The 69,638-nt window shown below is 35.7% G+C and overlaps 8 protein-coding genes, 2 long non-coding RNA genes and 1 pseudogene across 18 annotated transcripts; 7 read left to right on the plus strand and 4 right to left on the minus strand.

Moving 5' to 3' along the window:
* Positions 1 to 1,938: 1,938 nt before the first annotated feature.
* Positions 1,939 to 3,383, plus strand: LOC130725968 (uncharacterized). The gene is made up of 3 exons (XR_009014657.1): positions 1,939 to 1,976; positions 2,643 to 2,761; positions 3,109 to 3,383. It is a non-coding gene; the product is annotated as an uncharacterized LOC130725968 (long non-coding RNA).
* Positions 3,384 to 8,522: 5,139 nt separating this feature from the next.
* LOC130749808 (uncharacterized) lies at positions 8,523 to 10,011 on the minus strand. Its single transcript, XM_057603177.1, has 3 exons — positions 10,000 to 10,011; positions 8,775 to 9,311; positions 8,523 to 8,702 (listed from the first exon to the last, which is right to left on the minus strand). Exons 1-3 carry the CDS (start codon positions 10,009 to 10,011, stop codon positions 8,523 to 8,525), a joined length of 729 nt encoding a protein of 242 aa, XP_057459160.1.
* A 1,280-nt stretch (positions 10,012 to 11,291) lies between these two features.
* LOC130725988 (glutamate receptor 2.7-like) lies at positions 11,292 to 18,379 on the minus strand. The gene is made up of 5 exons (XM_057577188.1): positions 18,004 to 18,379; positions 13,599 to 14,941; positions 13,124 to 13,436; positions 12,464 to 12,873; positions 11,292 to 12,066 (listed from the first exon to the last, which is right to left on the minus strand). The coding sequence occupies exons 1-5, from the start codon at positions 18,287 to 18,289 to the stop codon at positions 11,524 to 11,526; spliced, it is 2,895 nt and encodes a 964-aa protein (XP_057433171.1). The 5' UTR covers positions 18,290 to 18,379; the 3' UTR covers positions 11,292 to 11,523.
* Positions 18,380 to 20,017: 1,638 nt separating this feature from the next.
* LOC130726039 (uncharacterized) lies at positions 20,018 to 25,640 on the plus strand. 2 transcript variants are annotated; one of them, XM_057577259.1, is made up of 8 exons: positions 20,018 to 20,098; positions 20,234 to 20,781; positions 21,230 to 21,567; positions 21,661 to 21,808; positions 22,388 to 22,728; positions 22,800 to 22,950; positions 23,988 to 24,331; positions 24,542 to 25,640. In XM_057577259.1, the coding sequence occupies exons 2-8, from the start codon at positions 20,292 to 20,294 to the stop codon at positions 25,388 to 25,390; spliced, it is 2,661 nt and encodes an 886-aa protein (XP_057433242.1). In that variant the 5' UTR covers positions 20,018 to 20,098; positions 20,234 to 20,291; the 3' UTR covers positions 25,391 to 25,640. The 2 variants fall into 2 exon arrangements, with proteins under 2 accessions (XP_057433242.1, XP_057433235.1); XM_057577252.1 differs by having other exon boundaries at positions 20,041 to 20,781.
* Positions 25,641 to 31,413: 5,773 nt separating this feature from the next.
* Positions 31,414 to 37,168, plus strand: LOC130726052 (probable protein phosphatase 2C 60). 2 transcript variants are annotated; one of them, XM_057577271.1, is made up of 11 exons: positions 31,414 to 31,624; positions 32,109 to 32,231; positions 32,909 to 32,972; positions 33,908 to 34,016; positions 34,522 to 34,675; positions 34,914 to 35,039; positions 35,306 to 35,429; positions 35,830 to 35,906; positions 36,107 to 36,159; positions 36,463 to 36,517; positions 36,861 to 37,168. In XM_057577271.1, exons 2-11 carry the CDS (start codon positions 32,115 to 32,117, stop codon positions 37,050 to 37,052), a joined length of 1,071 nt encoding a protein of 356 aa, XP_057433254.1. In that variant the 5' UTR covers positions 31,414 to 31,624; positions 32,109 to 32,114; the 3' UTR covers positions 37,053 to 37,168. The 2 variants fall into 2 exon arrangements, with proteins under 2 accessions (XP_057433254.1, XP_057433262.1); XM_057577279.1 differs by having other exon boundaries at positions 32,113 to 32,231.
* Positions 37,068 to 43,657, minus strand: LOC130725996 (pentatricopeptide repeat-containing protein At4g31850, chloroplastic). 7 transcript variants are annotated; one of them, XM_057577233.1, is made up of 6 exons: positions 43,465 to 43,657; positions 39,935 to 43,321; positions 39,770 to 39,836; positions 39,451 to 39,681; positions 38,629 to 39,160; positions 37,068 to 38,225 (listed from the first exon to the last, which is right to left on the minus strand). In XM_057577233.1, the coding sequence occupies exon 2, from the start codon at positions 43,306 to 43,308 to the stop codon at positions 40,009 to 40,011; it is 3,300 nt and encodes a 1,099-aa protein (XP_057433216.1). In that variant the 5' UTR covers positions 43,309 to 43,321; positions 43,465 to 43,657; the 3' UTR covers positions 37,068 to 38,225; positions 38,629 to 39,160; positions 39,451 to 39,681; positions 39,770 to 39,836; positions 39,935 to 40,008. The 7 variants fall into 7 exon arrangements, with proteins under 7 accessions (XP_057433216.1, XP_057433224.1, XP_057433191.1 ...); XM_057577241.1 differs by having other exon boundaries at positions 39,935 to 43,324; XM_057577208.1 differs by having other exon boundaries at positions 38,629 to 38,917; positions 39,935 to 43,657.
* A 1,908-nt stretch (positions 43,658 to 45,565) lies between these two features.
* Positions 45,566 to 47,308, plus strand: LOC130726074 (uncharacterized). The gene is made up of 5 exons (XM_057577296.1): positions 45,566 to 45,890; positions 45,984 to 46,039; positions 46,123 to 46,177; positions 46,630 to 46,710; positions 46,810 to 47,308. The coding sequence occupies exons 1-5, from the start codon at positions 45,686 to 45,688 to the stop codon at positions 47,052 to 47,054; spliced, it is 642 nt and encodes a 213-aa protein (XP_057433279.1). The 5' UTR covers positions 45,566 to 45,685; the 3' UTR covers positions 47,055 to 47,308.
* Positions 47,309 to 51,752: 4,444 nt separating this feature from the next.
* LOC130749815 (uncharacterized) lies at positions 51,753 to 52,283 on the plus strand. The gene is made up of 2 exons (XM_057603188.1): positions 51,753 to 52,004; positions 52,083 to 52,283. The coding sequence occupies exons 1-2, from the start codon at positions 51,753 to 51,755 to the stop codon at positions 52,281 to 52,283; spliced, it is 453 nt and encodes a 150-aa protein (XP_057459171.1).
* A 3,377-nt stretch (positions 52,284 to 55,660) lies between these two features.
* LOC130732156 (uncharacterized) lies at positions 55,661 to 56,782 on the minus strand. The gene is made up of 2 exons (XM_057584265.1): positions 56,602 to 56,782; positions 55,661 to 56,394 (listed from the first exon to the last, which is right to left on the minus strand). Exons 1-2 carry the CDS (start codon positions 56,676 to 56,678, stop codon positions 55,809 to 55,811), a joined length of 663 nt encoding a protein of 220 aa, XP_057440248.1. The 5' UTR covers positions 56,679 to 56,782; the 3' UTR covers positions 55,661 to 55,808.
* Positions 56,783 to 57,833: 1,051 nt separating this feature from the next.
* On the plus strand, positions 57,834 to 59,626 carry LOC130732157 (uncharacterized). Its single transcript, XR_009016955.1, has 2 exons — positions 57,834 to 57,971; positions 59,349 to 59,626. It is a non-coding gene; the product is annotated as an uncharacterized LOC130732157 (long non-coding RNA).
* A 1,793-nt stretch (positions 59,627 to 61,419) lies between these two features.
* Positions 61,420 to 62,236, plus strand: LOC130749827 (seed lectin-like; annotated as a pseudogene).
* The last annotated feature ends 7,402 nt before the right edge of the window (positions 62,237 to 69,638 follow it).

Below are 69,638 nucleotides of genomic sequence, written 5' to 3' on the forward strand. Positions count from 1 at the left end.
CAACTGAGAAGGGAATCAAATGAAAGATGGAGGAAAAGTTTGAAGGAATTGGAAAATTTGTTGCCAGCGATCTTAACCATAGCAACGCTTTACTCGCCAAACTTCCACGGCCAAAACAAAACGTGCCCGCCAGAATTCCGCCGCCAGCGACGTTCTCCCGCCGCCGAACTCCATCGCCAACAACACTTGCTCGCCGCCTAACCTCAAAACGTGCTCGCCAAGCCAACGTGATCGCTAGAATTCCAACGCCTCATAAAAAAAACGTCTCGGGATTGGCTCTGCTCTTCATGTATTGTGCTCTGGACAGATTCCTCGCCTTCGTTCTTTTCTTCGTCATTACCAATCTGCTCTCCCTCGCCTACATGCTTCCTCGATCTGAAGCTTCACCTCTGTTGACGCTCTTCATTGTCGGTCTGAACCGTGTTGCTCCGATCTGCCATCGCTGGATGCGCCTTGAAGAATCTCGATCTGTCATTCTCTCGTGAACGCACCTTGTTCTTTCCCCTCCGCCTTGCCACCGATCTGAAACTCCTCCTTTTATCGCTGCTTGGGCGACGTGTCGCCCTTTTCCAACTTCGCGCGCTTTCTTTTGAAAGCGTCGTCCTCCTCATCAAGAATATAAGTGCTGGCGCGAGCACGCATCTCCTCCATCGAACGCGCCGGCTTACGTGTCAATTTGCTGTTCAACCCTCCCGGTAGCAAACCGTTTTTAAATGCTAAAGCACAAGCTCGAGGCTCCTCGTCCTCAACCTTGACCGCCGCTGCGCTGTACCTTGCCATGTACCCTTTCAGTGATTCTCCTTCTTGCTGGCGAATATTATATAGGTCGTTGATCGTCACCGGCTGATTCTTATTCGCCGAGAATTGCACTAGAAACTTGGATGAGAAGTCTCTGAAATTTGAAATCGATCCGCGCGGCAAAGTTGTGAACCACGCCATCGCCGTCGATTTGAACGTCGATGGAAACATCCTGCACTTCACCGCATCTGACGCCGCAATTATCACCATCTTCGTATTAAAATACAGAAGATGATCCTTCGGATCGGAATCTCCGCTGTAAGAATCCAGAACTAACGTTTTCATGTTATCCAGAATCGCCACACTCTCGACATCTTCCGAGAACGGACGGAACTCAGCCACGGAATCTGCTTCTCTGCTTCCATCACCTCGCTGCTCGCGGCGGTAGAAATCTAACTGAGCCTGTAGATGCTCATTCCGCTGCTGGATGTTGCCAATGCTGCGCACCAAATGGCGCCATTGCTCCTGCGTCACCGCCGGTTGTTGTTCCGGAGCAGGTGAATTCTCTGGTGAGCGCTCCAGAGATCCCACCTGTGAAGGCGATGGAGGAGGTGGTGGTACAGGAGGTGATGGAGGAGGAGAAGGCGATTGTACTCCTGTCGTTCGTACCGGAGAATCCAGGACCACACGATGAGGCCGCCGAGGCGGCGAAATCCGCTGTCGCATTGGTGAATGATGTTGCCTCCTGCGTCGAGTCTCCATCCAAACCAGAAACGATGCAAACTCGATCGGAAAACCAATCACTAATCACAGAATCAAAATCAGAAAACCAGAGAATTGCCTAATCACAATCAGAGGTAACTTCATGCACAATCAATCCACGTGGTCGTGGGTTCGTTTCCCACAGACGGCGCCAAATGTTCCGGGAATGGACATTCAAGAGAGGTATAGTACCCAGAGGTAGAGGGATTGTGCTAAGAGAGAATCAGAATGAGAGAGAGTGTGCTGAATTTCGAGTGTTATTTCATCCAATGAGCCAAAAGTCCCCTACACTTGATAACTACCTCCTATTTATAGAGCTTGGGTACTACCTATTGGGCCAATTGGGCCTCCGAGGTCAAGGCCCATCTGAAGGCCAGGGCCCCGCCTCAAGGCGGGATACATGCTGGGCGTTGCCCCTCTAGGGGCTCGCCCAGTCCAAAGACGTTCAAGGGAGAAATGTTCTGACAAATTTCTGGGTATGATAGGTTTCTAAGGCTTCTTTTGATCACTATATTTGTCTTAAATTATTCTTATCAAATCTCATGTGGATGTGAATACCACTGATAATTACATATTGAGGATGTTCTGCATTGGATTTTCCAAGAGGAGAACTTACATATTGTGTACTGACCTTTAAATTGAAATATGCTTAGTGCAAAATGTAATGGGTTTGGTTTGATGTTTGTTTCAGTTTTCATTTACCTTGAGATAAATTTAAAGTCATTCTTCCCTTTCTTAAGCAAAAATCTCTTCTATTTTTTGACTTCTCTACCTGTGAAGGTCGTGATAATTTTGATTGTAACAGTTCTAGCTAATGTCCTTGGTTTCTATACTAATGGTTAAAACACTGCATGTAAAATATGTTAGTGGAGACAATTGCATTACAGTGAACAATCTATCCTGAGGATGTATATGAAAGAGCTTGACCAATTGTGTAGCCTTGATGATGAGTATGTGTCATTGGCTACGGACCATCTAAATGATGATGACGATGATGTAAATCTATGTTGTGGTCAGTAATACTACTATTATCATTGCTGCTAAGAAAGATCCGAATAAGGTCTGTTGTTGTCTCTGCTACAACATAGAAATTATACTCTTGCAATAGCCTAATTCTCAGTGTTTTTGCTTTGTTTATGCAGTCATGGAAAAGGTCAAGTGTTTCCAAAGTCTGACAAAAATCAGCGTTGAACCACAATGTGGAGCATATCCTACAGCACATATAGAGCCTACACCATCAGTTGAAGTTTCTTCGCAATAGGTAAAAGTGTTACGCTTTCATTATCTTTAAATAATTAGCATGTTGATGCAATAGGTGTAAATAATTAGAAAACGAAAGTGTTAAGTTCAAATAATTAGAAAATGAAAGGTGAATTCATTTAAAAAACTGTAAACAAGCTAATCTAAGCTTGTTTGCCACAACCACAAAGTGTGAAGTATGCCCTTACTGTGCAATTAGGGAAACTCTCATCTCCTTACTCTTATTTTTCTTTTTTCTTTTTTCTTTTTAAATTTTCAAAGCAATTGTTCCTTATAATAAAACAATCTATTAATCTGGCATTTTCATTTTTTTTTTCTTCATTTTGTATCATTACTTTTTTGATTCAGTGTCAACCTTTGGAGCCGTGCTTGACATGATAACAGACAGGTCATTCTCTCTTTACTCTATGTATGCATGCAAGCCAAAGGAATGTGCTGATTATTGCTGTTTTAACTTCTTTATATTGTTTCACAAGTGTACAAGTATGATATTTCTCCTTTCCAGCGGTTCATCAGTTGTTATAATTTTTAACTTCTTGGATTGAGAGTTGTGTATGAGTTATTTTGGATTGAAAGTTGTCCATGGGTTTGTTTCTTTATTTGAACTGTTTTGTTGTTTTGGATATTGCAACTTTAAGTTTCTCTCTATGGATGTTTAGATTATGAGGTTAAAAATGTCCCAAGAATAAACTCTAGTAGCCAAGGGAGATTTAAAGCGGTAAATAATCTCTTGCATTTAAGGGAGGTTGAAAACTCCTGTTAAAAAAAGCTTGCGGATAAGGGAGGTTTAAAACCGCCGCTAAAAACCGCCGCTAAATGCATCTGCAGGTACCAGGATTTGCTGAAAAACGCCGCTAATAATTTGTGGCGAGTGTAACTTCGGGATTTTTCAAAACCCCGCTAAGTAACTCGCGGGGGTTGAAAACCCCCACTAAATACAAAAAAAACCCCACTAAATAACGTTTTTTTTTGTAGTGCTTCACCATCTTTGAATGCATGGAATATGAAACTCGAGTCTAGCAAGGTAGCTAATAAGCAATTAATACTTGAAATTGATCATGTTAAAGTATCTCAAATGAATATTAATTTATATACAATCGTCGAAGTTGTGGGTTTGAAAAGTATACACACGCAAACTCACACATTAAAATATTGTTTCTTTTTAAATCCCACAATAAAATATTGTTATTTTTTTAGTTTGTGTATTAGATGTCTCAGATTAGTTAGAAATATGGTCAAATAAGTATTTATAAGGAGTAGAGAAACCCTCAACTTTTAAACTAGCTTTTGGGTTAAGTTAGACCTCTCTAATTCTAATATGATACGTACCAGAGCTTATCCTAGATCTATTAGAAACCTCCTATATTTGGGTCACTCATTGATGTTTATTCCACGCTCCAAAAGTCCAGCTCTTAGCGTGAAAGATATGACTAAATAAATGTTTATAAGGGTAGAGCAAAACATTCTCGAGAATGTGAGGCGAAAAATGTAACATTCTCAAATTTGGTACAAGTTTTAAATTTTTTATTTCGGAAATGAATTCTCATGTATGTAAATTAAACATGACTTTGTAAATTTTATTCTCATCTCAAATAAGAGAAATCTTACATTCACATGAGAATGTGAGTTAATATTTATTATAGATATTTTCACTAACCCTTCCTTCCACAATATATTTTCTATTTTAATATTTTTAATTAGATAATTTTTAAAAACATTCAGAGGAATAATATTTATTTATGTTACAATTCATAGGAATAATATATGGGAGTTGTTATTCGGACCCCCTCGACATCTATTAGTACCCTGTTAAATTCGTAAAATCTAAAAAGGCCCTTTATAAAAAAAATTCGCTCACACTTTGAAAGTGCGACCAAAATGCACTTTGAAAGTGCGTCATCACGCACTTTAAAGTGCGTGTTGGTCGCACTTTCAAAGTGCATGTGAGCGGAACGCACACATTTCTTTCTTTTTTTTCGTGTTTAATTTTTGAAAGGAATATGAGACTGTCACTTCTTGCTTAAGGTAATAGGATCATTCGGAGCTCAAATATACAGTCAGAATCTCCAAATTCCTACACCTTCTAGTAGTCGCTTTACAATCAAGAGCGGTGCGATTTGGAAAATTGGGCAATTTTTTGTCTAGGATGCGAAGTCGACCAACTACAAAGTTGAAGAGAAAAATAAGGGTATTGGACCTTAGCACCTTCTTTGAAGGTCCTAAGGTTTATGTAATTTAGCCAAATTCCTTCATCTGGTATTTTATTTTGAATTTCAAATTTTTTTTATTCAACCATAAATCTCCAAATATTCTATCTTGATTTACTGTGGCAGCCTCAAATTTGCAGCAATCCGCGTTCGTTTACTTCGCACTGTAGAAGTGCGTTAGCTACGCACTTTTAGAGTGCGTGCACTTTTAAAGTGTGTGAGTGACGCACTTCTAAAGTGCGTTTAGTTGCAGAAATAAATTAAAAACGACAGAAACAACTCCCCTAAAGTTGGAAAATTTCAAAAACAACAGAAGATGGAGGTTGTGGTGGTGGTGGCAGCGGTTGTGGGTGGAAGAAAAAAGAAAGAGGTAAGGAGAGGGGAGAGAGAATGTGAGGATGGGGGGTGAGGACTTTTTTATATTTTTTTCATTAAGGGTATTTTAGTATTTTTATATTTTATACTTTAAAGGGCGTCCAAATAGATGTGGGGGGTAGGGGTCTGAATAACAACTCTCATAATATATAGAAACCAACAATTTATCATTTTATGCGGGAATGTTTTTGTTGGTAATTAAATTCCTTGAGAACATTATTCTTGGGAATATTTTGTAAAATTTATAACAAACGTCACCTTATCCATCAATCATGTATCACCTTAACGAGGCATTCCTTGAGAACATTATTCTTGAGAAGACACCGATTTGATGGGTCAAGGAGGGGTTCTGCGTGATGCTTATGGGAAGTGGTTGCTGGGATTTACGGGTAACATGCTTCACGACTGCGCTTTTGTTGCAGAAGAAATGGCACTGCGTGATAGGCTTCAGTTGGCACGAGGAAGCTGGTTTGTGAGACAGATTGCAGAGTTCTAGTTGACACCTTGAGGGAACCCGGTCTCATTGCACATCATGCTCAAGCGGGGCTTTTGCATGGGATCCGTGAGCTTTTGGATCGGCGGTGGCGAGTGGAGCTGTCTTGGGTGCACCGTGATGAAAATGTCAATGCAGATTGGCTAGCTAAGAGGGGTAGTCATCATCAGAATCCAAGATTCATTTTGGTGCACTCTCCTCCTCCAGAGCTGGAAGTTATCCTTTTGAAGGATACGTTTAGCATTAGTTTAGTTTTATCTCTTGTTCTTTTCTGATGTATAAAAAAAAAAACGAGGCATTCCTCCTAAGGATTTCAACCTCTCAAATGGGGATTTTTGGTTCTTGACTTTGAGGGTGGTCTTTGTTTCATGAGAACTTTGTACTCATCTTGCTTTTTCATATCAATAATATAATTTTTGCTGTAAAAAAAATGTATTTCGTAACAGAAACATCTTTGATTATTTTTAAAATATTGAAATAAAAACAATTCTTTTAATATAATTATTTTAATCTGAAAATCTAAAATTTTGAAAATTTTAAGGTGTAAATATATGAGGAATGTTGTGGATACATCCTCTAATTAATTCATTTTTTAATTACTGATTAGATATGTTGCATGAATTTTTAAGGACAATTAATAGACATACGTAGTTTTTAACCTATATTAATATTTGTGGCAGTTAAAATTAAATTATTATTAATGTGTATGTTTATTGAATGTCGGTAAAAATTATATGTTTATCTAACAGTTCTGCTTTCTTATTTATTAATTAAAATTCATGTGTGACACATGGTATGTGACTTAACTAATTTTATAGTATAAGAAAACATTTGCTTATAGGTTTAATTTCATATCTGTATAAGGGCAATCTTTTTATGAGTTGGTGGAAGTATGGATTTCTGTTTTGCAGGTTTATGGTTGTGTACTCTTTCTCCTTTCTAGGTTTTTTCCATTGAGTTTTTCCTATGAAGGTTTTAACGAGGCACGTTCATAAACTTGATGCCATACTTTGCCTGTTTTTTTTTTTTGACTTACTCATGAGATGGGTGTTCTCATGAATTGTTTCTTTCAATATATTATTTCTGTTAAAAAAAAACATTTGCTTATAAAAAAATATAAGAGAACATTTTCTATTAAAGACTTAAGTGCTACCTGTTTAACTATTTTTTAGTACGGGAAAAAAAATTTCTTGGAGAGGCAGCTCCATGACCATCGAGGATAATTGTGTTGCATAAACCAAAGCACAAATTTAATGTTTAATTATAGATTTAAAAATTGGCTTAATTGCAACTTTGGTCCCCGACGTTTATCAATGTCACGATTTTGGTCCCCCACCTAATTTAATTACATGGATGGTCCCCGACGTTGTAGGTCGTGTGCAACGTTAGTCCTACCGCTTATTTCTTAATGGAGGAGACTTACGTGGACGTCTTGTTGGAGAGAAAAAGGAGGTATGAGGAGAGAGGGAAGCACGTGAGTATCACGTGAACTCACGTGAACCTTATATGAACCCATTATACCCAAATCTGAAACCCTAGGGGATCTAAATCGTGTTACCTTCTTCGTTCTAGGGAGGTCAGGGATTTGGGTATAATGGGTTCAGATAAGGGTCACGTGATACTCACGTGCTTCCCTCTCTCCTCATACCTCCTTTCTCTCTCCAATTGGACGTCCACGTAAGCCTCCTCCATTAAGAAATAAACGGTATGACTAACGTTGCACACGACCTACAACGTTGGGGACCATCCATGTAATTAAATTAGGTGGGGGACCAAAATCGTGGTATTGGTAAACGTCGGGGATCAAAGTTGCAATTAAGCCTTAAAAATTTAAACCCACGTTCACTAGATATCGATTCCGTTTTACACACAAAAATTCAGAAAACTATTTGGCCGAAAATATATTATAAGTCAAAGCATATTTATTTCTACTTCAGCACGTATTGAGTTCATGAAATCGATCAAGAAGTTTGGAGTGGAATATTTGACAATATTGATTCTCTTGTTTATGAGATTAAAAAATATGCTTTGCTTGGGCGGCAATGATTTCCATAGTCCTATAGGAGTAGAAACAGTAGTATAAGAGTAGCCATATATATGTTCTAGTTCTTTCACTTTCATTTACTTTTTGACTTGACCAATTCAAACTAACTCCAATTATAAAATAAGCAAGTCCCTTTAGTATATCATCATCATAGAGACAAAAAATTCATAACTTATTCACATACATACATACATCTTTCTCAGTATTATTTTCATACTCTAGGTTTTTTTTTTATAAGCCATGAAAAATATATTGAATAGAAGTAAAGGGGTACTTCAACCCAATACAAGTAGAAAGAAAAAAAATTACATAAGCAATAAGCAGTAGAAATACAGTAGATTAACCCCCAAACAACTTCTAGACTAAACCCGCTACCCATAGGAGAAAGATAGAAGAAATTTGCCTCGTTAAAACCTTTCTAGGAAAAACCCCATTGGGAAAACCTAGACAAGGAAAAAGAGTACAAAGATCTAATATCCAAGACTAATCTCCAAGGGGCCTAAAAATACAAAGTCATATGATCATACAACCAGCCCAAATTACCATAAACCAGTGATGATCAAAAAACCCCACTCTAACTAAACTTGCCAAATACAAAAGCAATCAAGCAAGCCCCTCTGTATGAATAATCTTCGTATGCCACTCAGCTAAGGAAATCATGACACATTGCAGCAAAATTCCAAATGGTAGTATAAAAACAAATAGCTCCACAAAGAATGAAAGAAGTTCCACGCCAAAGTACTGAGAGGATCACCAAGCTAGCTGCCCCCACGAAGAGTAAATTAACAATACCAGTAACATCCCTCCTTGCAATAAACATGACCTGAAAGAAGAGTTGAACACAGAAAACAACAGACCGAAAAAAAAAACCCAATTATAGCATCTCCAAACATACTCTTGGGTTTTCAATCCACTCATAAACTGACACCCCAAATGATGAATTGTTCGCCTTGAGCCACAACCAGGTTCTGAATTGAATACTGTCTAGGATTCTTGCGGTGTCTACTGAAACCCCTCTAAAAACCACACCATTTCTTAAATTCCAAATGACACCAACAGTGGCTACCCAAATAAGTGAGGCAGCCTTACTTCCTCTACCATTAATACCCGGAATCACATGATGTAGAAAGTGTTGACTTACAGAATTAGTGAGAACCATTGACATGCCCAACCACTTATAAACTTGCATCCAAATCCTCCAAGATATATTGCAAGACAGAAATAAATGAGCAATAGATTCCTCACTGTCAGCACACAAGACACAGGCTGTATTCAATCCTCCTGGTAAAGCGTTACGCCTTGCTAGCTCCACCTTGGTTGGAATCCTGTTATTCAAAATCTTCCATGAAAGAGCCAGCGCATTGGAAGGAGCTTTTGTTGCCCACAGTTTGGTAAACACCCTTTCGTCCACTGCTAAGGATTCGACCCTGCCCTGCAAAAATTCATATGCAGAACATACAGAATAAATTCCAGAACCATCCTTAGTCCAACACCACTCATCACATCTCACAGTTGCAGGAGAAAAGCACGAAATCAGCTGCAAAAGTTCATTAACACTTTCTAATTGTCTCAGCCAATTAAACTCCCAAAGCCAAACACCTTCCCTCCACCTCCCCAATTTTCATACTCTACGTACTATGCTTGAAAGCGCAAAAAGTGGCAAGTTGCGGTTCTTCCGAAGGTGGTGTCTCAGGTAATATATATCCTTGTTGCAATATAAAGTTGGTGTTTCAATTCATTACAGGTAAAATTTGGAGATTATATGCCATTTTTCTTAGTCTACCAAATATTTATTCAAAATTACTCGGCTTTTGTCTTTATACTCTTGTTTCAGATCAGAGGAAAATAAATATTAAATTTTTGTCGGTCAATGAATTACTTGAGCAGTTGATATAACTCGATAAAGTCAAGTTCTTCATGTCCTGTGGTCTTAAACACAGTCCCTGCTAAACATATACATAAATAGGAATTCAGAATAAAAATATATAATAGTCTATGATAAATCCAAACCCAAAATACAAGGTTAGATCAATAGAAATTGACGAGTTCTTTTGACATATTCTAAAAACGTGAATGCTTTTTTATTTTATTTTAAATGCATTTTAGTCCTTTTACATTACCTTTAATTCCATTACTTTTAATTGCTCACACTTTTATCTTTGGATGATTTTAATTCTCTTACTTTCAATTGCTCAAATTTAACCCTTGTATTTTTTTTTAATATTGCAAACAAATACCTCTATTATCAATAGTCTAGTATATTTTTTAAGCCTTTTTTTTTATGAAACTATCAAGGCTAATACATGTCGCAGTTGTTGTATTAAATAATTTAAAAATAATTACATTTGAAAATTGAAAAAGTGTCTTGAACAATTCCTACTATGATAATATCCCTGTAATTCCTGCTTGTGTATAAATTAGTGTGAGCCTGAAAGTTTTGTAATCAAACTCCTTCGTCAGCGTCTACATTGTATAGATCTACAATAATTTTTTGTTTGTTTATCTCTTCTGAGTATTTAGTAGTTTTGACTTTTGAAAAGGGTGTGGAAATTTCTACATAATATTTATTATCTAGGAGTCTAGGATTAGCTGATGTATTAATGTAGTAAGAAGTATTTCATGAAAGGGTGGGGATGTTTTGGGCACATTCGCACTACAAAGGAACTTCAAAGGCAATATCTAACGAAGACAAAGTAATCTCTTCCAATGTTCATGGTAATTTTCCTTTCATCTTCCAATCCAAGATGGATGGGAAAATTAGGTTAACAAGGGATGTAATTGTCAAGTAACCAATTATCTCAAAAGCTTAAGTTGTTGGGTAAGAGCTAAATAAATCGTTTTATATTATATTCCAACACGTCCTCTCACGCAAGAGCCCTTTAGGCTTGAAGCATGGATAAATGCACATCCCCACCTACCATGTGCTTAAATTCCACTTTTTTTTTAAAGCGAGGGAGTAAGGATCAAATTCTAGACCGTTAAGTCATAGAGACAATAATACCATGTCAAGCAACTAATTATCTCAAAAACTTAAGTTGTTGGGTAAGGACTAAATGAATAATTTTATATTATAGTCAAACAATATTAATGTTGGAAAACAAAAAGTCCCGCATTAACAAGCTTTGGAAAGTCTCCAAAAGTTAGCTCAAGTGGTAAGAGTTAGATGATATAAGAATTTGAGATGGTGAAGGGTCCAGGGTTCGAACCCTAAGATGACTAATTTACTAACAATTACTAACAACTAACATTTGCCTATAAAATAATTAAAAAAAAAAAAGCTTTGAAAACACATGACTTCCACTTAAGTTAGGTTATGTCCACCACAGGAAATAGGTTTTATACATAACTTGATCGAAGAATTGATTTTGAGACCGAAATAGAACCTCTAAACTTTGATTTTGAAAGTGTACAATTCAAAAAGATTAATCTCATACCTGTAATAAATATATTCTGTTTGTAAAATGAATAGATTTTCAATATCCTTACTTGAATAATTCAAATATGAAAGCTTTACAATCTTCTACCACAACTGAGTAGAACTATCATTAGCTTGATGTTACAGACTTACAGTTATAGATGTCTATGTCTCTTTGGAGTTAATGTTATATCTGTTTATATATAGAGGCAGCTTCTGGAGTAATCATTTACACGACATTCATTTCTCTGTCTTGACAATTAGCATCACCCTGTTGTACAGTATCACCATAATCTGGACTTAAGTCTCCATGAAAGGCAAAGTTTGATTCAGATTGACTAGATGGACTAGGTGGGCAATGTGTACTTGGGGAGGTCTCAACTGCACCTATGTTATGAATAGGACTACTAGTTTCACTTTTCTTGAATGTGTGACATTCCAAGTCTCTTTGGTCAAATATCCTAACCAAGATACCAATACGTCTCCATATTGAAGTACTAGGATCATAGTGTAACCAGATATGTCTGTGCTGATATAGGAATGTCACTGCAAAGATTAGGAGTGCTAATAGAGACGCAATCCCTGCAACAAGAAACAAACCCCAGAAGCTTTCAAGGCCAAGACTGTAAACCGAGGAAATTTCTGTAGTGGAATCTAGACAAGTGCTTTTCTTGAACCATGCATTCTCAATTGTTTTCATTTTGTCACCCTGAGTGACATTCAAGATTGCTCTTGAAATGTCGGCTACAAGAGGGGAGCCTTTTGGGAACACCTGCAAATTCACCCCCACAACAGTTAGCACATGTTTGGATCAACGTTGTCACAATTTATTCTAGATAAAATTGATCTTTGGTAAAATTGATTATGTTAAAAGCGAGCTGAATGTAAGGATTTATGTTGAGATACATTTATGAAAAATGTGACTTTTGTTAGGTAATGTTGTGAAATCCAGTTCAAAATCTCATGAAGTTTAAATACATCTCTGCAGCTTCTATGGAGAATTGATTTTGGGACTAAAGTCAATTCTTCAAGAATACTCTCAAACATCTATAATGTCATCCAATATGCATTGATTATGAGGTTCTCCAACTGGAAACCAAACACACACTTTACTCAATAGGGGAAAACATAACATGAGGGATGAAACAGAAAGAAACCACCCAACTCACATAGCCAAAGCCTCCAGTTTTAAATCTTGGTTCAACTGTGGTATATTTGGAGCAGCAACTTTTTCCAAGAAAGTACTTAACGTAGGGAACTTCATCAAACGCAGCAGAAATGCCACCATTTGCACTTCCTTTTATGAAAAGCTCATTGCATTCTTCTGGGGATTTATAAGTTTTGAGCTGGTCATCTTGGAATCCCAAACCCTTTAAGATTCCATAAACAAATGAACCTTCCAAATAGCCAACATTCATCCTATTCTTTAGTAGTTGATGGACATCAGTAATAGTTGGGCGTAGTTGTTCAACTGTTAAGAGGGAAGTGAGGCTTGCAGTGTAACTTTGAACCAGAATTAGAACCACAAAAACCCACACAGTCACCACAAATCTAGCCAAGTTGCTCACCACTTTCTCCCCTGTGAAAAATGAGAATGTTAAGTATTACACTATCTTATATTTCCAACCACCCCCTCACGTAAAAAGGCATTGGGCTTACAGACAGGTCAATGGGCAACATAGTTACTATGTACTAAAATTCAACTTTTTTTTAGAATAATGTGGATAACAAGGGTTGAACTCTAAATCATTTGGCTGTAGAGACTCTAACAACACTTCATGACAGGCACTAACACCTATACATGATGGTAATTGATGAGAGATACTTACGATGGGAAAACACCATTATTGAGAAGGAAAACCATAAGCTTGTGCCGATCTGGTAGGAGGGAGGCCCCCTGAAACTATTGTTTATTCGGTGTTCAAGGACCCAAACCACAAACCCTATGAATACGAATGAACAAGCAGTTGTTACCCAAAGATCCCACGTCAGAGGCTTCAGAAAGGCCCAAGCATTCTTCTTTCTGTTATCTTTCACTGGAACAACCATTGTCACACCAGATTCTGTATATGGCATTGTGAAATCGACATAGTTGGACCGGTTTGCAATGATCGTGGTATCCCCCACCACTGCATCATAATTCTATCAAACAGAAACCACTTTAATTTTATAATCATTTCAATTCATTGGAGAGTAAGAAATGCATATCATGGATGCATAAGAAAATTCCTAAATTCATTTTATCATTTCGAAAACAGATAAGAAGGTTACTAAGAAAAAGGTATATAAGAGAAGGAAAATTACCCCATAATAAACTTGGCTGATCAACTCATCATATGTTCCTGCCATCTCACCATCCGACTTTTCAAATGGAATAAATTCATAAGGTAAGGCAAAAGGCAATGCTTCTAGCACGGCTTTGAACACATCAATGCAGAAGCCAGTTACTACTGTTGAATTGGTACTTGTGTCATGTTTTATTTTCACAAATTCAGTGTAACTATCTCCCGTTTTCACTGGAACTCCTATCCTCAACTTCCTCCCACTGGTAGGAATTTCCCAACCTTTTGGAACAGAGTAAGTATCCCCTGGCCATATAATAGTACCAAGATTTCTCTTAGAAGTAGAATATATGCTTGGTAATGCTCCCTTTGTGTCCATGTTTCTTGCTATCCCCTTCTGGGGTGTCCAAAATCCCACCCTCCTTTCCCCCTCACCAATCACATTAACTATCTCAAGTGTTGATGCTTGTAGTTCTCCACCAACAACATTGAAATCACCACTGAGACCTCTGAATCTAGTGTTCGACAGAGCCTCACGTAGCTTCTCACCACTTCGCGCGACACCAATCTCTTCAAGATCGTGCAGATTTCTTGAAGTGTTGCTATAGCCAAAGTTGGCGGCACCAACCTTCTCAACAGCCATAGCCAATGCTGTGGCAGCATCATATGCCCACATTCCAAAAACATTCAAATTCGCATCAACAAGTGTTGGATTATCCAAAAGGAACCGTCTTTTCCACCGAGCTTTAAAACCATCAAGCTCCTTGGTCTTTGGGACATATGTTCGAACACCTAGCACTCCTTCCATAGATTCTACCACAGAAGAGTTCAGAGAGTTTAACAAATTTGCAATGCCATCAGTCACAATCCAAACATAGCCTTGTTCCATCATTCCAATGCTCTTCGCAATGGCAAAGAGGCGAGAGCCAAGGCGCGGTGACATGTGAACAACAAAGACTCTAGTTGGCATGGTCCTCAACTTGTAGAGCTCTTGAGTGATGACTTCATCAGTGGCTGAAGGAGAAATGGCACTGCAATAGGGAACTCTGATATAGGCTTGTTGCAGAGAAATGGTTAAGGCAGGGATGAGTCCTTCACCAAAGCTGTTGTCAACATAAATGGGCACCACTTGTTTCCAACCAAAAGCTTGAACCATGGAGGTTATGGCATTCACTTGAGCTGTGTCTTTCTGTGCAATTTGGAAAAAATAAGGACTTTTGAGCAATACTAAAGAGGGGCTTGTTGCTGAGAAGGTTATGATGGTAACGTGAGCTTTGTCTCCTAAACGGATCATGAAATTTGCTTCCATTGTTGTTACAGGACCAAGGATAGCTTGCACTTGCTCATTTTGTATGAGCTCCAAAGCTGTTGTTTGTCATAAAAACATCAAGATCAATTGACTATAGTCTTCTTGGAATCATGACAGAGGGAAAATTAATTGCAGTCGTTATGCTTATTATTGGAATAAAACTTACATGCAGTTTATTACATAAGAGGAGTGCTAGCAACATTCTCTCATACACTCTCCTCTTATTCATTTCTTGATGTTCGTGTGACAATGATTTTCCTTAATAAATTAAGAAAATTGCGAAAAAAAATTGCTAGTTCGTGTGGCAATGATTTTTTTTACTGCAAGTGCGCGCGGTATGCATTTTTTCACCATTTCTTAATTGCTAGTTGGATTTTTGATTAGGCAACAACATGAAAAGTACCAAACAACACTTAGTTTCATCCTTTTTATTGTTTGAATTTTTTTATTAATAGTAATTAATAATACTATATGGATTTTATTTTTATTTTCATTTTTAAGAATTTGTATGAAAAATAGTAAAGTAAAAAATAGCTTAACTATTTCTTACACGAAATTTTATAAAAATGATATAAATTTAAAAATAAATCACCAATTTTGCAATTAATTACCTATAAAAAAGTATTTTAAAATGTAAACAAATGATGGATTAATATCTTTAAACTATAAACAAATGATTTACTCCAAAACTTTTGGATGCAAGTAGATTAAAATCTTGTCACTTTCCCTTTCTCCACAACAAATGTACATAATAAAAGATAACAATATATATATATATATATATAGTAGTACTTTTTGTATATTAATCAACAATATTGTATTTAAATAATAAAAACAATGATTGAAAAATATAGAAATAAGTTTTGTCAAAGAAAGGAGGTGACCTTATCTGCTTGTGGACCTGGGCAACAATAATATAAAAGGGTGGTCCTTATAAAAGATAAAATCACTTTAATTTTCTTTTTTATCATGTAAGGGACTTTGTTTTCTTTATATTAAAACATATTGATTTTTTGCCATTTTTATTTATATCTATTCAAATTTCAAAAAAAAATTATATCTATTCACATTTGTCGAATTTTATTTACGATTCTTGAATTTCTTAATTCAAGACATTTCATTCTGTCTTCTCAAAAACACTATCTTTTTCATATTTTTTTCTCATACTTTTTTATGCATCGGAAAGATAAATTGTACCTCCAAGATTGATTTTTAGACCTCCCCCACCCAACTTATATGTCTCATTAGTATCTTTCTCATATTGTAATACATTTAGTTATATTATTAAATATTTCTTTAATCAATACTAATTATATTTTTAATAATCAAATTAAATCAATAACGTTCAAAAAAATAATTAATCAATAACATATTTATAATTAATTATTTTTACCAATTAGCTTGTTAAAATTCATAAATTAGCTTAAAAAAATTTGTTCCCCAATGGGACCGCCAACTATGACTAATTTTCCAAAGTTCAGAGGTTTAATTAAATGAACACAAATCTCTCAACAAAATATTCTCTATGCATATTGTTGGAAAATAGAACTTAGACTATATACTTGAGAAGCTTGGCTATAGTAAGCATGTGTATACCCTTTGTGTTAGTTCCGTCATTTTTTATGATCTTTCAAGTTTGATTTGAATAAAGATCCTTATTCTATTTTCAAGAAAAGAAAGTCAAAGCTTAATTACATGCATATATATCACGTAATTTGACTATGAACAAAAGTACAAAATGGCATAAGGGAAAAAGAGTGGAGGACAGTAGTGCCAGTAGTGCAGTCAGCTAAGAAGTAAAGAACAACAATATCTCTTCCTTTCACCATTTTGCTACACGTTAAAGAAAGGTAGTTGGGAGAGATAACTGGACATTGATGGCTCTATGCATGGGAAACTTCTGGGGTACTGCTGCTGACATCTTATTCAACGGGTAATAGTGCTGTTTTACATCATTTTTGTTGTTTACATTTTTTTTATTGGGCTAATATAAAGCATTTAATTATTTCGATATGTATCACCTAACTTAATTTCAATGTGATCTAAGTTTAGTAATTAGAAGATAAAAGGTTTTAAAGCACTTTTCGACTCTCACAAATTCCTATTGTGCGAATGAAGTCTTTAAACTTGAAAAATAGCATCTTTAGTACCCAACGTTACGCTCCGTCAACATTTTTTTGTTCTTCTGTCAATTTCTAACATTTTTGTCTGATGTGATACATTTTAAATGACATAGAAGCTTATTAGGATCACTCTTAGTCCCCCCAAATTCCTATTATGCAGACGAAGTCTTTAAACTTTAAATATACCGGAAACTTCATCATTTTCATCTCTTTCTTCAAACATTATTCATCATCATCTATTTCATTACTATCCAGAAAAAACTCATAATATAGTTCCAATGAGAAATATTGGAAAGAAAACTCTCTAATGGATTCCTTCTCCCTTCCCTTTATCTGCTCACCATTCACGTGCCTCTAAAAAAATCCAGAAATTGCATGTGGGTGGTTTACTTTCATGAGATTACAAATCTGGACTAAAAAGCACAAATCTGGTTTTGATAAAGCCTTGATTTTTTAATGTTATAATGATTTTGGCCTTTTGGGTATGTGAAGGAGGGAGGGGATAATGATTTTTGGTTGTTTTGATTTTCTAGGCTTGAGTATGAACATTGTTTTTGAATTCTTAGACTTTTTTATGGAAATGAATGAATGAATGAAGATGAAGATGAAGAACTTGACGAAGATGAAGAATATTTCTGGATTTTTTATTTTTTAATTAACCTTTTGACTTAATTGCATTTTTTGTTTCTAAATTCTTTGGATGGAAAATAGAAGATGGACCAAGAATATCGACCGGGGTCTAAGAATTTTGTTTTTAAAGTTTAAGACTCTTGCTTGGACAATAGAAATTAGTGGGAACCAAAAATGTTTTTAGGCCTAGATGAAATTAAAACTCAAAGGTTTGAACTATTCTTCCATCAAGATTCCAGTCCCATTATTGTCCTATTAATGAGTTCTTGTTGACTTCCCAAAAACCTTATAACTTATTCACAGAAACAGGGTATTCACAAACAGTACTAGCTATACATAGGGAGTACAGAGGAAGAGGAAGGAACCTTGTGCAGCAGCAGTAACAACATCCCCATGAGAATCCCTGAAGCTGAATTGGATCCTAGTGTTGTAATGAGAATGAGAATGATAGAAATCTGAGAGGGACATGTTGATGCAACTCAACCCCATCTTCCCAACCATTCCTGTAAGATCAATTACACCTCCAACTTTCACCACTGTAGTCTCGTTTCTTTGTGCCATGCCCATGTTCATGATGAAACTTAGAGACCAAGAATAAAAGATTATCAGAAAGTAAACAAATTTAGTGGGATGTTGATGATTCTTCACCATCTTTGAATATAAAACTGGAGTCTAGCTAGGTAGCTACGCAATGCTTGATGATATTCATGTAATCATGTTAGATCGAAAGTATTTCAGAAGAATCTTGGAGCATCATATATATATAATGGTCGATGTTGTTGTGGGTTTGAAAAGTATACACACGCAAACGAACACATTAAAATATTGTTTTTTTTCAATCACACAATAAAATATTGTTATTTTTCTAGTTTGTAGACTAAAATATTTGCTTGTCAATAAAGTTTCTGTGCTCAGTTAGAACTTCACGGGTGCTTTTCTGTTATTGTAAAATATTGAAAAAATTAATTAAGGTGTAAATATAAGGGAAATGTTGTGGATACATCCTCTAATTAACACATTTTCTTATGAGTGATATATACGTGGGAATGCACTTTTTAAGGGGAATATAATGTCGGTCAAAATTTAAGTTTATCTAATATTTTCCGTTTTATTCTTAATTATGAAACTCACGTATAATTTGTGAAATTGTATGTGTCACTTAGCTAATTTAAGGACCCGTTTGGTGGACAGGATAGGATAGGATAGGATAGGACAGGATAATAATCATATCCTGTTGTTATCTGTTGTTTGTTGTGCCAGCAGGATAGGATAACACTATCCTGTCTCCTATCCTATCCTGTCAATCATGTGTAAAAGTTATCCTGAGGGGGGAGCTAGGATAGAACAGGATAGGATACCAGTTATATATTTTCTTTCAGTATCCTAACTCCAAATTAATTTATTTTAATATTATATTATTTATAATTTATAATAATATTAATTAATAAATATAAAAATATTAATTTAACTAAAATAAATAATAAATAAAATTATTATTCATAAATAGTAAAATAGACTACTCACTTACAAATATTGATTTATTAATAATAATAGACTAATTTAATATTTTCATTCATATTATTTAAAAATTATTTATCTACTTATATAATAATTTAAAAATAAAGTATTTTTGAAATAATAATATTTTTAATTTAGTTAATTTTTATTGTTTATCATGTGTCACAACTAAGTGGAAACCATTGATTACAAATATTGATTTTTAATAGTAATAGATTAATTTTCTATTTTCATCTCCTATTATTTAAAACTATTTATCTACTTATATAATAATTTATAATTTAAATATAAAGTGCTTTTGAAATAATAATATTCTTAATTTAGTTAACTTTTTTTGTTAATTATCACGTGTCACAACTAAGTGAAAACCAATTGATTAACTGCATAATTTTATTTAAAATATAGGCTATCTTCAAAACAATAAAATAAGCTAATTAATAAAATTTAAATTAATTTTATATATTTTAAAATATAGACTTATTCATGTAAATGTAAAGAAATTAAATTTAATAGAATGATCAATTCTAAATGTATTTTTTATTCAAATATAAAATCTGATACATTTTTCCTTATCATATCCTATCCTTATCATGTGCACCTCAAACACAGGATATGATAAGAGTTTATCCTGCTCTTATCCTATCATGTTGCTATCATGTTCACATATCATATCCTATCCTGACCCCAAACGGGCCCTTAACATTCACCTCACCTAGTTGCGAGGGCAATTTACAACAATTTTTTTTTGTAAAAAGTAAAACTTATGGTTTTAAGTTGAAATTGGGCTAAAGACAGCCTGTTTGAATATAGAGAGGCCCAATTATTCAGCATGTATAGGCAAACAAACAGGGAAAGAGGGTTATATGATATCCCTTATTCCGGATTAGGGTTAATCTTCAACATTGCGCAGAGTCATCACCAGTCACCCCATTACAGCAATCGGTAAAAAGCTTCAAACTTTTTTCACCCCTTTACTTCCAAACGTGAAAAACCTCCAAACTTTCTTCACCATTGTGCTTTAGAACATGAATTGAATTGTCTTGTTTGGTAATGAATTCACATGTTCCTGTCACACAGACAGAGCAAAACAGCATACAACATTGGTGTTAACTGTTAAGATTCTTGTCAAGGCACAATGAGTAACCAAAATGGTTCAAGCAATGACCGGTCAAGGATGCATTGGACTCCATTGATGGAGCGTTACTTCATTGATCTAATGTTGGAGCATTTGCAGAGAGGAAACATGGTTGGCCACACTTTCAACAAGGATGCTTGGACAGACATGCTCACCATGTTCAATGCCAAGTTTGGTTCACAGTGTGATAAGGATGTCTTGAAAGCTCGTTATACTAATCTGTGGAAGCAGTTCAATGATGTCAAGAACATTCTATCTCACTTTGGTTTTTCTTGGGATGCTGTGCATCAAAGGGTTGTGGCTGATGATTTTGTTTGGGAGGATTATATCAAGGCTCACCCTGATGCACGGTGCTTTAGGACTAAACCAGTGCTTAACTTTGATGATTTGTGCATGATATATGCTCACACCTTTGCTGGTGGAAGATATAGTTTATCAAGCCATGATGTAAGCCTTGATGATCAAATGCCAGGACTGCATTTGCCCTCAGGTGAGTGTTACTTTCAGACCTTCAATGTTCCCATATAACATGCATTACAGTAGAAACTAAATTACGGTCTTGTTTGGAAGAGCTTATTTTAACTTATTTTGTAGTATAAATGCTTATGCAAGTGTTTAAATAACTCATGAGTCATGACCTCTATATAAGCTGTTTTGATCTTATTCTCATAGCTACTCAGTTTAGCTTATGCATGCTTCTCAACATACCTACAGGCTAGAACATATTTGAGCTTATTTCAATAAGCTTATCAAATTAGCTTATGAATAAGAGCTTATCCGGTAAGCACTTATTGCCATTAGTGCTTAATTATGTTGTTTACCCAATTTCACCCATATAGTTTTCCTTAATTGACAATTGTTTTGGTGGTTATTGCAACTCATGCAATAAACTTATGGTAATGGGAGCTTATCTTAATTATGTATTCTGCAACTTGTAGGTGATGGAACAGGAAGCTCTGCTGTATCAAGTAATGAGCTGCTCAAGACAGATTGGACTGCTTCAATGGACCAATTTTTCGTTGAGCTTTTGCTTGATCAGTTGGGCAGGGGCAATCAAGTCAATAATTCATTCAATAAAAAGGCTTGGACAGATATGCTAGCCATGTTCAATGCTAAATTTGGATCTCAACATGGTAAAAGGATTTTAAAGAATCGATTCAAGAAACTGCTGAAATGTTACCGTGACATGACAAAACTTCTAAAACAAGGCTTTTTGTGGAATGAACAACAGCAGATGCTTGTCGCTGATGATGATGTCTGGGATGCTTATATCAAGGTATATGCCCAAGAAGGCTGGTATGTGAGAGGGGGGGTGTGTAGAGGAGTATATACATGCTTCCTGGCGCTGACTGTCTTAAAATTCTTGTAGGCACATCCACATGCACGTACATATAGATTGAAAACATTGCCAAACTATCATGATTTAGAATTATTATTCAGAAATGTGTGTGGAGATGAGATCAGTAATTTGCATCAGGAGAAAAATCATGAAGCTGTCATATCCGAAACAAAGAGGGGTGAGTAGCAACTAAAAGCATTCTCTTAGCTAATTCAAGTCATTGCGTTACTATCTTGCATTTATTTAAAGAAAATTAACAACTTGGTCCATAATGGTAATGAAAAACTCATGGAAAATCAACTGGTGCACTTGTCTGAAGTTGTAGCTGAATGCAGAAACATTGAAGAAATAGAACTTTCTAAGTTAGTTAGTCGGTAAATACTTCTTATATCTTCCAATGTCCTTCTTATTAATGTTCATGGATATTTTCTTGTATGAAAAGACTAAAAATGTGCTTGTTACTTGAGAATTTAAAATAATCAACTCTGAAGGGGAATTTGGGATCCTTTTGCTCATGCAATTGTAATTTCATGAACATCTGCATATTATATTGCAAAATATCTTGCAGTCCAAAATCAAAAGGGTTCAAATAGGTGGACATGATAAGTTCTCATGCACTTCAAAAATTACTATTGTGATATTTAGGTTTATTTGATACTAGGAATAAATCAACACCCTATGTTATAATTCATACTTGAGTCCTTGAGGTCTTGGGACAACTGAGTAGTTACCTCGATGATTGTGTATCTTTCCTAAGGTGAACAAAAACGAAGGCGGAACCCAAGTGGTACTGATCGTACTAGAACATGTTGGACACCCCCGATGGATGCTTGCCTCATTGACTTGTTATTAGAGCAGGTCAAAAGGGGAAATAGACTTGGGCAAACATTCATTACCCGGGCTTGGAATGGCATGACTGTGTCTTTCAATGAACAATTCAAATCTCAATATGACAAAGATGTTCTGAAGAATCGTTACAAACATTTGAAGAAACAGTTCAATGAGGTGGACAATCTTCTTCAGCAGGATGGGTTCTCATGGGATGATACAAAAGAAATGGTTAATGCAGAGGATCATGTTTGGGATGCTTATACAAAGGTGACATTTTTTTTTACTCTGATTAGGCTTCTTAGATGTTCTATGGTTAAGTTAACATGCAATTTCTGCAGGCACACCCTGAAACTCGATCACTTAGAGTTAAAACCTTACCAGGATATCACAAATTGTGTGTTATATTTGGAGAGGAATGTTCTGATTCTAGACATTTCAGTTTATCACATGATGCAGATCCCAGTAACGAATTATTAGTGTTGATAACAGGTATGTTTTCTGTACAGTTACAATAATAAAGCGCTATCTTGGACATGGACTGGTAGATTGAGAAATGTTGTATGGTTGTTGTTATATTATTACTTCTTACATTCAAAACTGTCCATTAGCTACACCTACACCTTCTTAAGAGTAGAAAGTTAATTTTACTACCGATAATTTTATTTGGGTCCCAAGCAAGTTCTCTGTTTACCGATTTATCCCAACTTACTATAGTAACTATGAAAAAGCCAAAATTCCGTACTACTAATATCACAAAGTTCAATGTCATTTCACAAATTACACCTAACTATTGAAGCAGCAATTGATAACCCATAGTGTCTTCTTTAACATGTATTGACGACCAAATACTCTCCCCTTCCTTGAATCTTTTTCTTTGTTCCTGGCTATATTAGATTGTTTACAATTAGGTAGCTTTTGAAGCAAAAATAGAATGGAATGGAACTGAAAGATTTTGTTCTGTTCTTGTCGGTTCCTCCCCATCTTGTGGAATCAAGGCATATTAATATTTTTAACCTCATCATGTTTTGTACAATTCTTAAATACCAAATATAATATAAAATCCGTAATCTGTCCCATTCTAACGCATTGAACAAATTCACCCTTAATTTTTTCTAGAAATTTTAGCCATGCTTGACATGTAATGTTCTACCTCCATTCCTATTTATCTTTTCAGAGTGACAAGAAAACACACAAATCAATCTCAATCAATAAATACCTTCAATTTGTTTGAGTTATTTATAGACTTTCTATTTGACCCTTTGAGCTTTGGACTACTCATATAGTAACTCAATACTGGAGAGTTTGTTGTGTTTAAGCATTACATGGCATAAGGATATTTAATGTTTTCTTGAACTACTATATTGTCAGATAAACATGGGCAAATTTTTTCTTCTCTAACTAGACAATAAATAGGAATGGAGGTAGTATCGTGTATTGGTATTAGGGGTAATCGTATTGGGAGTCTTTTTCAGACAAGCTTTTACTTTCTGTATTCTTATGGATATTTGGTTATTTACAATTTAAAGGTGAACAGAAGAATGCCACAGGTCCCAATGTTTATGATGCTGATTCTACAATAGAATGGATGGAATCAATGGAAATCTGTTTTGTTGACCTTATGATTGAGCAACTAAACAGAGGAAAGAGGATTGGAGAGTTTTTCAATGAGTATGCATGGACCCAGGTGACTGAAGCATTCAACGCTAGATTGGGACTCCAATGTGATAAGCAATTTCTCGTAGATCAGTATTTCTGCTTGATGAAAAAGCATAATGACATCAGCAAAATTCTCAGTCACAGTGGATTTACATGGGATGAAACTCTACAAACGGTAACTGCTGAGAATGATACCTGGGATGCATATATTAAGGTCTTGTTCTCTATCCAATTCTCCCTTGTTTTTGTTTGCTATCATCATTCTGCAGTTGCATGATTGCATCTGTTGTAGACTTCTTTTAGTGCTCTAACACTCTGTTCTCTTAATCAGAGGTGTTTGCTCGCTTATCTGGAATAGTTTGTGACCACTATCTATTTCTTCACAATCTTCTGATTGCAACTTGCTGCTGAATGATATTTGCAGGATCACCCAGATGCCGTATCATATAAAAACAGGTTTTTGTATCTTTTCAATGATTTGTGCAAGATTTTCGGAAACAAAGTGATGCAAGTACCAGATGCAGGAGAGATTGCTCAGGATCAGCACCAGTTGATCGAAGCCAACGATGTCACCGTTGAGATCGATATGGACGGAACATGTGAAGATCTGGCTGAGATTAGCAATTTTGATATATCCGATGAGGACTTAGACTGGCCAAGGGAATTGAACATGGATGGATCACCTGAAAATTTGGTTGAGAGTGGCAGCCCTAAAATTTCATTCCAAGATAAGAAAAAGCCAAGTGTGAACAATATGTTTGGAATGTCTGGAATTTTGGATGGGACTATTAAAAATGAAATATCAAACCTAGATACAGAAAGACCTAAGGAAATGGGAATGGATATAACAACATCTGGTGATTTTGCTGTGATTGGGAACACTCAAATAACATCTCAAGATAAGAAAAGGCCAAGCATAAACGGAACAAGTGGTGATTTGGTGATGAGTGGCAACACAACAATAACACCTTGTGTTAAGAAAAGGCCTAGTTTAATGCCATCAGAATCCAGGCCTGCCAAAAAGGAGCTGAGAATCAAAGAAGCTTTGTCTAAGATGGCAAGTGCTGTGAAGGCACTGGTGAATAAGAAAGAAAAGAACAACAACAAATCGTTTGAAAATGCATTGAGTGCACTTCAAGCTATGCCAGACATAGATGATGAGCTTGTAATGGAGGCGTGTGATCTTTTGGAAGATGAGAGAAAGACCGAGATATTTTTAGCTTTGAATGTCTCGTTGAGAAAGAAGTGGTTGCTCAGAAAGCTTCGGTGGTAACAGCCGCATGTCTTCCCTGTATAGTATTGTATATTAAAGCTTAGCCTGAGCATGTTTGGAAAATTAACTGCAGCCTGTGAACATGTAGAATCGATTTAAGTTTTGAAAAACTACTCTTTGTAGCTTATAGATATAGAATAGATTCTGAGTTTGGAAAGTGAAATCCAAACATGCACTGTGTTTTGGTTTTTGTCATTTAACTTTCTGTTACAATTCTTGAACTAAATTGAACTTTTCATTGTCCAGATTATCCTTCTTCTTCTCTAGCAAAATCACAGACATAATCCATAGTGAACTGCCTGTGTACAGTAACAGAAAGCCCGAGTTACTGCACCTTCTTAATTATTCTCTTGGCTTATAAAAAAAACCTTCTTAATTATTCACCAGGAAGCTTATTTACTAGAAAATGCACTAAATAACTCTAAATAAGTGCTCTTGGATTTTGATTTTCATTTAAACCGTACAAAGTCCTATATATTCATTGGGATGGCTTCGCCACTCCTAATGGTTCTATTTGAATTAAGCAAGATTAGCCCCAATTGACAATTCTTGCAAAATGAGATTAGTATTTGTATAGCTAGTACTAAAACTTATAAAGCTGTGTATCATTTTCTTATATACTCTAGGCTTAAAGGGTGAGGCTTGTTGTCTGAATATTTAATTAGCTGTTTTTTCAATCTATTGGGTCGAGTGGTTCAACGCTTTTTCCCTAAAATGAGTGGTTGAAGGTTCATTTCCCAACTTTTTGTGAATGGAAAAAACTTCTTGGTCAACTTTCTACCGCTTAGTGTGCTATCAGTGAGGTAAGAGATTAGTCTCATGACGACATGTTGTGGGATACTTTGGTAGACTGACATAGTGGTTCAGTACTTCGTCCTTAAAGTAAGTAGTTGAACCTTGATGGTTTGGTCCCAACTCTTTGGTAAGTTTTTTACTGCTTAGTGCGCTAATAATAAGGTGAGATATTCGTCTAGTTGTGGGAAGCCGTGGTAAAAAAAAGGTGATTGTTCAACAAAAATAAATTTGTTTTATTGCTGACAATTTTTCCAGCTTATGGTTATGTGTAAATTTTTTACATGTTATTAGCATTTTTTTTTAAAATATGTTACTAGCATTGAAAGGGCAATGCCTTTTTTTTTTATGTTTAATATATGTACCTTCCACATAGGCAATAACTCAATACATTACTCAAGGGTCAGATATATTCCAAATATATACCAATCATCTGTTCATATTCATGTAAACATCACCCAAAATGATAAAATATTTATAGAAAAATGATAAAAAAAGTCGTTATTAAATAATAGTAAATGTAAATATAGAGTGTCATTTTTATAAAATATAAAATAAATGAGTAAAGCATTGGTTCCTTCAAAATCACAAGTATGTCTGGTGGGCTTTCAAGAAAAAAAATCTGTGTATTGCACCAAGAGTGGCAGATTCCAACTCTTACCCACCTTGTGATTTATAATTATGATCAACTAACTAGAATTTAGAAGGGTGGTTTTTCAACGACAGCATCTGCATTATTGAGAATTAAGGTAGGATTATCTCAAACTCTTCGTAGGAGAGAGTATATATTGTGACATATAGTATGAGAAAATGTGCAAATAGAAAATAATGAAATCTTCTAAGGCTACTATATAATACGTGATGGGATACCATATCATATAATATGACTAATACACCCAATGTTAGGTGACCCATCCGTATATTATACGATGGTTGAACATGGGCATATATAGGAGACATGTTAACATGTTTCAGTAATAAACACACCCAGATAGAGCCTGTTTTATTCAAAAGAATTGATGAAGAGTCTTGAGTTGGAAGCTCAAAGATTTTTCATAAAGATTCCGCGTGACACACTTCCCCTTAAGATTTGGTTCAATGCACCCATCAGGATTTTTAAATCTTCTTCACTTGCTCATGTAACACACAACTCACGCACAAAAAGGAAAGTGAAGCACAAGTGGGGTGAACGTTGGCCTTACTTACAAGGGTATGTGGTTTTTTTAACCTATAATAATGTTCTTACAACAAAAAATATAATGGTTCAAATTACAAGAAAGATCTTATCCCCTTTTGTTATTATAATCATTTAACTTAAAAGAACACACCTTACTTAAACACAAAAAAACCTTCCTAATTAAGTGTGTGGGAAAAATATTAAAAATGAGTGTTTCTAGTGTTGACGTTGATTGTAACGGTGGAATAAGTTATATATTACTCAATATAATAAAGGGTTAAAAACTATAACCGTCCCTAAATTTTGAGTGAGATTTGAAAACCGTCTCTCGTCGGAAAATTATCTGAAAACCATCCTCAAACTTTTAAAAACAAATTGGACTCGTCCCTCCGACCACCATAGCTCCGGCAAGCCGCTTATGTGGCATTCCACGTCAATTAATGAGATGAGGTGTATTTTTTTTAATTTCAAATTAGATTTTTAATGATTAAAAAACAAAAATATTAATAAAAACAAAATCTCCTTAATCCCTAACCTAAATCCCCAAATAACATCTGCTTCTCATGTGCATGTTTCTTATCATCTTCTCCTCTTAGTGTTTCTCATCTTGTTCTTCTGTTCTTATTCCTTCTTCTCCTTCCTCTACTGTAATAGCTCAAATCCTTCCCCTTTTTCCTGCGTTCTGTTCTTCTCCTTCCTCTTCGCGTTTATCTTTTCTTCTTCTTCTTCTTCTTTCCTTCTCCCTCTTTTTTCCTGCGTTCTGGTCATGTTCGTGTTCCTATCTTCTTCTTCTTGGGTTTTGGGTTTTTTGCTTTGCTTCTTTGATCTTAGGAGGTTTGGGGTGGTGGGAGTAAGGGTGTTCGGTTTCTGCTCTGGTGGTGGGTATGAGTTTCTGGGTTGGTGAGGTTGGGGGTGGTGGGTTTGTGTTGTGGTGCGTGGGTGTGGTGGTTGTGGGTGGTGGGAGTAAGGGTGGTCGGTTTCTGCTCTGGTGGTGGGTGTGAGTTTCTGGGTTGGTGAGGTTGGGGGTGGTGGGTTTGTGTTGTGGTGCGTGGGTGTGGTGGTTGTGGGTATGGGTTTCTGGGTTGGTGAGATTGGGGGTGGTGGGTTTGATTGTTGTTTTAGAGTTAATTAGAGATTTAGGAAATCAAAGGGGGTTTAGGGTTAATTTGGGGATTTAGGGGCTTAATTTAGGGTAATTGGGTTAAATAAAAAAATTAGGATTTTTCCTAATTTTAAATAATAATAAAAAATTACACATAGGCTCATTATTTGACGTGGAATGCCACATAAGCGACTTGTCGGAGCTATGGTGGCCAGAGGGACGGGTCCAATTTATTTTTGAAAGTCTGAGGATGGTTTTCAGATAATTTTCCGGCGAGGGATGGTTTTCAAATCTCGCTCAAAGTTCAGGGGCGGTTATAGTTTTTAACCCTATAATAAATGAAGAGGAAGACTAAAGAAATTCTTATAGAAGTCGCACATTATCTAGTATGACGAAGGAAGAAGAAGGTCAGAGTTAATGTATTGTCCAATTGTTCTATGTTTGAAGATGCACCAGCACCATAATAAAAAAAAAAATGCACGACACCATGAAACAATTTAATTTTTGTGTTTTCTTTTTCTCTTGTGTTATTATTTTAGAGTATTGTTAGATGTAGTTAGAATATTTGTTTTGGAGTACGTGTGCATTGAGGTGGTTGAAAATAAAATCTGTGTGTTGTGAAAATGTCCAAAGTATTTATGATTTTTCTCCTGTTTTAAATTTTTCATGTTATATTCTTGTGCCTTGATTGTGCTCATACTTTTATTTTTCTATGTCGTGATGCGTTTTTCCCAACGCTTAGCAGTAACCACTTTTAAAAGGGACAAGTGTTGTATTGTGTCGGGAAGTCCATGAAAGAGAGGTATACTCATTGTAATATAGATATTCATCTAATTGAAAATACATACTTGAAATAATTACATCTTTTTTATTTATTTACTAAATTGCTCTAAAAAATTTGAGTCAGGTTCGATGAAGATCAAATATCTCTTGCAAATTTTGCCATAAAAATCAAAATTTCAACCTAAAATTTCATTTAACCAATGCGACCCACATCGATGGGTAAACAAGTGATGCATTAATCATTAGTGTACCAATAAACAATACATATTACTTTCATACACTCACTTTTAAGTGGGTTTTGTTTGTGGCGGAAAAAAACTATTACAGAAGCTGATGTATATGAGTTTTTTTTTTTTCGAAATTTTTTTTAATCAATTAAGAAGAAACGATAGGCGCATATGCCAATATATCAACCTGAATAAACGAAAAGAACTCTGACGTGACTTACTCAATCCAAATAAATTCACCAATCAAAAAGGAAAATCTGATCAAATTATCAGTTCTACGAACAAAAGACAAATCAACAAAATCAAAATAAGAAACTAAATATTAACAATTACGAATAATAGCAAATAAATAAGAACATCATCCACTTGGTCTCTTCCAAACATCAAACAAAAGCATGCAATCTATCTCAAAATAGATCTGGTGAAGCAAAGATAAGAGGTCGAGGCTAGAGAAAGAGCCAAACAAAAGCCTTAGCAACACATGAGATAAAACTGCAAGGGAATCTGAAGTCGTTGCCGCAAGTACCTCACCGGCTTCATCCCGCACGATCAAACCATAACCACTTAAGATAGACGCGATAACAAACGCATCATAATTAACGTTGAACCATCGCATATTTCTTTCTATCTCTCACTTTTACTCAAATCAAACAACATTCATTATTATTCTATTCTCTTCCTTTCTTTTTTTAGTGTCTACACACAAGTCTGAATCATTTTCTCAATATAAAAAAGAGAGAAAAATCAGATCGTATCCAATCCAATCATCCAAGCTGTACACACGAGTCAAATCCGGGCAATGGATACGCTTGGGAGTTGGGTTTGGGGCCCCCCCTATGGGGCTCCCCGCCCCACTTAAAGTGGGGAAATTACTGGAACGCCCCCCTTTAATAGAATACGGAAGACACATTTCCGTATTGAATACGGAAGTTTAATATCCGTATTATATTAGTATGTAAACCGGCAAGGGTTTATTCAAACCCATTTCAAACCCATGTTGTTGTTCCAAAGTGCATCACATGATTTGTCCATGCCTTGGCGAATTTCTCCTTGTGAACCAACCATGTAGTAGAACAATAGGAGGTAAAGTTGCTGTATTTTGCCTTGCACATATTAAACAATTGCATCCATTTCACTTCAAATTCTTCAACTGTTGCAGCATCCACCACCTCTGCCCACTTCATCATAACCAACTCAGCAAAATCATCTGTGCCAACATAGAGTTTGCACTTTGCCAAAACACACTTGTTGATGTGCCACAAGCATAATAAATGTGTAGTGTTAGGAAGGCTTTGCTTAGCAGCACTCAATAAGGCAAGATCCCTGTCAGTAACAATCACCTTAGGCAACATGGCTTGATCAGCTAATAGAGACTTCATACACTTCAGTGCCCAAACGTAGTCATCTGTGCCCTCATTAACAATGTAGCAAAAGGCTATGGAGTATGTCTTATCTGTGGAAGTCAGTCCAACAATCTCAAGCAAGGGAATTAAGGAGAGCTTGGGAAATGAAGGAGTGGATGGTGGTGGAGAGCTTGGGAATGAAAGTGAGGTAGGAGAGGGTGAGAGAGAGGGTGGTCTGGAGGCATTGAGGAGGTTCAGGGGGGCTGGTGAGGGGTTGGTGAAAGTTGGTGAGGGAGGAGTAATGGTGGAAAAAGGGGGAATCCTGTCAGAGTTAAATACGGAAAATACCTTTCCGTATTCATCAAAATATAATACGGAAAGTACCTTTCCGTATTCAGTTAAATTGAATACGGAAAGTACCTTTCCGTAGGGCACTTTTGGGTTTAAAAAAAAAGGGTGGGGCGCGCAGCCCCATAGGGGAGGCCCCAAACCCAACTCCCAATACGCTTCAACCCTTTAATGAGCAAAAGATTTCAGCTTTTCCTCTGAATTATCATTATTTAAGATATTTCTTTATTCATTTTCCCATATAATAACACAACCAGAATCAATATACAAAGAAGCTGATAAGAACAACCTCCAAGACCAACCAAGAGAGTTTTACATTCAACACTCACCTTGAGTTAAGAACAACATGCAAATTCTTGTTCTTTCTGTCTGATTCTGATCACTATTACCAGCTGCAACCACTGGTCAATCTTGTTTTGCTTGTTGAATTGCTGTCAATTTGGTTGCTCTTTGAACTCTGAGGTGTGCTGATCTCTTAAACTTTTCATTTTTCTATTCAATTGCCAACTCTCATTTTCTTGTTTATAACGTTACCTTCTTTGTAACCCCAGATTCATTTATCTTCAAAGTTGTTTAATTGATGAATCTTCTTCTTTTCTCTCCTCTGTTTTAATTCTCCCCTGTTTTTTTAGTTCTTTACACTATTCACTGTTTACTTCTCATCTCATGTAACCCTCCCTGAAAATTCAGAACTCTTAGCTGAAATTTCATCACGCTTTTCATCTTTCATATTTAATTTTCCATTTCAAAGAATTAGTTCATTCATACACTTCATTGAAACAATATAATTTCTGGTGTCATTAACATGTATTTTCCTTTCTTTCTTAAAAAAGCATTTAGATTTATTTCTTTGCTACTTGTATTACTTTTCTCTGTTTCTTATTTCTTTGCTACATGTTTTCCTGCTTTAAGAAATTGAAGTTAATGCTTACTTGTTTTGGTTCAGATAGGAATGGGAATATATCTCAGCACTCCCAAGACAGAAAAGTTTTCTGAAGATGGTGAAAATGACCGCCTTAGATATGGTTTATCATCTATGCAAGGGTGGCGTGCAACTATGGAAGATGCTGTGAGTAATCATTGAACAATTGCCAATTTTATATATTGTATACCTTTTGCATATAAATCCCAAATTCTATAAGGTGAATAACCATGAACCAACAATGTGACAATTTCTACTATAAAGTATCTAGGTGTAGTAACTAGTAAGGTGTGGTATTTTGTATTTGCTAGTACAGATTTAGAATTATGTCTTACAAGGTTGCTTAACTTTATTTGTTTTGCTGCATTGGAAGGTTAGTTTGTTTCTGCATAAATGCATCCTTTTTTTCATTAGCCTTCAAATTTGATGCTCTATCAATTGCTTATGCAATTATTGAGCTTGGCTTATCATTTTGATTGAGAGATGTTGATGTTGTTAGGGGAACTAGAAGGTGTACTTGATACAAAAGACAAAGCACTAACCCTTATTTATACTAATACTAGACTCCTAGTCCTAATTAAACAATGAAACAAATCATGAGATACAAAAGAAGTATGGCAAATAATTCTATGGAATAATTTAAGATACCCTAAGATAAGGTCAAGATATTATAAGATTTTTTTTATAAACAAACATACAATTGATTCTGCTTTAAACTTTAAAGTTCATTTTTATCAACTCATTTACTTGTTTTTGCCTGACTTAGACTGATCTTAGTTAATCCATTATATACTGTTGATCTTTCATTCTCTTTCTTTTGTTAGCATGCTGCATATACTGATCTGGATGAGTCCACTTCGTTTTTTGGTGTTTATGATGGTCATGGAGGTAAGGTTTTGATAACATTTGGCTACTAGAGTTGGTGAAAGAACGCCATTGTACTGCATTGTTAGTTACAGATGTCTTCTTTCCATGTTATGGCGCTTTATATAACTTTTTGAATTTGCCTTATAGATGATATCTCATGCTCCCATTTGTACCTCCTCTGTCAAATAAGAAATGGAAGACTAGGATACGAATATGATATCTTCTAAAAGCTGAAGAGAAAGTAAAAGAAAGAGGAAAAGAAAAGAAGAAAAGGACAGAGAAACCTTATACTATAAATTTGAAAATCCAAAACAGCAATACCCTCCAATCTGGCTGAATATTCACACACAGAGTGAGACACTTTTGCAAAACCATGGTCCCTATACCTTTGTATATTGTATTTTTTTTAGCAAAAAAATGTATTTTAACAAAAAGTTATGAAGTTTGTGTTGCTCCTAGACACAGTTGATTTCAACATTTGAAACATAATTTAAATCCTAAAGTGATTCCTTTACATGATTAATTATATTATAACTTACACTAACTGTAAAATGAAGACCCTAGCGCATTACCGTATTTCATCCATTTATACCAATGTTACTTACATGCTTTGATTCTAAATTCTAAACCTGAAACCCTACAGGCTTCCATCTCTTGATCAATTGGCTATTCTGCTGAGCCTCTAAAGTGTGTCTATACTTATGTTCTGTTTATTGAACTGTTTGCTTTCTTACATATCATTTCAAACAAGTGGACGCTGGTTGCTCCTTTCAACCATTTCATGTAGAAAAATTGAAGTACATTTTTGCTTGTGCTCCTCTACTCCTTATATTTTTATGATTTGTGGCCAATCATGCCATATATTTGAGCGTAACAAGACAAGTAGAGAGTACTACAGAAATCATGTATAGTTGTTATCGAAGCTGTGTTATGGATCCTCAGTCCCAAATTTTCAGGTAAGGTGGTTGCAAAATTTTGTGCCAAGTTTCTTCACCAACAGATGCTCAAAAGTAAAGCATACTTAGCTGGAGACATAGGAACCTCTCTGCAGAAAGCTTTTTTAAGGTTAGAAGAAAATAGAAAGCATCATCTATATTCTATACTTAATGGCAGTTGCTCTTCCTATATTCTGCAATTAAATGACGAATTGGTCTTATGCTTGCAAGGTATAGAGTTTTTGTAATAGTTAAAACTTTAAGTTGTATCATCAGATAAATTCTGTGTTTGTGGTCCTTATTGTAGGTCATTTTTTCATTAATATATAAAAAATACAGTTGACAAGGGTCTTTTTACTCAAAGTCGCTTTCTAAATGAAGAAATATGTGCTGCTTTCTAAATGACAAGTTGTAGCCCACTTGTTTGTTGCTGGTTACTGTGTTCTATATTCTAAACTTACAAATTAAGCAGATATGAAGTGTAGTATTATATCTTCTCTCTCCCAGCTTAATTGATATTGAAGTAAATGTGACCGTTGATTCCTTTGCCACTATTCCCCTGTCTCCACACCACCCTCAGAACAAAAATCTGAAAAAGGAAAGAAGTTATGAACCGGTATTTCAATGTTATGCAGGATGGACGAGATGATGCGTGGTCAAAAGGGATGGAGGGAACTATCAATTTTGGGGGATAAGATAAACAAGTTTACTGGAATGATAGAAGGGTTGATTTTGTCCCCACGAACCGGTGATGGTGATATCCAAGTTGATGATTGGGTTTCTGAGGAGGTAGGTATAACATTTGAAGAAGGTTACCTTAAATAGTACTCTAAAATATCTCAGCTTCATTGGGTGTACTTGGTAACTTGGTGCTTGACATATGGCCTTCAAGTAAAAAAATATCATTTATCATTTATTTGGATTAGTAGTACTCTTATGTTTCTCCCTACATGCCTGTTTTCTGTGCGTATATCGAGTTAAAACTTTCTCTGCATCTCCTTAATTTGAATTTTTTTAATGAAATCAGGGGACTCACTCTGATTTTTCTGGACCAACATCTGGAAGCACCGCGTGTGTTGCAGTTATTAGAAACAAACAACTTGTTGTTGCAAATGCTGGTGATTCACGTTGTGTAATATCTAGGAATGGTCAGGTAAGCTCAGAAGGGAAATTCTTGAATGTTTATTATGCTTACTCCCCTCACAGATGTGTAGGTACTTGAATACAGATAAATGCAATTACGCAAAAAGCTACTTTGAATACATAATTACTGTACATTGGGAATTTTATGGGTCAATTTTATTAGGGGAACTTTTTGAGGGTATAGAAAATGGTTTGTCTCTTTCTTTGGCAGACTGCATATTTCAGTTTTTGTAAGTTACATATCTTACATGGTTTTACTATGGCTCTTTTCTATAGGCATACAATTTGTCTAGAGACCACAAACCTGATCTTGAGATTGAGAATGAAAGAATCTTAAAAGCTGGGGGCTTTATTCATGCAGGACGAGTTAATGGCAGTTTAAATCTTGCAAGAGCTATTGGTAATTACCTATTGGCCTGTGAACTTTTTTAAAGAATAATTTAAGCTTCTCAACTTTTCCATCCTCATTTTCCAATAATAAGTGAGCAGCCTGGCCAGGATCATGCATCTTTAGCTCATGATGATCCATGTACTTGTGAACTTGATAAATAAACACAACAAAATGAACAACTTCCTATGTTTCTTTTTATTTTGTATGCTTTTTTTGGTTCTTTGCAAGAAAAGAGGAGATTGGTTTCAAATCACATAACTGAAGATTTCAAATTTGTTTATCTGTCTGTTCTTAACACTAATTTCTTTGTGAAGAAACACATTCTTTCTGGGATTTTGAGGTATGGGGTGGGATGTAGTGGGCTGTGAAGTTTCCATTCCTCAATATATTTCATTTTTTTTTATTTCAGGTGACATGGAATTTAAACAAAACAAATTTCTTCCTGCTGAAAAGCAAATTGTGACTGCCAATCCAGATATAAACACTGTAAGTTTGTTGCTGGAGTACAATTCACTGAATTCAGCTAACTGCCCCAGTGAGACATGGATCTTCCACAATTTTTCATTTTTATAAACGATTGAACCCACAATAAACTGCATGTTAAGGGCTTCCTGCTATGTTTAAGGATAACTTAAATTCAATTGTTATGACTGATATATCATCTTTGTTTTGATATTTTGTTTTAGGTCGAACTTTGTGATGAAGATGAATTTTTGGTGCTAGCTTGTGATGGCATATGGTATCCATCTTATGCTTTCTCTGTCCTCTGTTTGATTCTGAAGTTATGATGATATCAGTCATTGAACACTGATGAAAACATCTCTAGTTTTAGAAATCACACAGAACCTCCCTATTTTCAAACAAATGCCTTCTGTTTAATAATTTTTTTTCTAGACACATGTAAGTTGATATCTTAGCGTATGTCACTGTCATCTGCCAAAATATTGACATTTAGTGCAATTCTGAAAGTACTTTTGCTCACACATGCCCCTTAATTCTGTCTCTGTGAAACCAATAATTTATTTCTCCTTATTACTTTCAGGGATTGCATGTCAAGTCAGCAGTTGGTAGAATTTGTTCATGAACAATTGCGCTCGGTGAGTTCTTAAGTGTTAACTTCTTCCTAATAAGAGGATGAAGTGTTCAATTAATAAGTAGCTGTCATAATTGTTCATAGATTATGCTTATTGATGATTTTTAATGCAGTACATTATACTTTGAAGTGTGAAAAATACACAAACTCACTCACCTTAAGTGGAATTCAACTTTTATTATTAGAATAATGAGGGGTACAAGAATTTAATTCTAGACCACGTGGTTATACTCTAAAAACATGTCATAAACTAATTTTCTAAAAACTAAGCTCTTGGGTGAAGCCGTGAAGGTACATCTGAATTGTTTTATATTATGAATAATTTTTAACAAATTTATATATTGCAGGAAACGAAACTTTCAGCAGTGTGTGAAAGAGTGCTTGACCGGTGTTTAGCACCATCAACTGCTACTGGCGAGGGATGTGATAACATGACCATGATCTTGGTGCAGTTCAAAAGACCACAGTCCAGTGCACCAGCACAAGAGCAATCCTCATCACCTGAATCTGAACCAAAACCAGAAAGAAGTTCAATTTAATGTGCACTCCGCAGCAACAGTGAAAATATGTATCTTACATATACGTATACACATACATATGTATAATGTGCACCACTCAGTGCTTATAATACATCTAAATGGCCATTTTCCGTTCATCGAACATTATACCAGAACAGTTACTCTGATCACACACAAAAAGTACCAATTTTGTGATATGATCTCTGGCATTAAATTACATACCTTCCGTAGTTTTATGGTAATGCGATGAAAATATGCAACTATACAGAAAAAGCATAGTAAAACATACATAACTAGTTTTTTTTCTAAGAGCTTAAGTGTTATGCAATGCTCTTTACACTGTCATCCTTGTATATTACAGTATTTTGCCACATCATTAATTTGAATTAAAATTCAAAAATTAAAATTAAAACTGAATCCTAATGCCCCATTGTGATCTGTAAGCATCAATGCATCCTCCCACCTCTACCCACACCTGTTTTGAAATCTGCAGTGCGTCCTTCCATTGTCTTGCTCTCGCGGTTGTAGTTGTCATCCGACTTTGTATTCTTCCATACAGTCTGGCTCCTCTACCAAGTTTCTTCTGGAGCACGGAACCATTGCCAACCTTCATCATCAAAAGGCTTCAAAATAACAAACCTTCAGAATATTCCTATAGCTCCAAATTGGATTTTGAGAACTATCCAAAAGACTAGCTATGATTACTAGTGCAGAACCCTATATTGTTTGGTCTCCATTCATGGTGTGCAGCCTTCAGAAGAACAATCACATCAGAAGCATGAGGGAATGCCATGGATGTTCCGGACATAAGATCGTAGTTAGGCAAGAACTCCATAACCAGGTACCATCATGTCAGGATTTAGGAATGAAGGACCTCGTGAAGTGTATTAAGCAGCACTTAGTGCTAACTTCATTGCAAAAAATGTTTGCTGAAATTTGATGCTGGCTGTAGACTTCTTATGGCTTTTTACATACTTAATCACAGATGATGCATCACAAAGAGTAGATATGTGCCACTTGATCACAGCTGGTGCATCTCGTGGCTTTTTGCATACTGGGCCTCCGGCGTCAAAATTGGAGTCCCCAAAGTTGAAGACAGCGAGAAAATGGCACTCCCGTGAAGCAGCTAATGAGTTTGCAATGGAACAAAATCTCACACAGGGAACAAGCCAAACGGTGATCCCTGGTACCAAGCTGCACAAAGGCTTCACATTCATATTAGTCTAGCAGAAGTAGTCAAACTCAAAGGGATGAGCAAAATGTAAATACTTTAGCCATGGAGCTTAGAGAAATAAAATATTATAAAATTAGAGTATCTAATTTATGAAAAGGTCAGTCAGCTTGGTGTATCAGACAATCAATCAAATAATGGGCAATCATCAATCTTGTCAGATGATAATCAACAATATGGATTATACCAACTAAAATTGAAACAGACTGACAAAATGGAGAAAAAATGGCTTGTCTTTCAATGTTTAAAAACCAGAGATCACAGACACACAGTTACACACCAATGACCACTTGTTTCTAATTTAGATGAATCTATAGTGATGTGATAGGGCAGGGGAATTACTAGCAAAGTGAGACGGTGACTAACCCTGCTCTTTGATGAGTTGCAATCACTGACCCTGTCCTTGATGCTCTGCAGATTTCTGCTTAACTTGGCTTTCAAGGAAGCAAAGCTTAACCCACTATGCTTTCCATCATACGAAAGGGCATCATCAGAGCCTGGTTTTGTTGGTTTTCTGGTGATGCAAAGTTGGTTCTAGCTGCTTCATCATAAGCCCTTGCTGCCTCTTCTGGTGTGTCAAAGGTTCCCAGCCATAACCCTACATGCTGAGAGGAGTCTTTGATCTCAGCCACCCACCTTCCTGAAGGCAAGGTTTCTGGAATACACAAAGGTTTCTGAAATGGGCAGTGTTTCTAAGCAATTGCTTGATCGTGGAAAAATGGAAAAGCTATATGCTAAGAAGTGAGTATATAGCAAATAGCATATGTTGATCAAGGGGCTGGAACCGTAAAAATCAGTTGACAAATGATGCATTAGCTAAAAGTTATATAGAGAGACAACTCATGTTTTCAAGACTAGATTTCATTTCATCTCATGATCATATTTTTCTCAGAAGTCCCTGCAGGTAAAGAAGAGGATCTCATTCACACTCTTAACTCTCATACTTTTGGAAAAGAAAACAAAAGAAAAGAAAAGCAACTTCTTTGTACAGCCAATGAATTGAAATGCTAGAGAAATGGTATTATTAAAATGTAACAACAATCAGAACAGCACAACAAAAAATACATTTGATATTGCAAAGAAAGCATCTTACTTGAAACTTCAAAGCCGCAAAAATCAGGAGGAAAAAAAATTGTAATAAAACTTGATTATATGAACAACAGAACTCATAAGTACACTTCTGCATACCTTCTGATAACCAGTAAAAATTTATGGTATCCGTACATGGCCTATTTCCAAAGGTACATTAGCCATCGCCTAAAGTATGCTCATATATTTTACACATTATTGGTTTGATATCTTGGTGTGATCCCATCACACCATTTCTTTTTTAATCCTTCTCCCATGTACATTCCCACCTCCTTTCTATATCCCTAGGGAGGTAAAGGCTCCATCTGTATAGTAGGGAGCTGCTGACGCCTGCAATCAGCAAAAAAAAAAGACTAAGAATTGAAAAAAACAAATTGTCAAGGAACCATAAAATATATTTAACACCCGATATACTCACAATGTGTGTTGGTCATTAAATACATCTCCAGTCTCTGACATTGTGTAGGCAACAGGGCCAAGTGTCCCTGAAGAAACAACAACGATCAAAAGATAATAAAATAATTATCAAGTAAAATTAAGTAGACTTCCATAAAATTATTTTTAGTAAAACATTAAGAATTACCTTCATGCCTCCCTTTTGAGATCAGAGACTGAAACAAGAAATAAGAAATGACCCCATGAGATAACTCAGCAGAATCAACCTTTATTAGGCAGTTGAGCATATGTTTCCGCATTGGGGCTAAACCCCCCAACCATCATGTTCTTGAATACAGAAAAGGCTTGGTCTTTATTTCCAGACATACTGTGACCGCGAATGAGAGCATTATAAGTGAAGACATTAGGTTCAAGACCCACCAGTTGCAGTTCCTCATACATTTTTCCAGCTTGGTCTATCATTCCAGCAATTCCAAGATGGAGAATCAATGCATTATAAGTATAAAGATCGGGAGAAATTCCCTTATTCTTCATTTCACTGAAAAGAGAAAGAGCTTCCTCCAACCGACGTGATTTTCCAAGCCCATTGATCATAAGATTGTAAGAAACTGTATCAGGATCAAGGCCAGTTAACTTTAGTTCCTCAAAGTAGTGCACAGCTTCATCAACTCTACCAGTCATGCACAGGCATTCTACAAGAATGGTGTAGGATTTCAAGTCTGGCCTTATTCCTTCCTTAACCATCCTTTTGAAAAAATCACAAGCAATATCAATTTTACCTGCTTTCCCAAATCCATTGATGAGAATATTGTAAATAGCAGAGTTGGGCTTGCATTGATAGTCCAACATCTCCTCAAAAAACTTCAGTGCTTCATCACATCTTTCAGCCTTTAAAAGACCATCTATAAGAGGGCCATATGTGCAGGGAGTGGGAGAGAAATCACCACTAATGAGTTCATAATATAAATCTAATGCCTTATTTAGGCTATTAGATTTCACAAGGGCAGAGATGATAATATTTTGAGTTACAGCATTAGGCTTGCATCCCCTACACAGCATCTCATTGTACAATTCAAAAAGTTCAGCAATCCTCCTAGATTTACCATGAGCATCAAGCAACAAGTTGTAAGTGAAGATGTTTGGGTGACAACCAGCATTCTTCATCTCCACAAAAAGTTCTAAAGCCTTTTCAGTGACATTGCATGCAAGAAGCCCATCCATCAAGCAATTATATGATTCCAGGGTTGGGTGAACTCCTAAAGTTTTGGTGAATTTGTCAAATAAATTTTGAGCATCAAGGGCCTTCTTCCGCTTACACAGAACTCTGATTAGAGGTAACATTACATGGTCATCTTGGCAACTAGCATCGAACACCAATCTTTCAGCAAATGCAATGGCCTCTTCAATTTTTGCTTCAACTAAAATACATTCTATCAACTCTCCCCAGAATTGTTTGTCTGTATGTGAACCTGCCTGATGGACAAATTCTACAACAATCTTGATTGCATCCTCAACCCTTCCATACCTCACAATACCGGGAAGGAGGGTGCACAAAGTTACATGATCAGGGGCGAGAAATTTCTTCATTTGATGGAAAAACCAGAATGCATAATCAGTTCTGCCTTCTTTGATCAAGCCATGGATAACAGTGTTATATGTCAGAACATCAGGACTACAGTTCATCGCTGTCATTCTACAGAACATCTTCAAGGCCAAATCAACTGCATCATTCTTGCAAAGACAATCAAGGAGTGCGTTAAATGTTACGGTGTTTGGAGGGCACCCAGACACTGACATACTCCCAAATAATTCAAGGGCCTTTGGGATTTTCCCCTCCTTCCCCAAACCGGTAAGTAAAATGTTGTATGTCACAACTGTAGGAGCTAGCTTCAAATCCTCCAGTCTTCGGAACATTTGCCACGCCTCATCAACTCGATCATCCTTGTAAAGTGTGTCAATTAAAGAATTAACTATAATAACATCTGGTTCATACCCATTGCTCATCATCTCAGCCAAAAGCCCGATTGCTTTGTCTATTTGCCCTGCTTTGCTGTAGCACTTCATCATCATATTATAGGTTACTGAATCTGGTGAAAGCCCACAATTGTGAAGATCATTGAATATATCTTTTGCTTCTCTGATCCTACCCATTTCTGCAAGAGTATATAAAGATGCATTACACGCTACTATACTAGGCACAATGCCTCTTCTTTTCATTTTTTCAAAGGTGCCAAGAGCTTTTCCAGTATCACCAGACTTTCCATAATAGTCGATGAAAAGAACATACGAATAAGCAGTAGGTCCAACACCCAAAGATTCCATATTTTCAAAGAGTTCTAATGCCTCATCTAATCTTCTCAACTTCAAAAGTCCAGAGATCAATGTGTTGTACGTATGAAGATTTGGAAAAATCCCTTTTGTTCTCATCACGTCTAACATAGCAAATGCATGATCAACATTCCCGGACTTGCATAAAGCCTCAACAAGTATAGTGTAGGTAACCACATCAGGAGCATAACCATCAGCCTCCATCTCACTCCAGAATTTTTTCACCATCTCCAAGTCGCCACAGTTACTAAACTTGTCCATCAAAGTAATATATGTTACCCGGTCAGGTTTGTGACTGCTACCTCTCATCTTTATATATAACTCCTTGGCCTTATCAAGTTTCCCTGCAGTACAAAGAGCATCAATTAGAACCGTATAAGTGACAACATCAGGCCCGCATCCTTCATTATCCATTTTCTTCAAAATCCCACAAGCATCATCAATTCTCCCTGCCCTCCCAAGCACTCTAATGCATATGGTATATGTGTAGATATTTGGCTTCAAACCCAAAGTTTCCATCTCTTCCAATAAACTCATAACGATTCCAGTTTCCCTTCTCCTCCCCAATGCCACCATTAATGCTGAGTACGTCTTCATGCTAGGCTTCATCCCTTCTGAGATCATTCTTCTGTAAACCTTCAAAGCCTCAATACAGAAGCCAGGTTGGACTACCAAATGAATCAGTCCATTATATGAATACGCATTCAACACAAACCCAGCTTGCCTCATCCTTCCAAGCGCAAACGGTGCCTGTCGAATCCCACCTTTAACTGAGAGAGCCTTGAAAATAGTCAGGTAGGTATTCAAATTCCTGTAAATAACATGCTTTTGCATCAAATTAAAAACAACAACCATATCCTCAACCCTCCTGTGAGCCCCCAATAACTCAAGCATGTAATTGCACGCGTCAGTCGTGAGCACAAGACTCGGCAACTGGGCAACCGATTTCAAGTACGAAAGACTCGAACTCGGATCCGAAATAGACTTCAAAACGCCAATAACTTCCTCAGGTGACACACTTATTTTGCTCTTGCTGCCATTCACCACAACAACCTCATGGGCACATCTTAGCCTAAAACCACGATGACCCATTTGTCTTCTTCCATTTTTCTTCCATTTTAAACAACACCCTTTTGATAAATTCTTCATTTTGACAAAATTCTTCCCTCCTAAGAACCCATTATTGCTTAGAACAGAGAAATTAGTATCAGCCAAAGCGTAACAAGATGACATACTGCTGCTGCTGCTGCTACAACAAGCGGTTGAGGAGCAGAGAACTAAGACGGTCATTGAAACGCAAAAAAATGCAGCAATGATGAACAAAAGTAGCGACTGAAATTTAGAATAACCACATTGAACTGCAGAAGATAGCAAATCGAATGTGCTAACCTGTGTCTGTGTCCGTACGTAAAAGAGTGTTAGAGTGAGCGAAGATGGATAGTGTAATCGCTAATGAGAGACACAGATACGGCCAACGCTATCATCAAGTTTTGATTTTGGATAATTTTGCTGCCAACCCACCATGTCCCATTTTGGACATTTTTCCCACCACACCCAACCAGGTCCCGGGAATGAGAGATACAGGTTAGACCTATTGTGACCTTATCCCCATTATCTTAAACAAACCCGACCGGTTATTGAGCCGGTTAGTGTTTTAAAACTCGACTTCGGGTGGAGTACTTGGTCGGTCAATGGATCATTGATTGGGTCAATAATATTCATAAAATTATGTATATATTGTACACAACACCAAAGAAAGAAGTGGTTTGTGCTTTCCTCGACTCCTCTCCGACGCTTTAATTGAGTACATGCAGTTTGGTGACATGGCATGAATGACTTGATGACAAAGCCAATCTACACTTCTACCTAACAAGCTACAAGTCTAGTTACCGGTCCAACCAAAAAAAACCGGCCAGGCCTTATTCAGCTTTTAAAACTATGGAGCAGGTGAAGACACTAGAGGATATGGTTTCTTTAGCTTTGAATTCTCGGTTGCACTAGAGGATATGTAAGAGTGGAATACAGACCCGTCAAACCAAAATAATTTTTATGGGTTTTTTTTAATATTTTCCCATGTAAAAATATTGATGGTGACTCCACTATTTTCAAAATTTTATATTTGAACTAATGTTTCATTTCGTCCTCCCCTACCGCAACCCTGATTGACGAATGGCGATTACAATGGTTCTTTTTATTTTTCAAAAGATAGAAGAAAATTGAAAGTGAAACAACCTTGTTTGCTTTACCCAAGTTGCAGGACTTGCATTCTCATTATACTCCAGATGATCCTTAAGAGACTCTTCCTTTTTTCCTTTCTCATGTTTTTTCTTCAAAACTAAGCTCTCTTAAAGGAAGTGTACTAAAACACCATGCTGCTTGAGGCAAATCTTTGACTGTTGGAGGCCGGTGCATCAATGGCAACATCAACAACATCTTTTTCAACTTTAGGGTTGTTATTTCTCATTCAAGAGCTCCATGAAAAGAGGTGAAGAAAAATAGATCTTCTCATAAACAAATGAAATTTCCTATTGTATATTTGTTTAAAAATACACAAATATAATATACAATAATATAGAAGCTCCTTGGATTATTTTTTAATATTTTGAATAATATGTTTTTTACATCCTTTTCTAAAATATATCTTTTGTGATAAATTGTTTGCGATAACATTATTGCCACTACAAAATTGCCACTAAATATAATTTTTGTTGTAGCGATAAAAGAATGTTGTTTATCTTGTTTTTAGTCACCATATTATAAGTTTAAAATTGAAGAAATGTAAGCTTGGAAAACTTTTAAATGAGTGTTATTTTTTCTAATTCTGATGGATGGATACAGGGAAACCACGATGCTCTGGACACGAAAGGGCATAATTATATCATTAGGGAAAACATACATTCACATTAACAATAACTTATATTAAAACACAAGTATGCGTTTAGACGCAATACGAACATATGCTAAGTAGTGACAAAAGTTAGGTACTTTATGAGGTTGTGAACATCACATGAACTTCTCTCCCTTGTTGCCTGGATTCTTGGTAGGTAAGAATCTCTATAATCATGTCGCCTCTGAATACGATCCACTTTATATTGATTTGATGACTTAAATTTTAGGATACATCTATTGTTTGATCTTGATGATAATCCATCTTAATCGTGCGACACAAATATCGTGAGTGCATAAATGAAGAGTATCATTCACTGCATGTAACCTAAATTCGAACTAAACGTAAAATTGAATGACAATAGAGTTAGGTAGTAATAATAATAGAATTGTAAGAACTGACCCATGTGTGTTTAGACCTTGTAAGTTGTAAGAACAAACCCCACTTCTCTATCAAAATTCAATTAAAAAAAACTATCTAAATTCTCTACAAAAAAAGTCCTTACACCAAAAAAAAAATCTCAAAAATTTTAAACCGTGGTAACTTGTTAACCAGTGTGGAGTTTTGTCTTGTCCATATTAAAACACTTCCAAACCCTAGGTTAGGTTTGTGCCTCCAACCAGGGTTAACTGACAATAGTGGAAACAGAGCACACTGCGCTGAACACAGAAACTGGTCTCATTCATTCATTCATTCATTCATCACCATCATCAGAGAATCAGAATGGTGAAAGCAAGTGCAGAATCAGCAGTACCTGAATCAGTGACGGATTCAGTGACCACCACACTCTCCAACCTTCAAGAATTGCGAACTCACTTCCACCAATTCCTCTCTCTCACCGACCCTGAAACTCTCTCCCAACTCCCTCCTCTGCAGCGCGCTCAATCCCTCTTCCTCCTCTCCAAAATCACCTCCACCCTCCTCGCATGTATGTAAATAATTCATTTTTGTAAATTTTGTTAATGAATTATCTAATTGCTGCAGTTTTAATTTGAAGTTACAATCTTTTCATTATTTTCAGTGAATCTTAGGTGTTCTGGGATTAACCCAGATGATCATCCTGTTAAATCAGAGCTTGTAAGTTCCTGCTTCTGCTAATTCTGTTATTTCACACTACCCAGTTGCTTCAAGTTTTGATGTTTTTGTTTTTGTATTCACAGGATAGAGTAAACTTGTATGAAGATAAACTGGATCGTTTGCTTGATTTGAGTAAAGGTATATATATTTCATTATTTAAGTTTTTGTGTATGAAATTCAATGTTAAAGTTATAATTGAAACATAGTGCATGTTTGGATCAGCCTCTCTTTCTTCGAATTCGGAATCAATTATGTCGCCCGGAATTGTTTTTTGGCTTTAGAATTAATTGTAGAAAGATTTCCAAACATGCATATAATAAGTAATTGGTAACACATGTTATTCAAGTCTCTCAGATTCCGTTAGCCAGCATTGTCAAAGAACGGATATAGAGGCGTTATGACGTAGCGCTATGAGGGCTCACCGCTATCTGCCATTTGCCGCTATTTCCCGCTTTGAGGGCTTGCAATAACGATTTTTTTGCTTTATGCTATTTTCCGTTATCCACAATTAACATTTAACAACACTGCCATTAGCACTATTCTCTGTTTCAATTATCTGCATTTCGCTGATTTCGGATTTGTTTGTGAAGCCCCGTTACGGCCCTCTACTACCTTGAACTATCAGGCGGCTACACGCTTCATAGAACACTCTCTGCCTGACCTCACCTCAGGTGGGTTATGAATTGTTTTACTATTCCTTACAAGGGTGATTTATGTATGGCTCTTCCATTTTGATCTCATGTGAGTAAATAAGTGGTTATTTCTTGCAGAGCAAAGGCAGAATATGAGGAACATAAGTAGGGGGGAGGGACCTAAGAAGAACCATCAGGAGCGGGCTGCTAAAAAGAGGAAGTATCAATCTTCTGAGAAGACATCGGTTCAAGCTGCTGCCCAGGAGTTTCTGGAGAAAGCAGCCAGGGAGATTCTTGGGCATAATGATGGCGGTGTTAAGGGACCCATGCAAATTAACAATTCAGAGGATGGCGATGATGATGAAGAATTACCTGTGTCCTGATTTTCCTGATTCTGGTAGAGTCTCTTGTCAGTTCTTATTTGCTTTACCAGCTTATTGTACCAAATATATGTGTTACGTTATAGTAACCGTTATGCTAGGTGCTGAGAATTTTTGATACATTTTGGGCTAAAAATACATTTTAGAGGATCTTCTGACATTTGTCGACAAACCTATTAGATATGTGCAGTGTTGTGGACCACCAGATAGGAACCTATATTGCATTTGATAATCTTAGATATGAATTTTTTTTGCTATTTACTATTATTTAGTGGTTAACATTGAGATTTGTTTTTCAAGATCTATCTGCTCTTCAACATGGATAGCCTATCATTTTCCAGACTGTAGGCTTTACGGTTTTGGAGATGCAATACATATGAAATTTTCATTGGGTTATGCTCTACAGTTCTAACATGATTATATGAGTAGAGTTCATTGCAACCTGCCAACTCAAATAACATAGTAGGAGCTTAGGACTTCCTAGAGTATCATGTCATTGCCTATTAATGTAAAACCTACTGTTTGTCATGCTAGTAAATTGGGAACTTACCAATTCCAGTGGACATAAAATAGCTGAGACTAGAAAACATAAATGCGAAATGACCGGTAATTTTTCCTTTTCCTTCAATGACGGTTTCGACATAACAATGTTGGGGAGAGTGGGTTGGCATCATTTTTGTCACTTAGCGACACAGTATGAAATGAATTGAATAAGTGATGTACTGATAAATTAAAACAAGAATTAATTGCCATGTGAGTTGTGAGGGATTTGACTTCTTTAAAGTGAGGAGTGCATTTCAAGGGGGTAAAGCGCTAAAGTGTGAAGTTATAATTGTTGACTAGGAAGTAAATTTTAACAATTTAATTGTTTACTGTATGTGTTTGTATTTTATCACAACATCAGCATCTGATTTTTCAATCCACAGTTATAACTTATAACCATAGTTATCAATAGTGCGTGACAGTGGCGTTTGCACGCCTACACATCGCGGCAGTGTGCCGCTACAAGGGCCTCCATCACATTGCAGTTGACTATCACGGACGTAGCGGCTACTATCGTCGCCTTTCATATACTATTCAGCTATTGCGCCGCAACTGCAGATGGGACCTGAAAACCTGAAAATTCAGAGTCAAAAAGGGGGTCAAAAGTCTGAAAAGCCCATGACGACTATATTCTCTCTTCCACTCACTCATAGTCTGAGTATTGAAAGCCTTCTATGAAAACTATGTTAGTGTTCCTTCTGGCCAAGTCCTTGTTTTTTCTGGCTAGACTATATTCTTCTTCATCCTCTATTCTGTCCTTATTCATTTTTTGTTCCTCTTTCTGAGTTTACAGTCACATTCTTGATGTCCTGGTTTTTCATATTTTATCTTCTGTTGCTATTTCTCTTTGTTATCTCATTTGTTCTACAAGCTTTAGGTCACATTCTCTCTTCTTATCCTTATTTTGTGCTGTCTTTTTTTTTCTTAAACTATTCTGCCTTTATTTTAAGTCTAATCTTATTTAAGTCCTCACTTTTGATATTATGAACCTATGTATTTATCTTAAAACCTTATGACATTTTGATTGTTGGTTATGAATGTCTTTAATTTTGAGAAATGTTTTACTTTGGAGCATTATCTTCAATATTACAGTCATCCCATTATGTGCTATCCCCGCTTTAGCAGTTTTAGGATTGAGTTATAACTTATAAGTCATAACTTCACATTTCACTTTAGAAGAGCCAACTTTGAATTGTAAGTTGGACTTTTGGTTATATTTTGTGGTATGGCAACATTAATGTTTATGTGGATAAAATCATTGACTCAGAAATATAAATTGATAATAATAGCTGAGCTAGACCACTCTTCTTTTGGACAATGCACCTACTAAAAGTCTGAAGAGAACAAAATAAATTGTCAATTATGTGGAAGAAGGTTGTGTTAGGTTAGGCCTGCGGAAGCTAACGTAAAACTGGCCATATCTTTAATATGGATCTAGTGATCCATATAGCCGACCTCACTTAGTGAGATAAGACTTTTGATGTTGTTGTTGGAACTTGTTTTTTGGTCCATCTGTCTGGTTACACAATTGGAGGTAACACTATTCCTTACTGCTGATGGAAGGGTACTTGTTTTTCTGGTGTTGTGTTGCTTGGATTTTGCCTCCTTATCATAATCATTTTTTGCTTGATTTCACCTCCATTAAAGGTTGGTTTTTATCTACTGCATGCAATTTACTGCTGCCGTTCAATATGGAATCTTTGTTTGATGATCAAAATGTTATAGTTGGCAATAAATAAATGGAGTAAGTTGCCAAATTAATCCATATAAAGTTCTTGCAATCTTAACCTGTTTTGTGCTCCTCTACTGTATTCTTTAAATCACTTACTTCAAAGTGGCCCTTGTGACAGTGTAAATTTAACCACAGGGTGTCAAATTTAGTCGGTGAAAAAAGAGATTCTGGGACCACTGGACAGTTTAATTTTTGCAAGGATAATGTACTCCATTAAAATTCAGGTATTAGTTTAACAGGTTAATTTTTTTTAAGTAACTGCCTCAACTACACATATATATAAGTTCCTGTTTTGACAACTAATCACTCCAACCTAATTACTCCTTGTACCATTGATTAGAGTTATGTTATGACCATGAATTGTATCAGAGGCTGAGTTTCTACATAGAGCACAAAAATGGAAATTCGTAGCGCGTGTATTTCTGAAAGCTTATGCTCTGTTTGTGTAGGCGTTTGACACTAAAATACATGCTTATTTTCCAATTCACTCTGTAATATAGCGTAGCGCTCTGAGGGCTCATTGCTATTTGCAATTCACTTGGTAATAAATTAGAGTTCTCACTCTTGAAAAAGAGGTACTCAATAAGCACACTCTCCCTCACGTTGACACACGTCATCCTTTTTAAAATTTTTCACATTCTCTCTAATTTCTTTAAGCTGTGTCAATCACGCGCCCTCCCTGCTCCTGTTTTTCTTCAATTTGCCCACTATACTCAATTATGTTGTTACAGCACTATTCTCTTCTCCTTTTCAAAATCCCTCAAATTTCTAAACCTTCTCTCAAATCCCTTAGTTTCAGACTTTCAGCAACAATTTCATACAACATTAATCTTTTCCATTCCTTGTCCCTTAATTTCCACAATCAAATATCCTTTTCTACAGACCTTTTGAATTTTTTTATACTGTATTTTTTGTATATATCGATTTCTGCCTCACTCTTTCTCTCCATCTCTCTTGATTTCTCCTTTTTTAAAAGTTGAATGGATTGGGTAGTGTTTGCCCAGCTTTTTCGAACTTAAAAGCTGTGTTAAACACATTTTGAAAGAAACTCTTAAACTCTTAAAGAAAAATGCTGCAACTTTTTCCCTTAGTTTTATCATAAAAGATAAATTAACTTTTATAAATAAAATGTGTGTTTATAAATATTTTATTTGATAAAAAAATATTTATAAATAATTTTAAATTAGTTATAAATATCATAATAATATATACGTAATATAAAAAGTGTGTTTTATAGAATATTCAAATCATTCTCTTTTTTTTTTTGATAAGCCATGATCAAATCATTCTCTTTGTAAGTTTTTATTCATACAAAAATTGACTTTTAATGATACATGATTTTATAACAATTTTTAATTTTATTGATTAATACTTATTTTTTTTTGTTATATATGAAATAATCAAAGTGCTTTTAAATATTACAAAATGATTTTTAATTTGAAATTAAGTTTTAAGCTAGAGTAACTTTGTCCCTATAGGATAGCTAAAGTGGCAGGAGGTGGGGGCATATGGTTTGGGTAGGAGGAGGTCTAGGGATCGATTTGTGGCGAATGCAATTTATCTTTGCGATGTAAAAAAAAGCTAGAGTAACTTTTAGATTAAGTAACTTTATGTCTCTTGCATTTATTATGAAATTTTACCTATATTTTGATATATTTTTACTTAAAATTCATTATACACATTTTTTAACATGATTTTGTTATAATTGCTGTGATTGGGTAATTTTTGGGCCTCATCCATTTTGTTTTGTCATAGCGTGATGAGCTGGATTGTTTGTTGTTTTTTTTTGTATAAAAATTGTAGCTGCGTACACTTGTATTGACTCACACGTGATCTATTGTACAAAAACAAAACACGATTCTCCTGATTTTTAGGTGCGTGTGTGCCTGCTTGACAACATGGGCATCATACTAAAAAATTGTTTATCCAAAAAAAAAATCATATTAATAAAGTCCAAATTAATTGAAGAACGGTGAAGACTACAGTGTTACCCATCGAATAAGAAAAATAATGGATTGATTGCACAAAGTTCTTGGCTAGAATAAAAAAAATACTAATGAGCTAAAAAAAAGGCTAAATAGCACTTTTGGTCCCCCACGTTTCAAAAATGTGCAATCTTAATCCCCCACGTTTAAAAATAGCATAATGGTACCTCAACGTTTAGCTCCGTTAGCAGTTTTGGTCCCTCAGCTAATTTGCCGTTAGAAACTTAACGTTTTTGTTTGACGTGGCATTTTTTTCTGATGTGGCATTAAGACTAGGAGAGAGAACCGATTTTTAATGAGCTCACATGCCCCTCACATGATTATCTCCTTCCCCAAATCTGAAAATCACGAACCCTATTCTCATCTTCTCCCCCAAATTCCAAAATCGCGAACCCTAATTCTCTTCTTCTCCTCCAAATCCCAAAATCGCGAAACCTAACCATGGGAGGATCTTCAGCCACTCCTAATTTCAGGGATTTTGAAGCTGATTCGAGTTGCAGGGTACCTGAATCGCAAAGAAGAAATGAAGGTTTTCATGGGTTGTCTGGCTTTCGCGATATTTCATCCAACTCGACTAGTTCTGAGACGAGGCGACGAGTAGTGCTGTGTGATTGTGGTGTTCAAAGTCCATTGGTGACAACATGGACTGGGGTCAATCGTGGAAGGAGGTTTTATGGTTGTGGGCTGTTTGAGGTTTGTATGGTTAATTGGTTATTGAATCAGTGACTAATTTCTTCTTCCCTGATCTGTATAACTAACTTAAAATTACAGGTGCATCGTAAGAAGGTATGCAACTTCTTCCAATGGCATGATGCTGATGATGACAATTGTAATGCTAGGGAGAAGAAGTTGATTGTTGTCTTAACCAAGAAGAATGAAGAGCTGCAGAAGAAAGAGAGGATCCTAGTTGCCTCTTTGTTCATGTCAATGTTTGTGATCCTTGTGTTGTTGGTAGCTTATGTAAGGAAGTAGAAATACTAGTTTGGGGTTAGATAAGTAAGGGGGGCAGAACATGTATCCTGTAAGTGAATGTACTTGCAGTTAGATGGGAAAAAATCCAAGCAGAAAGTTAATGTACTTCAATTTGATGCAAGAAATGAAATTTCATCAAATATGTTTGGCCAATATGTTTCTATTAAGATCAATGTTATGCAATTAAGTCTGTGGTTAAATGTATCCAAAAAATAACTTCACCTCAAAAAATAACTTGACCTCAAAAACTAATAAACTGCCACCAACATTTGTCATATATAATCAAAGTCAGCCACCAACAATGCTATATACTGTTCAACAAAGTTGGTCCAAAAACACAACCAGAAACACTACATAATTGGTCTATACCAGAAAGATACATAAATCCTTCCACAGGACAATAGGTTCATTACATGACCATCCAAAACATATATATAAAAACACCATCCACAGGACAATAGGTTCATTACATGACCATCCAAAACACTAATCTGAACACACAATCCAAAACACTACTGAGTGCCACTAATTGCTTCTGCATTCCTCTTTCTTCCTCTCCTCCTTGGTGCATTTGGCTGGGATGTTGTCGCAGTAGGTGCAGGTTGAGAATATGCAGTAGCTATGTGCTGAGGCTGAGAAGATGGAGCAGCAGTTTGTTGAGACTGGAAATTTGCTGGAGGAGTGGGTGCAGGCTGATAATTTGCAGCACCTTGAGCTGAAGATTCCCCTGGTTCAGATTGAGCATTCCTCCTCTGACCTCTAGTTCTAGTCCCCGTACCTTGAGTCCTTCTTTGTTCAGGTTGAAGAACTTGAGTATTTGCCTGTAATCAAATACAATCCACATAAGTAAATTCACAACTTTAACAAAATTTAATTGATAAGCACAATTAAATTCATTACCTGATTGCCTCCTACTGGGATTGTCCTATCAGCTGCAGTTTTACCTTTGCAGGTTCTCTTGTTGTGTCCAGGCTCTCCACACCTTCTACATCTCACAGTGGAACTAATCCTCCTCAGCCTATTAGGGTTCCTAGGCTCATCATTTGCTTTGTTCCTCTGTTTTTTAGGCCTTCCCGGGGCCCTCCTCACATAAGGTGGATGTAGAGGTGCAGCTTCCACTTCTGGCCATAATTTGGGCCCATTGTTTGGGAGGATTATGTGGGAGTAGGTATTCAGAAATGTGTGCCTTCTGAAAAAAATACAAACAAGTTGTTAGTTCTTAACTTTGTTTATCAACATAATGCAGTATTAATTAAGACAAAATTGATAGTTCTTAACCTGTATGCCATGTCCACATAATTCTATGGAACATGGTGATTATACCACATACAAGCCACAGCATGCACACAGGGAATCCCAGTCAGGTCCCATCTCCTACAAGCGCATGACCTGAGAGCAACATTGACAGCATACTTATCCTTGTCCCTCTCAACTTCAAATAGTCCATGTACAGTGTCACCATTCCAGTTAGGTCTCCAGCCTTCTGAATAGTCCTTTATTGCATCAAGCTTTTTCTGAATCAGTGGACACAACTGACTATTTCTCCACCTAAGCATTAGATCATTCTGCTTCACAATGCGATTGGTGAGGTAAAATTTGAGCCCCTCAAGCAGAGTAATAATAGGCTTGTCTCTATGCTCCAGGATGGTCCTATTAAATGCCTCACACATGTTGTTAACCTGGAGATCACAGTGTGTGTGTGTGCTATAAGCTGATCTTGTCCACATCTTAGGAGGTACATGCATCATTTCCAGCCAAGCATCTTGATTCAATTCTTTCATGTTGTCCATAGCATTTTTCCATTGTGGTTCTGTGCTAGCCCTTGCAGCAGCCCATAAAGCATTCTTCAACTCTTCTCCTGGGAACCTCTTCCTGAAATTACTGTATAAGTGTCTGACACACAATCTGTGTTCAGTATCTGGACCCAGCTCAGCAATAGCAGGCACCAATCCCTAACAATAAAAAAAGTTAATCAACAAACCACACAATAAAACTAAAGGCTAAATTTAAATGAGACTAGAGGTAAAGAACCAAATACTTTTTGTTGGTCAGAGATGAATGCCCAATTTTGAGGTTTAACACTATTCAGATCATGTAGAAGAATGTTCAAGAACCAAGTCCAGGAATCCTTAGTTTCAGCTTCCACTACTGCAAATGCTATTGGAAACATTTGGTTGTTTCCATCTTTGCCTACAGCTGTGAGAAGTTGACCACCATACAGTCCCTTAAGGAAGCAGCCATCCAACCCAATTAAGGGTCTACAATGCTTGGCAAATGCAGTCTTAGTAGCTTCAAAGCAGACATAGATCCTCTCAAAGACTGGCCCATGTACTCCCACTGCTGATTTTATAACGACTGTGGACCCAGGATTGCTTCTCAGCAATTCAGCAGCATACTGCCTCAGATGACTGTATTGCTCCATACTTGCACCATGCAACATCTCCAGACTTTTCACCTTTGCCCTGTAAGCCTTGAACCTCCCTATCACAATGCCCCACCTGAGCCTTGCCTCCTCTATCAAGCCCCTCACTTTCAGATCTGGTGTGTGTCTCAGAATTTGCATAAATTTCTTAGCAAGCCAAAATGTCGTTGCCTGCCTGTTAGTGGCTAGCCTGCAGCAATTATGGTTGTTACAGAAGCTTACAATTTGCCATGTAGGCCTTGAGGGAGTCTTGCTTGCTCTCATGTAGAATGGACACTCATCAACACATTTAACCACCACCCTCTTTTTATCATTTTTTGTTATTGTCAGATTCTTCTTCGTTTGAATTGCAAAATCCTTGACAACATCTGTAAACTGATATTTGTTGTTGAAAGTCATACCTAACTCAAGGTGGACAAACTCCTCATCTGCAGTAGGCTTGAACTTAGGATATTTCCTTGAACCTTTTCCTTCATCATCACTTTCTGATGGACTTTCTAAGTCCTCAGAATCACCATCCTCATCTTGAAAGTCCTCATATGTACTGGGCTCCTGGTTACTTGACTCATTCACAGCTTGTGTATATGGCTCAGTAGAATCTTCTGCAAAAGTTGGATCTGGAGTGGCCTCAGGTATATTCAACAGAGACTCTTTAGGAAGCACGCAGAGCCAATCCCAATCTTCTTCATAATCACTGTCATCCATTGAAAAATCAGAGGGTGTGTCTTCATCATCTGGATCAAATTCAGCATCAGAATTATCATCTTCATCACTGAGAACAACCTGACTGGACTTTCTTTTTCCCTTATCTACCCCCTTGTCTTTTTCCACAACATCAACCTGTTCATCATAATTTAATTTACATAACTTACATAAACAACTTAAACATAATTTAATTCATAAATTGTCTCATAATTTCCTTACCTCGGCCTCCTTGTCTTGAATAATCTCAGCCTCTTTGTCTTGCACTACCTCGGCACCTATTCCCCTTTCAGATTGAAGAACCTGAGGATTATCATAAACATTAACACAGGATCAAGCTATTTTTTCATGACAAGTTAAAGATTATATTAACTTTATTTCAACTTAGACAAAAATTTCATTCATAATTTCATTACCTCAGCCTCCTTGTCTTGCACTAACTCAGCCTCTTTGACTGTCTCAGTCTCCTTCTCTTGAATTACCTCAGCATCAAAGTCTTGAACAACCTCAGGAAGCTTGTCTTGTACTGCCTGAGACTCAGCTTCCTTCACTTGAACAGCCTCAGTTTCTTTGTCTTGCAATACCTCATCATCACTATCAGAATCAACTTGCAACACATCAGGAGTATCTTCAGCACTCTTGTAAGCAATTAGAGGAACAATATCTGCCTCTTCCACTATGTGTTCAACATATAGATCAACTTCAGCTATATCTTTAACATCTTCAATGAATTGTCTAACCTCTTCATCATTGGAAAGTGGACTAAAGCTGACAGAGCCATCACTTTGAACATGCCTATACCACAAACATTTGAACCTGGCATATCCCAGGTATTTTACAATCTTACCCAATTCAATGGATGAAATGAGATCCACATCATACGGATGCCAGACTTCGCAAAGCCCACTTGGATAGGGCATAGTTGGGTCAAATGTCAATTCACCCCCATGATACACACTCATGGTTATCTTATGGGGAGCAGTAGGCCTGCAGAAGAGACAATACAATAGAATACAATAAACTTTGTAAACTTTAGTGGAAGAGGGAATCTCGTGGACCACATGCAAGCACAAAGCAGAGAAAAGGATAGAGAATCTGACTAGGAAAGGCACCTACTTAAATAATATACATCAATGCACTTAAATCCTTCAACAACCATGACTCACAAGATAGAGAAAAGGATAAAATATATACCTGGAAACATAGTTTGCGGGCAAATCTCCATTGAGCCAAAAGTCCAATTTTGAAAACGGAGTTTTCTCTGGGACCATCTTCTCTGGGACCACCGTCTCTGGGACCACCGTCTCTTTTGTCGGAGTTTTCTTTTTTGGCCTTCGAGGGGTCTTCTTCGACACACCTTTTTTGTCGGTCGCCATTTCCTTCCTCTCAATTTTGCCTTCGGACCACCTTCTCACCACCGATGACCTTCTTACCCAGAAACCGTCTTCTCACACTCGCAATCGCAGTTCCTTCACGACCGCCGGGCTTCGTTCCTCTCGATTTGGTCGTCACCGTCGCGATTTGGAACCAAGTTGCAATTGGGAATGGATTAGGTTAGGATAAGACTCACGTGATCCTCACATGTTATGTCCGAATGCCACATCAGAAAAAAAATGCCATGTCAAACAAAAACGTTAAGTTTCTAACGGCAAATTAGCTGAGGGACCAAAACTGCTAACGGAGCTAAACGTTGAGGTACCATTATGCTATTTTTAAACGTGGGGGATTAAGATTGCACATTTTTGAAACGTGGGGGACCAAAAGTGCTATTGTTATAATTGCTGTGATTGGGCAATTTTTGGGCCTCATCCATTTTGTTTTGTCATAGCGTGATGAGCTGGATTGTTTGTTGTTTTTTTTTTGTATAAAAATTGTAGCTGCGTACACTTGTATTGACTCACACGTGATCTATTGTACAAAAACAAAACACGATTCTCCTGATTTTTAGGTGCGTGTGTGCCTGCCTGACAACATGGCTATCATACTAAAAAATTGTTTATCCAAAAAAAAAAATCATATTAATAAAGTCCAAATTAATTGAAGAACGGTGAAGACTACAGTGTTACCCATCGAATAAGAAAAATAATGGATTGATTGCACAAAGTTCTTGGCTAGAATAAAAAAAATACTAATGAGCTAAAAAAAATGATTAAACAGAGGATAATGTAAAATAGTTGCAGAGAGATGTAACACCCCGTTTTTAATTCAAATAATGTTGGTATTTTATTTTAATTAAGATTATATTGTATGGTGGTTTAATAGGTGATATAATAATATTTTAATGAAATAAAATATTTTTTTGTGATGCTGGGTGTGTTTTATGAAATGGAAGAGAGTTAGGGGGTGAAAGTTAGGATTAAAAATATAGACAAGGACTATGAGAGATTTTAGGATTTTTAGTTTAGCCGTTGAAGAATTAGGTTTAGATGGTTTAATAAGGATGGGGAAGCAGCTAAAGAAAAGAAAGAAGAGGACGCGTGAAAGAAGAAGAAAAAGAAAGAAGAGGACGCGTGAAAGAAGAAGGAAGAGGAAAGGAAGAGAACTAGGGTTCATCATCAATCACGGTAAGGGTGTGAGCTTTATCCTATAATTGTAGTATGATGATAGGTTGATGTAGAGCCATGCCTAGGAACCCTGAATTCGGAATTTTCGAAATTTGATTTTGAGGTAGAAGTGTTTCTGTCAGTTTTCTGTGCTGGACAGGGAACTTCTTGGTCCGATATCACCCAGTTCTAGCGTTCAAATAAAAATTTGGTAAACTAAGAAATAGTATGGTTTTTAATCGGCCTTCCAGGCGTATAAAGAACGTAATTTTTGGTTTAGTAATGAGTTCTAGAGATCGTTTTTAGTGACCGATGTACCTGCTGTTTCCGTCAGTTTCTGTGCTGGACAGCGAACTTCGTGGTCTGATATCACCCAGTTCTAAGGTTCAAATGAAAATTTGGTAAACTAAGAAATTGTAGGGTTTTTAATCAGCTTTCTATGCGTGTAAAGAACGTAATTTTTAGTTTAGTAATGAGTCCTGGAGATCGTTTTTAGTGACCGATGTGCCTGCTGTTTTTCAGAAAACGGATTACTGTACTTGTTTTTCAGAAAATTATTACTGTATCTGTTATTTAATTTGGGTACTCTTTTGAATTTTGGATATATGGATTATGGTGATTTATTTGAATTGGTGAAAATGAATATTTTGAATTCAATAAGATGAATTATTGGAATTGGTTGTTGATGAAGTGAGAATTGTTGTATTGCTGTTTTGCAAATGTGATTATTTGATAACAGGTTGAAGTGTTGTTTGAGCAAATATGATGAGATTTTCATTATGGAAAGTGATGAAGAAATATGCTATATAATGCATGTATAGAGTTGAGATGTTTGCACAAATACACTTCATACAGTCAATAGACATGTCTGCTAGTTACTGCGGTGCTAGAGAGTGTTCCAGAACCTGGTGACAGAGGTATGTCTGCTAGTTACTGCGGAGCTAGAGAATGTCCCTAAACCGGGGTAGTTCTGGAAGTCTGATAGACTTTATTTGGTGGTTAACTGTTCTGTGTGAACGCGGTGATACCGCTAAGGTTAACAATTGGTACCACATGCATGTGCATTAGAGTCACACATTGAGTCTCACGTTTTTGAGTGGTCCTATGTGATGGAAGAAATATAAGAACTGTGATAGTTGTTGTTGGTGAATATCTGTGAATGATGTTGTTAGTAAAAGTTTGGATGACGTTTACTTTGTTAAAGATATTTTATTGTGGAACAAAGTTGCTAAGTAGAACTGTCTTTGAAAATAATGAGTAAGGAAAGTATTATTGTGAAGAGAAAGTTTTTATAATGTAAACTTCTGTATTGTTCTTTCATTACCTGTTATTATGCTTAATTATATGATGAAGTTCTCACCCTTCTGTTGGAATGATGTTCTATGCGACATCGTACAGGTACAGGTGCTAGTGGAGCATCTCATGAGAAGTAGACAGAGAGCTATATACTGTTATTTAGATAGTTATCTAGTAGTATGAGGGTCAATTGCTCTGTATGTAACATTGGGGGACGTGGTTTAATAAATTATTTTGATGAGAGTAATTGACAACTCTTTTTGGTTCTTTCTTTTGTAAACTTGAGTTACATGGAGTTGACGTTTTTGGATGGCCATAATGCCTATACTTCTTTTACTGAATTTTTTTTATTGAAGTATGTCTGGAAGATGATTTTTTGATGATTCTATTTATTTCCGTTGTGCAATGCATAAAAGATGAAGTATGATTATTTTATGAAATATTTTGATCTAAAGTTTGAGAACGTGACATATGTTATTGAGGAGATATGTAGTCCTGAAATATTTTTGTAATGCTCTCTTTGAATATGCGTATAATCACTCTGATGTAAGTTTAAAATAAGCAAGGGGATTAGAGGGTGTTACAGAGGATGTTATCAATATGTTCTTAGAATATTCAAACAATGGAGATACCCGAAAACAGAGGCGGTGCACATGAGAAAGATGCCAGGTGGGATCAAATTAGGGTTGGTTATTAGTGTTGGAGTAATATTCTCATCCCGTCACTCCAATTCTCTCCCCATTAATTCTTTTTAAAATTTCAAAACTACCCCATTTCTTCTCCAAGACAATTCTACAAACATAGAAAGAAGAGTAAAATACATTTACCCCCCTCAAGGTTTGCTAGAAAAACACTCCACCCCATTCTTATTCAAAATATACACTCCACCCCACTCATTTTATCATGTTAACTCCATCCAAAAGATGCTAACGAAATATTCCATTCAAATCAAAATTATTTAATGTAAACTTATTTTTCCATTTCTTTTTTTTTTCTTGTTATTTTTTATTTTATTTTTTTTCAAAAAAAAACCTCACTTTCAAATAAAAATCGTTTAACGTCAGTTCCATTTAAAAAAAAAACGTTAGTTTCAACAAAAAAGAATATAACATCACAATTACTAGTAATACCCAGTTTAGGTGGTGGCAATAAAGATTTTTATAAATAGTGAATTATATAAAAATATTTCGAAATTAATTTCATACTAATTAAAATTTCACCAAATAAATACTAATTAAATTTATTTTTCCTAGATTTATAAAAAAATGTTGCTTATGAATTCATTGAGTAATGTATGAATATTATTTAATAAAATTCTCTTATCATATATCAATAACATCCCTCATTTTCAATTACTAAAAGTAATATATACTTTAACATTTAACATGTTATAACCAACGCGATCATATTATCCAAATTAATTAATTAATTAAAATAATAATATAACTTTATATTCTTTTATGGAGTGGAAGTTTAACGTACTTTTACCATAAGTTTTAATTTAAAACTATTTCATACATATTTATTCTTGAATTATTTTATAAAATGGTTACTTTATATACCAGCTCCAACAGTATGTAAGCATTGAGAATATTTGTTTGGTCAAATATTAGAAAGTGACGTTTTTTTCTGAAAAAAAAAGAAAAGGAAAAATAAGTTTACATTAAATAATTTTGATTTGAATGGAATATTCCGTTAGCATCTTTTGGATGGAGTTAACATGATAAAATGAGTGGGGTGGAGTGTATATTTTAAATAAGAATGGGGTGGAGTGTTTTTCTAGCAAACCTTGAGGGGGGTAAGTGTATTTTACTCTAGAAAGAATGCATATACAGTGTTAAAATTTAACTTTTAAATAAAATAATGAAGATAGAACTTTAGACCATTTTAATCATAGAAACTCTGATACTATAAGAACAATAAATCTATTATTCCAAAAACTAATTGATCATGAATTATTAGGAGTATTATGGCGAAAAACAAAATAATCCCTTCACTTCACGTACACCCTTAATTAAATCCAAGATCCAGAGAGAGAGAAATTAAAGAACTAGAAGCAGGAGTGCATGCATTAATTATGCTATATGGCTAGTATAAATACATGAGTTTGGGCTCCCTCCTTCAATATCACAGTCACATTTCACTTCAACTTGAATTAATTAGTAGAGGATTCATGGCTAGCTTTCGATCTTCCTCTGTCCTAATGCCCATGCTGTTCTTAACTACTTTTTTGTTTCTGAACAAGATGGTGAATTCAACAAAATCCCTCTCTTTCTCTTTCCCTGAGTTCGTGCCACAACAACCCGACTTGATCCTCCAAGGTCACGCCGTGGTTGCCTCAACAGGGAGATTGTATCTCAACCAGCAAGCCCAGGGCTCCACCGGTCGGGCCCTGTATGCAGCCCCTGTCCAAATATGGGACAGCAAAACAGGTAACGTTGCCAGCTTCACCACTTCCTTCTCCTTCTACATCTACAACGATAAAGGCATAACCGCTGATGGCCTTCTTTCTTGCACCTGTTGACAGCCAGGTCCAAGTTTCTGGTGGACTCCTCGGACTCTTCCCTGACGAAGATGTACATCAATCAAACCAAGTTGTCGCGGTGGAGTTCGACACTTTCTCCAACGGTTGGGATCCCGAAGGTCGCCACATTGGAATCGATGTCAATGGAATCAAATCGGTGAACACTACATCATGGGGCTTTTTTAATCAGGTTGTAGCCAATGTTATCATAAGTTATGAAGCTTCCACCAAAGTCTTAACTGCTTCTTTGAGCTACACTTATCAAAGATACACTGTCTCTTCTGTCGTCGACATAAAAAATGTTCTTCCTGAGTTTGTTAGAGTTGGTTTCTCAGCTTCTAGTGGAGTCCACACTGAACGACATGATGTTCTTTCATGGTCTTTTGAATCCAAGTTGCCATCATCAGCAGATAGTACCAAAGGTCATGATGGTGCTTTCAACAACGTTCATGTCTCAACCATCTAGATAGTCTCGTTTATTTCCAAAATAAAACTGCCTCATGCTGTTATGCATGCATTAATAAGACCTACAACAATGGTTCATTGTCATTGTAACATGCTTTAAAATTATGTGATTTCTCTTGTACCTGTTTAAAATATGAAGAGGTTTCTTATCTATCTTTATTTTGATTTAACATGTTATATCTTTTAAAAAAAATTCATTATAAGCTAATTAAAGAGATATATAAAAGAGGAATACAAGGACTACTCAAACTTAGTAAAAAAAAAAGAAAAAGCACAAACAAACAACAATCAAGGAATGAACAAAGCCAAAAAACCAAGAATCCTATCCTAGCAAACCAACAGTGCCCTGTTATGCTAACTTAGCATATTCTTTTGGCATGTATACAATTAGGATGATACAAATGTTGTTTTCAAGACAATTTGGGCAGCCCCCTTGCCCTCCAATGTGAAGGCTTTTACTTAATTGGCGCTTGATGCTGGATCGAATTCACAGTATAGGGAGAACCTGAGGAAAAGACCGGTTATTTCTTACTCCAGATGTGGCTCTCTATCTTTCTGTCAGCAACAAGAGAAGTCTAGCTAGCTCTCATCTACTACTGACCTGCTCTTTCTCAATTGATGTGTGGCGAAAGTGTATGGTTGGCTTGGTTTGTACTTTGTACACAGTACTCCTAGTCTCCTAGAGGGATCGCGGGATCATCTCCTACAATTTACCGGGTCCTGGCAGGAACAAAAATCCTATGTTGCATGGATACGGGTACGGTACCGGTACCGGGTACGGGTACGGGTACGGGGTACGGCATTTTTTGAAAAACTAGGGTACGGGTACGCCAGTTATATATATATATATATAAATAGAAATAAAATGTTTTCTACCACAATATTATTAATTAAAAATATCAAATCTCCTAATGGTCAATACTTATATGAAAAACCAACATAAAAACCATCACAACCTAATGAAAATCATCAAAAGAATATGTAATACCTTAACATATATCTTCAAACACATACCGTCATAGATAATCTTAAGATTGAAGAAACATAACATAAGATTGAGTAACATTGAAGAGACATAACATAAGATTGTTCAACATAGACAGTAACACAAATTAAAATAGTGCAAAAGAGACAATACGATTGTTCAACACAACAAAACAATTAAACGATAGATTGTTCAACAACCAACAGTACAAAATCAAAGCTCTCTCAAACAGTAATGGTGTCATCATTCTCTTCTCCATCATCAGTGAACAAAAACGAGGTAGTTTTGAACAATTTTTTTTTTAAAAAAAAAGTATCCGGAGTACCCACGGGCGTACCCAAACCTACCCGTGGCGTACCCAAAAACGTACCCCAGTTTTTTTTTTTGGGTGGACTTGGGTACGTACCTGGTACGTACCCACGGCGTACCCATGGCGTACCCGTACCGGATACGTACCCGGTACGGATACAATGCGATTTTTGGAGTACACATGCATCATAGCAAAAATCAGAGGAAAGGGAAGTAGCAATTTGAATGGCTTTAATTTGGACTCTCTGGTTGGCTAGGAATGATGTGATATTTAGAGGGGATGAATTGGAAATGTCAAACGATTTGGAACTAATTCAATGGCGGTCTTGGTACTAGATTAGAACAAAAATAGGGGTTTAATAGCTGCCTATTTGAGTGGAAAACGAATCCAATAATCTATATTTAGTCCCTTAAATGATAGGAAACTGGGTCCCACTGTTGTTGTTGTTGCTGTGATCAAATGAGACGTTGTGTGCCACCAGTTGTTGTGAAGCGAGGCCCGGTTGGGATGGCCCTTTTCTTTGGACAAAGATAAACGACTTACATTCATAGTAGGTTGGGCCAGGCACAAAAGATACAGACGACATACTGCCAATACAATTAAGAGAAAGCCTATTCACTAACAAGGTGCTATATATGATCTATGAGAAGGGTGGTGGAGCTGCATTGAAGGCAACATAAACACCACTTGACATAGAAGGTGAGGATCAATGACCACTCACGTGGTTGGGATGGCCTTTTATGTGGGGTTTAGGCTGGATATTGCTGGGTCTGGATGCGCGTGGGCCTGAATCATTTCTCTCTTATCTATTTCTCTCTTTTAAATCAAAGATAATAGTACATAATTTTTTTTTATGTTTAGTGAATAGAAAATTTAATTAAAATGATATGGAAAATAATAAATGATATAGAGTGATGTGGCGCGTCATGTAAGAGAGATTAAAGTGAAATCCACCGGGGGTGGATTAAAAAACGAAGCATAGTATACTTTGTGGCTGTTCAAACTGCTTCTAAAAGTTTGTGAAGAGGATTGCGGCGTTTGAAACCAAAGCTAAGAAATGTGAATTACGGAGAATGACGCGTGGCGGTTGCAACTCTGCAAAAAAATGATTAAATTCTTTAATTAACTCACGAGGGTTGCAACTAATGTTGGACTTTATATGTTCCTTCACGATGGTTTAAACCGCTGATAAAGTATAACAAAGGTTCTTCTAACTACAATCATCATATAAAACCACCCTGACACTAGTTTGACTTGTGCGGCGTGTGATATGGTGGCGATTACTAAATCAACAAGGAGATTTTTAGCGGCGGTTAATCATAACTGCAATCATCATATAAAACTACCCTAGCTAGCTAAGGTGATTTAATAATATTTTAACACGTGTCTTAAAAATTTTATAGTTCATGACATGTGTTAAAATATTATTGAGTAATACTAGAGCAACTTTACCCAAAAATTTAGTCAACCCTTAAAATATATTTATAAACATAATGTTCTCTTCACACTTGATTTTAACTTTGAAGTGAAAGAGAGGAGATCAATATGAAAAAAATGTCTGATATATGACACTTGATATGGATATATAATATGAAAGGCAGAAAAAGATAAAAATAAAATTAAGTAAATAAAGTGAAAAAATTTAGAGTTGTGAATAAATCAAAGTTGTGTAACATGATTTGAGCCATTGATGATTTAATTAATATAGTTATCAATTGTTATCTTTTCAAGCATGCTAATAAAACGTTCCTTTGCCATCAGATTCCAATAGGTTGAAGGCTTCTTTCGTAGAAAAATGCAAGCGACCCCCAGGCACGGATCATGTTGGACAGTTGGAGCATATAGCCGCCACAATTATTTTTTCTAATGTGGAGGGATTCTTTAACGTTTTTTTAGTACTAAATATATATTTTGTTCGTGTTATTTGTTTGATCTAAGTTTTTTATATTTTATTAATTTTTTGTTATTTGTGATTAAGTGGATACATAGTGGTTCAAGACTTCGACCTCTAAATAAATGGTTTGAGAATTTGGTTTTCTACTTTTATAAATATAAAAAACTCATTGGTCAGTCTCAATCCTACGGTTTAGTGTACGTTGAGCATACGGTGATGGATTAATCTCATGACTAACGATTATAAGAAAAGTTGTTAAGAAAAAAAAAACTCTATGATTCAAAAGTTCTGGATATCCATCATTGGTGACCAGACTTTTCATATTTTAGAGAGAATAGGAAAAGAAAAGGGTTTGGAGAATTTTGAATTGTTGTCGTTAAGAATGAGGTGTTAGGTTCATTTTTTTTTTGAACTTATGTTAGGTTCATTAATACACGCTAAAATTTGGTGTCGCACACCAAATTAAAAGATTTCATTTGTGACAGTTTTAAACCACCACACAAAATGTATCTTTTAAAGATTTCATTTGTTGTGGTTTAAAACCTTCGCAAAAATAGGTGCTCGCACTCCAAATTAAAGCATAGTCCATCAATCAGGTTGTTCAATATATATATGAACCTAACACCTTTTGAAATAAGTTAAATACCAAAAACACTTTTTTACCATACATTTTTAAAAATAAAAATTGTTTTTAATAGCTAATTTAAGTTAGTCTAATATCAATATCATTTATGTCAAATTATTGCTTTATACGATTTTTTTAAAAAAATACCTTTTGAATTAAGTTCCATTTTTAAGATGAAAAAAAAACGTTTAAATAATTAATTACGAGAATCCCATTTTCCTTGGTTTTAAAATAATTTCAAATTTTAAAATGATAAGAAAAGGTAAAAAAAATCAATTACTTTTTAAATTCGGTAGCCAAGTTTTATATAAGGAAAAATATTTTCGAAATTAATTATTTATTTCCTTCAATTTCCTTATATAAACCACTTAATTATATTAATTTCCTTATTTAAAATCATAAAAGACATTAAATGTCTTATGGAATAAATGCTATTTTTTTTTAAACAAGGAAATTTAAAATAATTAAATAAATTTTAATGCATTGACTATTTATTTAAAGAAAATATTTTCAAAATTAATTATTTATTTCCTTCAATATCCTTATATAAACCACATAATTATATTATTTTCCTTATTTAAAATCATAAAAAACATTAAATGCTTTATGGAATAAATGCTATTTTATGTTTTTTTAAATAAGAAAATTTAAAATAATTAAATAAATTTTAATGCAATGACTATTTATTTAAGACAAATATTTTCGAAATTAATTATTTATTTCCTTCAATTCTCTTATATAAACCACTTAATTATATTAATTTCTATATTTAAAATCATAAAAGACATTAAATGCTTTATGGAATAAATGCTATTTACGTTTTTTTTTTGAAATAAGGAAATTTTAAATAATTAAATAAATTTTAATGCATTGACTATCTATTTAAGGAAATATTTTCTAAATTAATTATTTATTTCCTTCAATTTCCTTATATAAACTACTTAATTATATTAATTTTCTAAGACATCAATCAATACTTTCATTATGAAAAAGTTGAAATACTAAGAATGAAAAAAATCATAATAAGAATAAAGATATTTTAAAAATTTAAATTGTGAAACTCAATTATAGTATATTGTACTCATACACTCATTTAACAAATATAAAGATTAAAAATATAAATGAATCAATCGGTAAATATCTTCATTTATGCGAGGTACAAAAGATTTTTGCTTACCAAGATGAAAATACATATATCTTGATCTATTAGGTTGCGGACCAACAAAATGAAAAAAGAAAAAAGAGTACGATGAAGAGCAAGAAAAGGAATGATCAAACATTTGTAAAGATCAGTAGAACCTAACAAAGAGCAAGAGAAGTTGGAGCATTTTCCAAAATAGGTTTGGATTTAGAAGAAGGTTAGAGCATTGCAATCCAAAAGAATCAAACAGCTGCGATGTAAAGACGGAACTTACTAAACTTCATAGGTCAAGTTAGTGGAGAGGATTTGTACACTCCGGTTATACATTCTATTTACCTATCTAAATATAGTGGTAACCTCTCAATCAAATTGTTGTTTCTACAAAGAATAAAACTTTAAACAAAATATAAAAGTAAATATATTAATTATTTTCATAAAGAATAATTTAAGAACACCAATAAAAAACACTTTAATATCCAAAAATAGAAACTGAAATACAATTTAATATCAGAGCCTACAAAAGTTAGGAATCTTAAACTACCAATCCTAAAACCTATAACTTGAAACACATCAAATATTCTCCTTGTTAAATAGGCCTCATTCTCCTTCCCATATTTGTCAAACCCCCGCCCGAAGTGCCCCATTAACGCTCCAGTAGACTACGAATAAATGCACGCCAAATCAGCACAGTCATCAGTCTAATATTGGACGCAGGGACCCATCAAGAAATCCTGGATAAGTTTCCAACTGGTAAAGAGCCAATAAGAATCCAGTTTAAAAGCACATATAGGAAAAACTACAAAAAGCCTTTGATAGAAAAAAAGCAAATAACTCATGATTGTTCATGTTCTGTTCTAGATACTCATGTTGTAGACAAAAAAGTAAATAACTTAAAAGGGGCATGACAAATGATAAAAAGTCTTCTTCAGTTATATGATAGACATCTAGTTCCTATCCATGCCATCTACTGAAGATAGTACAGACAACAGAGAAAGATTTTAAAAAATAATCTTTTAAAAAGGAGAGGAAGCTAGAAACATAAGAGAATTTTATAAGAAACCAAAACCATCTAGCTCAATGTCAAACACGAACTCATCTATCTGAAAATGCAGCACATTCCAATGTCCCCCGAAATTGCATCCCCAAATACAATCTGTCAAATAAGAGCAAATATGATTCTATGAGAAGAACCACAACATATGTTTCATGTCCTCTAAAATGTTTTATAGCTTCCAGCACCTGGCAAAGGTGAGAGCATGATAGCTTTGACAAATCTCGGACATGAAACAGATCCAGTTCAACTTTTGATTTACATCCATGTTGATCTGATTTAATGCAAACCATAGCTCAAGGACTTCGAGCTAAGCAAAATCCTAGTTCCCGACAAAAAAATTGTAGAAGAGAAATGAAGAGGAAAAAAGTTATTTTTCTCTCTCTTCATCTAATTATTGCCAATCCCAATTATTTTAGTTGCTACCAGCATCTTGGCTCCACTAATAGATTGCGGACAGGCAAACAGACCACAATAGATGATCCTTTCCCCATGTGGCTTCTAGCCTCATATCAAATTGCAAGTAAAAAACTCAGAATCAGATGAGACAAAAAATTCATGAAAGCATATATGTCAGGCCTTTTACTTAAGCATCAATCCATGATTGCTTCGGGGACATTTTATCTAGGCAAGAAAACATTCACATGGAAAAATCAAAATACACTGAATGCTAGTCATAAATAAAGAGTACAAAAAAATAAAAGTTTGAGATAAGAATCAAAATATATCATTTGGAGGTCTTCTTCTATTAATCTTCCTTGTTGTTCATCATATGCTAATATTGTAAGGGAACTTAGAGAACAACTGTTGTAACCTAAGGATGCGTCAGTTCAATGATATGGGAGAACTACTAATTAAATGTATGATTAACTTCTCAGTTCTCACCTGTATCTATAATAAAATCCAGATTGCAAGAAGCAATGTATAGGTGCGTGGAGTATGAAAAGAGAAACATTGGAATGTGTAACTGCAGCATTCAAAGGCTGCGCATGAAAAATACACTATAAGAAGGAATATCATATATGATGAGTGAGATGAGTGAGAATTCTCGACCATTTAGCAGTAATCACATCATATGGAAGATTTCAAAGACCAATACAAAGACTTAAATTAATGACCCGAAGCTTTAGAGCAAATACCTGCAAGTATAATGAATTCAATCAATGATATCTTCAGTGAAAACATTTCTAATCTAGCCAATCAATCAAAGCAGTCTACAATGAAAAATAATGTCTAAATCCAATCTATAACCTGGAATTTGAAAGTATTGAAAGCAATTTATAGGAAAATATAAAATTAATTGAGGAGTTGAGCATTTAACCTGGAACCTTCACATAGACCTATCAGAGGAAGAGGAGTTTGAAAAACAAATAACAAATGATAAAAGCAGTGGATTT

Source organism: Lotus japonicus, chromosome 1 (genome assembly GCF_012489685.1).
Source record: "Lotus japonicus ecotype B-129 chromosome 1, LjGifu_v1.2".
Taxonomy (NCBI): Eukaryota; Viridiplantae; Streptophyta; class Magnoliopsida; order Fabales; family Fabaceae; genus Lotus; species Lotus japonicus.

Excerpts from the sequence above, each read along its gene's own strand:
- LOC130749808 (XM_057603177.1), bottom strand. Across the intron at positions 8,703-8,774 it reads AGTGGATTGAAAACCCAAGA|GTCATGTTTATTGCAAGGAG; the intron begins GTATGTTTGGAG and ends CTCTTCTTTCAG.
- LOC130725988 (XM_057577188.1), bottom strand. The coding sequence starts at position 18,289 with ATGGTGAAGAATCATCAACATCCCACTAAATTTGTTTACTTTCTGATA. Across the intron at positions 12,874-13,123 it reads AATAATGGTGTTTTCCCATC|GGGAGAAAGTGGTGAGCAAC; the intron begins GTAAGTATCTCT and ends CATTTTTCACAG. Across the intron at positions 12,067-12,463 it reads AAACTGGAGGCTTTGGCTAT|GTGTTCCCAAAAGGCTCCCC; the intron begins GTGAGTTGGGTG and ends GTGAATTTGCAG.
- LOC130726039 (XM_057577259.1), top strand. The coding sequence starts at position 20,292 with ATGAGTAACCAAAATGGTTCAAGCAATGACCGGTCAAGGATGCATTGG. Across the intron at positions 22,729-22,799 it reads TTTGGGATGCTTATACAAAG|GCACACCCTGAAACTCGATC; the intron begins GTGACATTTTTT and ends CAATTTCTGCAG. Across the intron at positions 22,951-23,987 it reads ATTATTAGTGTTGATAACAG|GTGAACAGAAGAATGCCACA; the intron begins GTATGTTTTCTG and ends TACAATTTAAAG.
- LOC130726052 (XM_057577271.1), top strand. The coding sequence starts at position 32,115 with ATGGGAATATATCTCAGCACTCCCAAGACAGAAAAGTTTTCTGAAGAT. Across the intron at positions 34,676-34,913 it reads ATGATTGGGTTTCTGAGGAG|GGGACTCACTCTGATTTTTC; the intron begins GTAGGTATAACA and ends TAATGAAATCAG. Across the intron at positions 35,430-35,829 it reads AAATCTTGCAAGAGCTATTG|GTGACATGGAATTTAAACAA; the intron begins GTAATTACCTAT and ends TTTTTATTTCAG.
- LOC130725996 (XM_057577208.1), bottom strand. The coding sequence starts at position 43,365 with ATGACCGTCTTAGTTCTCTGCTCCTCAACCGCTTGTTGTAGCAGCAGC.
- LOC130726074 (XM_057577296.1), top strand. The coding sequence starts at position 45,686 with ATGGTGAAAGCAAGTGCAGAATCAGCAGTACCTGAATCAGTGACGGAT. Across the intron at positions 46,178-46,629 it reads TTTGCTTGATTTGAGTAAAG|CCCCGTTACGGCCCTCTACT; the intron begins GTATATATATTT and ends TTGTTTGTGAAG. Across the intron at positions 46,711-46,809 it reads TCTGCCTGACCTCACCTCAG|AGCAAAGGCAGAATATGAGG; the intron begins GTGGGTTATGAA and ends TATTTCTTGCAG.
- LOC130749815 (XM_057603188.1), top strand. The coding sequence starts at position 51,753 with ATGGGAGGATCTTCAGCCACTCCTAATTTCAGGGATTTTGAAGCTGAT. Across the intron at positions 52,005-52,082 it reads ATGGTTGTGGGCTGTTTGAG|GTGCATCGTAAGAAGGTATG; the intron begins GTTTGTATGGTT and ends TTAAAATTACAG.
- LOC130732156 (XM_057584265.1), bottom strand. The coding sequence starts at position 56,678 with ATGGTCCCAGAGAAAACTCCGTTTTCAAAATTGGACTTTTGGCTCAAT. Across the intron at positions 56,395-56,601 it reads CCCGCAAACTATGTTTCCAG|GCCTACTGCTCCCCATAAGA; the intron begins GTATATATTTTA and ends TCTCTTCTGCAG.